This window comes from Poromitra crassiceps, assembly GCF_964638095.1.
Source record: "Poromitra crassiceps genome assembly, chromosome: 8".
Classification (NCBI taxonomy): domain Eukaryota; kingdom Metazoa; phylum Chordata; class Actinopteri; order Beryciformes; family Melamphaidae; genus Poromitra; species Poromitra crassiceps.
Genome location: NC_139629.1, coordinates 23371574 through 23443662, shown reverse-complemented (window position 1 = coordinate 23443662; position 72089 = coordinate 23371574). Strand labels below are relative to the sequence as shown.

Genomic DNA, 72089 nt, shown 5'->3' with positions numbered 1-72089 from the left:
CGCCAGCTGATCTGAGGTCAGCTGCAGCTAAATACAGGGAGCTGAGTTTGAGCATAGCTTGACTACATGGCCAGCCAGAACTTATGTTAAAACTAAAACAAATTGTGTGTAAATTGGAAGGAGGGGAGCATTTCAAGTGTGGTCACTAGGGGCACCACACTGTGTTAATCTGGGCCTGACTGTATGTCACTTTATTTTTTATAAATAATTATTCACTTGAGCACCTGCCCTCCAAAATGTCTCTGCACGCTAGCTGCCTCCACATGCGGCTCTGCTGCTGCTTTACCTACTTTGGCCCCCGGGGGCTCTGCTCTCACACCACAACACACAGGGCAGCGCTTTCACAGGGGTGCAGCTCACCACTCACATCGTTTGTCCATTTTGGGTTATAATGACCCTATTTAAAAGCATCAGATATATCTAGTTATCGGAGGGAGAGGAGGATGACAGCCAACTCGACCAGAACTTTCAGCCCGTCCTCACAAGGAAAACGATAAGATGGGTATATTTTCAAGGGGGTTAAAATGACCGATGTTTACAAATGTGACCTCTTGCGGTCAATTGAGTAAGTGCATGCGTGCAGTGCATAGGCTACGTCACAGTTGGGAGCTGTGACCACGAAGTTGCGGCGACCTCTGGTGGTCTTTAACGTAACGACCGAGTCTGATATTGAAATAGCCCACTGACATGTAAGGGAATTAGGGGTGGGTTAGGTGGATCGGTGGCATGCCCACCTCTCAGTCAAGCTCCTCGTCGCGAGAGACCCTGTACGTGTCTTGACATCTTCCATTTTTAACTGTAACCCAAACCATAACCCTAACCTTAAACAAGGTGTTTTAGTTGCCTAAACAACAACCATAACCCTAACCTTAAACAAGGTGTTTTAGTTGCCTAAACAACAACCATAACCCTAACCTTAAACAAGGTGTTTTAGTTGCCTAAACAACAACCATTTTTAAAGGAGAATTTCGGTCCTCATTTCCAGCTTAAAATATGATGTTTTACTCACCGAAATATGTTTGGCTTCATTCGGATGCCCACGGAAGATTTTGAGCTCCGAGTAGTCTCCTCAAACAGGCTATAACGAGAGCCTGCGGCCAGTGCGGGGCATGCTGCACGCGCTCTCTAAATGACACTTTTTCTGTCAGATCACGGTTCATTATGGTTGTAAATATAATTATTTAGCTAATAGCTAGAAGCTAAGCTGACAACCACACAGCAGCCGGCGTTGATCTGCCCCGGATGGGGTTACAGTGCGTATCTTCCCCCTTCTGTGGTTTCTCTGAAGAAGTGTGGTTCGGGTTTCACCAGGAAACGCGGCGGCGCCAAGCCCACCGGGCCCGTTCACCTCCACCCTCCACCAAGCCTCTATAGCACCGAGCGTCCCCCGTTGCACCGGTGTCATCGAAAAATTAGGATAAGATCGTTTTGGGAGTCATTGGAAATAGACATATTATATCGTTTCGGTATGAGGACATGTTGGACCTTTGACATATTTCCTAACCTAGGTGTGTAGGATAGGTGCTAGAGGGAGAGGGGTGCACTGAAATGACATGTGTAGCCTACAGTGCTGTCCATATGGGTAATTAAAGAAGAAAAGAAAGAAAAAGACATTGTGGATCTGATTATAATATAGATGGCACCACATGATCCGGGGGGTTGATGGTATGATCTGACTCACATCCTAAAGCTGACCGCAGGGAGGCTGCATGACTACATTCAAGCCTCTGTCACTCTGATTTGTCACATGAGCATGACTGTAATTGCTGTGTTTCAGTCATCATAGGTTAATTATCAACCTTGACCTATTAAATGCACACGCGAACACACACACACACACACACACACACACACACACACACACACACGTGCACGCACAGACACACACACACACACACACACACACACACACACACAACTTGGATTGTTTTATTGCAATCCCAAAAATGAGAGGATATGCAAAACACAACCCAGTATCACATTAATACTTCCTTTGTTTTCGTCTGTGCCTGTCTGGCTGCAACCCAATCGCCAGAATAAAAGGTTGGCCTTGTAGTTAAGAAATTTACCACTCGAGGAAGGGGGTTGTGGCCACATTTACCACTGGTACAGGGTTGTGGCACGAGGCGAAGCCGAGTGCCATAAACCCTGTACCAGTGGTAAATGTGGCCACAACCCCCTTCCTCGAGTGGTAAATTTATTTTCTACAATAGCTACCACATAATATAAAAAATACACAATTGTAACATTCAATTCATTTATTTACAATCATTACTGGTTTCAGAATACATTTATCCTTCCGCTACAGAATATAGTTCCATTGACAGTCCCAGGTTCACTCCGTGACAACTCAAGCTCAGCCAGTTCTCTCTCCCCAATTTCACCATGTCGTTCTTTGTTCACTTCACCTTCATCTTCATCTAACCACTGCTCAAAACTCAATCCACCCAGTAAATCAAACGTTACTACGAAATCGGACATTTCCTTGTTAGAGATTTGTAGACTGACAGGCTAACAGTGGGCGGAGTCAGCACAGCTGTTCTTCATTCATCAGGGAGCGGAGTGATACTGCGGTTGGAGCCGAACTGTAGATTGTTGGCCTATTTACCACTGTTGCTAGCCAATCAGAATCCAGTATTCACTCATGCTGTTGTAGAAGCCTACGTTTCCAATCTCAATGTAAATTTGAAAAAACCTACAGTCTCATTGTGAAACAAAATGGCGGTTAATTTGAAAACCTCACTGCCTTTCCGACGTTAAAGGAACACTCCGCCCATTTTCAACCAGCTTTGTATCATTAGAACATCAGTAGTATATCAGAAAACTGTAAACGGTTTTGAAGTCTGTCATTTAATTTGACAGTTATTGAGTGTTAAAGTGTGGACCAGTGACATCACTGGTCCACACTAACTCAAATTAATAACTCATTAACTCAAATCAACTCTCAATAACTGTCAAACTATTCATCATTCATCTAGTTTGACAGTTATTGAGAGTTGATTTGAGTTAATGAGTTATTCATTTGCAATTGCAATCTGATCACAGAAAACACATGTTAGTGCCAGGTGTAAATGGCCTCTATGACGTATATAACGTTGAGATAGACATAGAAACGTGATGCCCCCCCCCCCCCACACACACACACACACACACACACCCAATGAGGCTGGTCTGACTCTGTCTCTTCCTTCCAACTCTCTCTCTCCTTCTCCCTCACTCACTCACCCTCCCTCACCCTCCCAACCCACCCTCACTCGCTGACCCACTAATGTTCTGTTCAATCTTCTCTTATGAATAGATAATGGGCAAAAATCAAATCTCTTCATTTGCATGTAATACAATTAAGACGTTTTAAAACAATGACGGATGGAGGGAGCACTGAGATGTCAGTCAGCCTTGTCAGCAAGAGGCAGAGACAGCAGCAGCTAGCCTCTCCATTTAAACTCAAATTAATAAAACCTTCAGATGGGATTTCTCACCGCCATCTGGAACAACAACCACCAAGATATACTCCTAGACTCTGCCTGTCAAATTAGATTAGAGTTCTCCTCAATAACTCATACATTTGTACTCATGTGTGCAAAGCAACCAGCATACCTCTACCCCCCCCCCCCAAAAAAAACAATAGATTAGATCTTTTTTAATCAATGACGAGTTGTGTACCCCAAATTAACTTCCTAAATCACTTTAGCTCTTTCGCGTTGAGGTTAGGATAAACATCGGAAAGACAGACTTTGCGAAACGTGTTCAAAAAACTCAGGTGTAGCATTAGTGACTATTTGTCCATAGGTCTAGTATCAGATCCAGGGCTCAAGCTATGTAGTGTAATTAATGACAAATTCACCCCAGCAGACAGTGTTATTTTAAGATAGTGGCACAGCTACAATGTTTACTGTGATAGCTCTTGATAGTTTTGATTTTTTAAATGCAATTTTACATAATGTACATTTATACAATGCCATGCTATCATCCCCTTCTCATGCACAAATATAAACGTGCATATAAACACATGCACACATGAACACACTTGTACGCACACAAATGCACACACCTAGACACACATCCTTTCGCTCTTCTTTCTCTCTCTTTCCCTTGCTCTCTCTCTCTCTCTCTCTCTCTCTCTCACACACACACACACACACACAAACACACACACACACAGGAAAATTAATGAGCTCTCATTCATAATCCGCTATAGAGAGAGCCATATTCACCCTTGGATGGTTTATTGACTGATTTCATTTATTTGTGTGAAATAAATAGGAGGTAAACATTGGCTCGCTCCCACATTTTCTGCGACACACTCGCTGCACAGCATTGTGGGAGAAATGATCCCACCAACAGCAGGGTCACTGATTGGCTACCTCGTCAGTGTGTGACAAATTACCCAATGAGAAATAGGTTACCCATTTCCACAAACTAATTAACCTGGGTGATAGTGAAACAAATTATTACATTTATGTAATATTATTTCGCATCTGTCGCTAGACTACAGAAATCTTTATCCCCATGCTTTCCCGCCCCCTAATCTTCTCTTCTTTGTGATTATATCCAGATCCAGACATGCATATCGCCCTGCGCTATGCATCCATAGCCTGCAGAGCTGCAATATCATGTTATTTTTCAAGATTTAACTTTACTTGCAGCTCTTTTAAAGAAATTTGAAATTGAATATTAATCTTCTGACTCGTTTCTTTACCAACTACATTTTTTTTTTTTTTTGTGCTGACACATTTGAATACAAGTTTGACACTATCGGGGCAGGACCTTTATTCATATAAGTTCCTTATACAGAAACCAATTTCTTAAACAGCACTTCACAAGGGTAAATGAAAATGATAACAGAACAAAATCAATCCAAACAGACAAACCTCCTCTAACCCTCTAAGGGGGCACGGTGGCGCAGTTGTAGCGCTGTCGCCTCACAGCAAGAATGTCCTGGGTTCGATTCCTGTCTGGTACGCTGTGGGCACTGAGGGTGTGACCCCATCCCCATATCCTCAGTGCCTACTGCCCAGGTGGGATCGTCAAAAAGGGCCTTTCTGTGCGGAGTTTGCATGTTCTCCCTGTGTTCCCCTGGGGTTTCCTCCAGTCCAGATAGGGACCCCCTGCTAAAAAGATGCAAAAAAAATGAAATGGACAAAAAAAATCCTCTAACCCATCTGGATAACTATCTTAACCTGCTCTTCAAAACCTAGGCCAGATTCAAATAAAATATCCTGGTCTCTGGTATATGTGACCTGTTCCATCAAAATGAGTCTGATGTCGCACTGGTGTGTTTGTGTAGAAACATGATCATAATTACATCTACAATTATTAATGCCCACAAAGAAGAAGAGTAATTCATAGTTACCGCACCTCAGTAAAAATAAACATGAATGAGGGCTTAGAAATTATTTTAGTTTTTTACCCATTATGATTAAAATTACAGGTTTAAATGAATTGGATTAATGCATGTCATAAATATATTGTCTGCTGCCCTTACACAAGGTCTTATATATGATATCGCATATGATTGGAAATATTTTTGTCATTAGCCTACTTGGCAGGGATGATTTCAAATCCATTTTCCTGTGAGTTATAGGTTCATAGAGGGGCTCCCCACAAAGCCCAACATTACTGTCAGTGAGGATAAAAAGGGCTCTCTGACCTCAAGACATTCAAACAAGCCCCTTAGTGTGCAATTCCTTCAGATCTATATTCAAACACACTCTCCTATCACCTGCAAATGGACTTGTAACAAGATCAAAACTAGATTTCAGAGAGCTTCAAAGTCAGCAAATCTCCTGCTCTGTGTGCTCAATTTGTGTGCGTGTATCCTTCTCTTGGGAAAGCAATGATATGTTGCTACATTTATTTACCGCTGGCTGAAAAGTATGAATGTGAGCAAAGTTGGTCTCTCCCACAAACAGGTGCGTTTGGAAGTCTTCCACATCATATTCAAGATCACCTTCACTTTCACATGCAGGGTGTTCAAATGCTCTCTTGTGGGACACACAAAAGCCAAGTCACATAACCACTGTTCATCCCCAAACCTCCATCCTTAAAAGCTTTACCTTTGCATGCAAGTGGCAATTTCCTCACAAACCTAGAATTGGTGCAGCACAAACATGGTACATATGGTAAACAAATACTCAGCGCTGCACCTCTCTTGCAATTGTCTTTGTATTTTTTTTATATATATATTTTAAAATGTTTTCCTAGCTAGATAGCTTGCTTACTGGGGCCAGTGAGCAACCTGGAGTTATGTTGTGTTTTAAAGGCAACTGAGACAGCCAAGATGAAAAATGTGTAACGGTTTCTCTTTAGACTAAAGGCACACGTGGATTATTATATGGTATTTTCATTACCATAGGCTAACCGTTTTCCCTGGCCAATTTTACCAGGGTTATAATCATATTTATATGTAGCCATAGTGGACTCCCAAAGTGGTGTGCTCTGGAATCTGGTTTGCTGCCGAACTGCTTAGTCTGGAAAAAGTAGTCTAATTGGTCACAAAGACTTTGTTTTATGCCCTATGTGTGGCCACTATGCATTACTACGACTTCTAATACTACTGTACTAATTCTTGTGGTCATATGTCTCCTGAAAAGTGTTTTTTCTTTGTAGATTCCTCTACAGAAATGCAGTAGCCTATATGCTGGTGGGCTGCAAATAGCCATGTGACAAGGCCCAAGGCAAACGTGGAGTGGTCCGGTGGTGGGTACAAGGAGATGTGAAGGAGTTGTGCACCATAAGGAGGGTGGGGTATATACAACAACAAGGCCCATGGAAAGGTTGGGAGCAGGCAATGGACACATCTCTGGTCCAGTTAGCTCTGGTATGTTGAGCCCATTGACTGAGCCTCAGCGTATCATGAGCCAATATCCTTCTCAGGCCATCCAGCCTCTTCAGTAGGGGCAAAGCTGACAGACTCACCATCATGACCGGTGCCTCAGGAGAGGATTGCTGAAGAACAGCTGTGTCTGAAAGCACTGAGGCGAGGAGGCCAAGCAGGAGGAGGAGGTCCAAGTATGAAGACTTGGTGGAGGTGAATCCTGCAAGTTTCACAGGTGCTCATGGGGAGGCAGAGAGAGCCTCAAGATGGCGGTGGATCAGAAGGAACGACCCTCAGATACATGCAACACAGACTCAAGGTGGTGATTGATTAAAACCCTCTGAGATCAGATAACATCACTGAGGAGCTTGGTGTATCAGAGGTCGTGTATAACCATTGTCATGTAATATAAAGGGTCATTGTTGCCAAACTAATGATTTTATCCCTACTAGTGGACCCGTGGCGACCCCCCTGGGAGATAGGCCCCCCGCCCTGGAACATGACATCATCACTGATGACATCATCACTGAACTTATAGCCTCAGCCAGGAAGGATGACATCATCACTGATGACATCAATGATGACATCACGTCATTAGGTAATTAAGGCAATCACCTAACTAAAAACGCCCGTTACAGTGGTATTCCAAATGGAGTTAAGGTGCATCCAAATGTGTTTTAAAAGTCCTTGAGATGTCTGTACAACTTGGTTTGTTTCCACCTGTGGCCAGTTCAATTTATTGGACATGAGTCAGAACAAAACACATGTCTGTATAACGTTTCCACAGAGGACACAGAGCCTATCGGAGCAGAAACTTGACCATGTAGTCCAGGGACCTGTCAGAGGAAGAGATGTGACCATGTAGTCCAGGGAGCTGTCAGAGGAAGAGATGTGAAACACTGATTGTGTGGTCTGATGAAAACAACACTGAACTCTTCAGTACAATGTCCATCAGATATCTTACCAACCGTTGTGCACCCTGCGTCTGCATTTCTCAAAAAACATACTACAGCATGCGCTGGGATGCGTCATCAGTGATGTTAGCTGGGGTCGTAAGGTGTTTCGGGTCTGTCAACATCATACACCCTCACCCAGTAGACCCAGCCGAGGCCGATTAAGACCCGGCTGGGTCTTAATCGACACATTAACTGTCACTATGCTTATAAATGACAGGCAACTAAAACTAGCTTTGGTTAATATTAGGGAACTAAAACAATGTATTATGGTGAGGTTTTGGTCATGTTAAATAATGAAAAACGAACTGAAAATCACTTCACTCAGAAACCTTTGTCGCACGAGCTGAGAATTGTCATTTCCCCCCAAATGTTCACATGTGGTAAAAAACAGTAACTTTTCACCTAATCGAAATGTTCACATCTGAAGTAATGGGCTTGCGTGTGACTCTTTTTTCGTATATATATGGGATATATTCTATTCTATACAGTAGGTGTGACTTGCATTAATTAATCATCAAAGTATGGTCGACAGTGACTGATGTCGGAATCCAGCCCATGGATCAAAATTGCCAGCTGAGCCGTGTTTGTTATAGCTGTGCTTTTGTTCACATCAAGTGGGAGACAAATCGCTCGTCCACTCAATCTCCCCAAGTATTTCTGAGGACAGACGTTTGCAAACGTGTGCTTTCTTATACTGAATTCCAGTGTTGATTTAGTCGTATGCTTCGGGTCGCTGTCCTGTTGGAATATAAAGCTGTCGCCCCAAACTAAAGGTTCTCCTCAAGAAGTTCCCTGTATTTCAATCATGAGAGACCAGTGGGTAAAATTTGACAAGCAAGCTTCATTCACAAATAGCATGGCAACTAATTTTGGCATAATGACTCCGTGGTAAGATGACCCTCTTCTTGTGGTGAGAGAGGAGGGCATCTGCTCAGTCTAGGATAGAGAATCCTCCCCCGTAGGGAATTCTTCAGGAGTCAAGACAGGTACAGCCACCACTAAGGTGAACGGCCAGGAAGAGGCTGATGACCATGGCTATATATACTGCCACATCATAGGCTCAGCAGCGACGTCATAGCAGACGTCATATTGACATGGGCTGATTGGCTATTGAGGATGAGGTGATGAGTCATGAGACACACATCATAACAGATGTCACACTTGACTTATGTTGAGAGCTGATAGCTATTGTGAGATGAGGTAACGTGACTGGTCTCCATCTTGGAACTCGGTTGAGACCAACATTTGGCTCCGTTCTCCTCACTGGCCCTAACCAGCCTCTAGCAGCCCACGGTGCTTTACAGTATAGGGATGATGTTACATGGGCGATGAACTGTGCTTGATTTCCACTGTGCACATGCAGCACTCTGCATTGAGAATGTGTTCTGAGCTTTAAGGCACCTCCACTGAGGTCTAAACAGGTGATCACAAGTATGATTGATGACATGCAAGCCTTCCTTGTGTGCAGACTCGTAGAGCCAATCCTTGATCATGGCAAATGCACTAAACACAGACTACTTTCACAAAAGTGGTTGATGCGCAAAATCTGAACACATCAAAATAAGACTTTAGCAAAAGATTTGTTGAGGCGTGTGCCATATATTTGCAGATATATGACACAATTACAAGTATAGGCTAATAACAGGGTACTTATAGGGAAAGTTTGAATCTGTTGCCCCACCGCTGAGGCATGTGCCTATAGAGGCACCTAAATTATCAGTGAACAAATCCTGTTATTTTACCAAGCGCAAGGACTTTACGCAAAGCAATGATGGACTTTCATGAAGAAAATGTGCCAGGTGTCTGGTGGAAGCAAATTGCTTATAGCAGCCATGTCCAAAGTCCGGCCCTGGGGCCAATTGTGGCCCGCGGACTGATTTAAAGTGGCCCTCGTCTTGTCTCTCAAAATATAATGTCTTGGACTATTTTGAATAATGAAGACTACTTAGCAGCTAACGCCCAGTTCAGGTCATATCACAGTGCATGCCCCCATTCTTTGAGGTTGTATAACCCATTCATTGTTAGGCTCGCCCCCTTTCACTGATGCTGTCTCCTCATCCATTCACAGTTTACCATGCTGCATGTGGCAATAACCAATCAGCCCAAGCTATTCCTTTCCAGCTGATCCCAATCACCTAATCAGCGTAGTATATCAGGGACCATGTTTACTCTGTTTGCTATCTGTGTATATGTGCCATGTGTCATTCTCAGTTGCTGATCATCGCTGAAGCAGTGGTTTTCACCCCACCTCCTCCCCTGACCACCACCATCGTCATGACTCCTGATTGAAGAATTCCCTATGGGGGATTTCCTATCCTATTCTTCTTGACGACGCCCTCTCATCATCTCAGGAGAGCGTCATCATATATCATGGAGTCATACGCCAAAATTAATTTGTTGTATCATTAAAGCTTGTTAAACTTTCTACTAGTCTCTCATTATTGAAATACTATATGTGGCCCTCCACACAGTATTGGTTAATCAAGCAAGTTCAATTTGCATTTTTTCCCTTCACCTAACGATGACAGCACTATCATACTGTTTGTACAAGCACCAAGTAGGAACAGCACATGCAGAACTAATGTTTTCAGATGGTAAACAAAATATTTTGAGTACATTTGTATGTGATTTTTTATTTTATTTTATTCTATTCATAACCCATGTGAGAAGCCCCCATGGCCCCCTAGCATTTTCACATGATCTAATCTGGCCCCAATTCAAAAAAGTTTGGACACCCCTGGCTTATAGAGTTGATTGATTGATTGATTTTATTATGGATCTAAAAGACAGCAACATCCAAGGGATATACATGTAAAAGTGCGGACACGTCCCTGATTTCCAACATGGTCCCTGAGCAAGCTATATGCTGGCCCATGATCAAGATTCTTTTTTCTTTACTTCAGAACATTATACTCAAATGTCACATACACCCAGGTGTCATTTTCAGACTGTATAGTTGGCTCTATGGTGGCATCCAGTAAAGACTTCAACTTAATGAAAAATAATTATTTTGGTTGTTGGTTGACATATAAATACCATCCAGGCCACACAGCCACTGATTTATCACGTTAAGCAGTCTATGGGTTAATAGCTATTGTAAGTCACTTTGGACAAAAGCTAAAATATGTAGGCTAATGTAATGTAATGTAATGTAATAGTTGGGATCAATATTTGACTTTACTGGAATTATAATAAAATAAATACATGTCATGATTAAGATTGAGTTTTATACTTAGGCTACTCTATGAAGATATTGGGTGTATATGGCGGTGCTCCTTGATGATCTTTTTGGATGCCTATGGGCTGCTGGAAGGTATACAGCTATCTTGGTCGACAGTGATCAGTTTGTTACTTTGTATGGATTAGAAGAACTGGACCTTTGAGGGATGATTGATTGGTTTAATTCCAATTCGTGGGACTTTAATGTCACATATTTATTTACCACCATAATAAATGTACTGATAGTGCCAATTTGCTTAGTGATTGTGTACATCGTCAAGTAGCCTATAGCCTTTGTTTTCGGATGCAAACACGTGGATGATGATGATGATGATGATCTGTTCACCCTTTAAACAGGACAAGTTCCCAGCAGCAGCCCACAAGTCAACAGGATTTTGAGGTTCTAATGCAGCTGCACATAACAAAATAGTTGTATTGCTCCATCGCACGCACGGCCAGTTGTTTGATGCTTGACCTAGTTGTTCTCACCATTTTGTTGAGGAAACCATCTTCATGTCTTGACTTAGGTGAGATGAGTTCACACGAGGCTAGTAGCCTAAATATCCTCAGTAAACATTAAGCACACATGGCTAATCAAATATGAGATCAGATAGAGGCATGCACTGGACAATATGTTCAAGACCAACGTGTTCTCCTCATTCACTGAAAACGGAAAAATCCACGATGCTTTTTCTAAAGGATACTGACAGACAGACAGACAGACAGACAGACAGACAGACAGACAGACAGACAGACAGACAGACAGACAGACAGACAATTTACATCAATTAAAAAAATTGCCCAATGTAAGTTTATTTGTTTGTTTGTTTGGTATGGCACTGACTGTGACTCTTTTGTGAGTTTCAACTTTCAACGTTTCAATAGTAGGCTACGCAGCTTTGCAGGAGTTCAGCACAGAACCACCATGGACAGCGACGCCTCACTGCAGACCGAACGGGGCTGTCATTCAATCATCTGGAAAACGGTTTTATTTGTCCTTTTTGGATATCCAATATGTTGGATTCGATTCAATGAAGCTGCATACTGTATTTTCGTCATCTTATCTCTGCTTCCCCATTTGGCGCCCAGAGTGAAGAGATGCCTGTGTGCTCTGCAACCCAACGTCCAATTTGATTCTCCTCTGACTGCTCCATATAAAGAACGGTTTGACATAATTCGTGGTGTGACATAATTGAAAATGATTTTATTTGATAATTTACATTTAATTGATATAAACATGTCCATGAAACGAAATGGTTTGTTCAAACATTTAAGAAATTCAAATTTGATAATAAGCACAGACGATAATTTGGAACATAGGTTATCACAAACTGACCAAATGGGAACAAGTGCTTCCGCTACACAAAACATCCTATATAACAGATTATAGTCAATTTCCATGTCTCCATTTATAATATTTCCCTTATTTTATTTTATTTTATTTTTTGCCTTGGCCAGCAGCACATGCAGTCAAGTTCGTTTCCAGTTGTTCCGAGGTCAGTCCCGCGTTTTCAGCTTTCTCCTGGTCAATCTTTTATATTCTCACGATAAATCTCCCAGGTGCCTTGTCCACTGTGCATGCCTGGGCCCGTCATACTGTAGCCTAGTAGTTGCATGCTGTGCAGCAGGAGACATCGGAGATCTGTAGTTTTGCAGTTCAGAGTTTCCACAAAATTGTGTCTTCAGAAAAGCAAATATTAGAAGCCCTGCTACAGAAAAGGCGAGGGCAGCATGTGCGAAATAAATAAATAAATAAATAAATAAATAAATAAATAAATAAATAAATAAATAAATAAATAAATAAATAAATAAATAAATAAATAAATAAATTTTAATAGACAAACAATTGGCATAGGCTACATGCGAAACAATAAACCCCGAAAACAGACCCAGTCTTATGCTTGTTAATAGCTTCAGCTTCCAGTGTCTTGGGAAAAAGAAATGCCACGTATATAGCTCTGTGATGTGTGCCTTGAACAAGTATCCTGGGTTGTAGTTTTCCCGGTACACCGCTGATGTCTGGATGGGTGGATAAAAACTAAATAGCAGAAGATCGAAAGTGAACGAAACGCTTCTAAAGATGGCCCATACGTGTGACTAGGTGAAACTCATGGAAACTGTGTGCTCCAGCGCTTTGCGACGCAGCGAAGCGATGCTGGTCCCTCGCCACATGTCACTGTCCGGGGAGCTGCACAGCTGCGGAGAGCCAGTGACGTTGTTGGGGCCGGACAGGGAGGCGGGCACCATGCCGGGGAAGGTGGGCTGGTAGAGGTGCGACTGCAGCCCGGAGCCGTTGGAGGACATGTTGGACAGGCCCATGGAGTTGGGGGGCGGGCCGGCGAGGCTGCACTGAGACAGGGACTGCGCCATCTGTTGGCGGCCCAGGGAGGGTGGGAGCTGCAGCTGCGACACGCCGGGCATGCCCGCCGTGGCCCAGCGGGTGTCGTTGGCGTGGAAGGAGCACAGGCTGTCGCCCATGGCTGCCGCTGCCGCCGCCGCGGAGTTGAACTGCGACAGCCCGTGGTGGTGCGTCGGCAGGAGGGTGCCCGGAGAGCGGAACACGTTGGTGGTCTTCTTGCGCTTCTTCCACTTGGCGCGTCGGTTCTGAAACCACACCTGCAGAGAGAGAGAGAGAGAGAGAGAGCAAGAGAGAGAGAGAGAGAGAGAGAGAGAGAGAGGGGGGGGGGGGGGGGGGGGGGGGGGGGAGAGAGGGGAGAGAGAGTGGGGAGGCGGGTTATTATAATGTTTTATTGTAAAGTACAAGTGTTGTTCCACCATGGAAAACACCTATAAGACCATCAGCACCAGGGACAGCTCCCACTAGCCTGGTATCCAGGCAGCCCTATGAATGAAAGTATATGATTCATTGGATTCGCTAAGCTCCCACTGCAACAATGCTGTTATTAATGACATAGGCCTCAAATATTTGTTTCGTTCTTGAGAGAGGAAGGGGGGGGGGGGGGTATTATATGATGATGTTTTATTGTAAAGTACACGTGTTGTTCCACCATGGAAAACTGTACTCCAAAAGACAATTTCAGCACCAGGGATAGCTCCGACTGCAATAATATTGTTATTAACGACAGACAATATTTGTTTCATTCTTAGGAGGGAGAGAGAGAGAGAGAGGAGAGAGAGAGAGAGAGAGAGAGAGAGAGAGAGAGGGGGAGAGAGATAGGAGCAGTCAGTGTTGTATAGTGGTAAATAAAAAGAATGGCATCCAGTCGGTGGTGAGGATAAGGTATACAATTCAACACAAATCAGCCGCAGAAAAGCATGCACTGATGTAGCCTATAGCAGCCTAGGCTACAGTATATCGCATATCGCTTGATGGTGATGTGTTACATCACTAAGATTTGATGACACGACACGTGGGTAAACTGGTGGGTTTACTCTCCCATGGTCTCAGGCCGCAATATATAGGCTACAAACTAAAAACTTACAAATATTCAACCTATAGGCTACTCGATTTTACTCACAACATATACAACATGCACTTCGGCTAGGCTGATATTTTGGCTGCTGTGGTGAATTCAAGAATTAGGAGATCGTTTATTCTGTCGTGGATGGAAAACGTTGTATGGGTAAAAAGAAAAGTCGAATATTTCTAAATGAGATGCATCCTCGACTTTTCAGAGAACAGACATGTGTTATGCACATTAGCCTATATATATGGTGGATTTGTGAGAGATTTTGTGAAGAGTAAACAAATGCAAAAAAAAGAAAAGAAAAAACAAAGTCCCGTATAGTTAATAGCCCTGCATGTATCCTTTTATTCAGCGAGTTTGTTATACTGCACAAAAAGGTAGCCATTCAAAATCTTGCACACAGATAATAAAATGATAATGTTATCGCTGTGACATTTTACAGTGGTCTGTTGGAGAGCAGACTTACTTTATTCCGAGCGTCCTTGAGACTGTATTTGGTCGTATGCGGGCGTCTATGATTAATGTGAAGATTTGGCTGAGAAAGTGGGGCGCGGTAATAAGAGCGGGCCAATCTCTCTCTCTCTCTCTCTCTCTCTCTCTCTCCTCCATATCTATCTCTCTCTCCCCTCTCTCTCTCTCTCTCTCTCTCTCTCTCTCCCCCTCTCTCTCTCTCTCTCTCTCTCTCTCTCTCCTCTCTCTCTCTTTCTCTTCCCGTGTAGCCAGGCGTGAAATCCGGCCTGAAATGCATTACACTTCAACATTACACTTCAAAGGAAAGAAAATGCAATTTCTCATTCCGTTTAAAAGACGGAGGAGCTCTCTCACACGCTGCTGCTGTGCTGTGCCGCCATTAAGATGTGGAGATCTGTGACAGCAGAAGACCTGCCAGCCTCTCTGCTCATCTCAGTCCTATCATAATAGTTGATGAGCATCATTTCACTAATTCTTATTTTATGTAAATAGTATATTGAAATTGAATTGACCCATGCAATAATAATGATTATTGGGGATATTATTTCACATGTGAACGAGCCAAGTGCATTTCCCATTGCCAGTTAATAGCCCTATGGCATTGAAGCCATAATTCTTAATTTGTTTGATATTCCTTTGATTTTATTGTGGGCTTTTGTGTTGATAACATAATAGTATATTAGTAGGCCCCTAGTATAGACTACATGTGCGCATGTCACTAAACAGTTGAGTTTATCGGGAGTACAATCCAGTAATTTTGTCAAGTTGTGGACTATAAGTCTTTTGATATGGAGGCAATTTTATCCTAAGCAATTAAAAATATATAATAACATAGGCTATTAATAAAACCCAAATCATGATTTGGTTGTTTCCCTGTAGATTATCAATTATACAGGAAAATGCACAACTGCAATGTCAGTGCAATATACAGCCACAATAACCCGTTACCGTGATGTTATTAATGGTAGGCTATTACTCTTCCCAGTCGCGCGTGTGTATGGTGTAATTAATTGCTATGTCAATGTTGGTAAAAAAAAAAAAAAAAAAAAGCTATGACGCAAAAGGCGTTAGAAATGGAGTAGTTAGAAATTGTCGAAAAGCTGTCTGCTTTCTTATGAGGTGTTCTCCATGTGATTTACAAAAGGACAACAACAAAATATCAACATGATCTTGAACTGTGAACACACACACACACACACACACACACAATTATGTATCATTATTATTATTATTATTATTATTATTATTATTATTATTATTATTATTATTATTATTATTATTATTATTATTATTATACTACATTCTATTAAACTTCCATTTGCTCTTATGTTTATCCTTCAGTACTCTGCACAGTATACTGAAGGATAAACATTTTGTATTCCAATTGACTTTGCAGTTGAATGAACAACAGCCTATCAGTGTATTTCTGGATCTTTTTGTTGCAAATGTATTTCTCTATTTATCATAAATATCTATAGTATTAACCTATAGGCTATTTTCGTTAGGACCTTTACAATTAGATTTGTGTAATCAGGATCATGTCTCCTATCATTTCCATGCCGATGGATAAGAGTAAATCAGAAAGATCAATTTATGGGGAGGGGAAAAAGATAGCGTATTTCTTGGAGCTCTAATATTTGTATTTTGATGATTGGTAAGAAATTCGTCAAGTTTGTTTTGCAGCATTCACAGCACATAGCCATGCGTCTTAATCAATTATGTAGCCTATATCACAAAACCATTTATAAATAATTACAATATCGAAATGTACTGTCATGCAATGAGTGAAAAGAAATGTCTCCAGTTAAATTATGAATGAAGGAACAAGCCTGGAGGTAGAATAATTGTTGCGCACTTTTCAAATGTTTATAGCCTATTATTTTCTTTTGGGGGGCTGGTGTGGAGGTGATTTAGAGGTGCATAAAGCATACAACTATAACAAAAATAGTGTCAGACATTATTTTTTATGGGGGGGGGGGCATACATTTACGATATGCAGCCTATTCTTATTTAAAAAAAAAAAATAATCCTAAAATACATACACGCAGTAGGCGTGTGCATTGCGTCAGGCTAACTGTCTTCCAGTGAGTGATGCGGTTTGTCCTCCAGCCGGTGTCGAGTTTGTTTGTGTCGTGGCTAAATCACATCCATCCACTGCATGAGAACCAGCTCCATGCAGCCTGTCGTGCCTACCTGCACTCTAGACTCCGTCAGACCGATCCTGAGCGCCAGCTCCTCTCTCATGAAGATGTCTGGGTAGTGCGTCTTGGCGAAACTCCTCTCCAGCTCGTTGAGCTGCGCCGGGGTGAAGCGCGTCCTGTGTCGCTTCTGTTTCTGACTCTGACTCTGACTCTGCTGCCCTCCTCCCGCCTGGTTCCCGCTCTGCTGCTGCTGCTTCTCCTGCTCCTTGTTGTTCACCTGCCCGGGGTTAACGGCTCCTCCGCCGGTGTTGATGTCGTCGCCCGGGAGCATGGTGGCCCCCTCCACGCCGTCCGGGCCCGGACCGAGCTCCGGGCCGGAATGTCCCCCCGGGTCCTGCCCCCCTCCTCCGCCCAGCCGGCACTTCAGAGCCTCCCTGTGCCCCAGCAGCTCCGCCGCCGCATCCTTCATCCCTGCACACACACACACAACACCCCGTGAGATTTTAAAGTACAATACATTAGCCTGTATTTAAGGGGGATAGAAGGAACTGGTTAATGGCAAAGCATTATTTGATGAGATTTTAAAGTAAAAAAAACTTTAATATATTTTACAGGGAAAAGAGGAAACATTATTTGGTCGCACTAGAAAATGATACAGTCTGTCATAAAAGGCTGAGCAAATTCACATGAACATGCGTAAAATCATCCTGTCGAAATGTAAGACATTGCAAATTATCAAGATCGAAGATTGCAGTTCATTGTGAGCAAAAACACACAGCATGCACTTTATAATCTGCCCCTTAAATATATTTAATTCAATTCGATTACACCGATATCTTAGAAAATTGTTAAATCAAATTACGCAGTAATATGATAATAATAATTACTTTTCTAATGAATTAGGCTAGTTTCGTTCCCCTCAATCACATTAAGACAATATAAGAAACAAATTGACAATTTTCTGTGCTTGATTTAAGATTAGAAGTGCCTCCAGCTTACAGTAGAGTTGAAGACCGGAGTTTGGTGACGATAACTCACCGAGGCGAGCATCCAGGAGGTCGGCATGAGATAGCATTGCGCACCGCTCCAGGGCGAAATGCTATTCCAAAAAAAAATCTCTATGACTTTAACCTATTTAAGAAATATATATAGCCTAAATGAAAGCAAATTCGGTTTGTGGTTAAAAGGGAGGTTCGTTGCATTATAATGTAGTTTAGAGAAATGGGGGAGGCGCTTAACAACGGAATGAACCCATGAGCTTCTCCAAACGAGGACCAATCAGAGTTGAAGCCTGAGGTATGTCAGCTCGAGCCCGAGACCCCAGTCACCCCCCCCCCCCCCGCATCCTCCCACACCCACAAGTTCATTCCTCCTCATTCCTCTAATTGGCTTTGATTTCTCCTCCAAATTACATCCAATAAAATAACATGATTTAATATCTGTGTGAAAGCTTCGACCCGTTCGAGAAATGTTGGATCACCACAATATTTGTTTAATTGTGCATGCTGTTTCTGCACTCTCGTACAGCATAGTATAGGTGAGCTTTTTTGGCCATCAGCTTTAGGCAAAAAGTGGAACCACATGGCTATAAACACACTACTTAGGCGCCAGTATTATTAATGCATTATATTGCACAAAGTGAACTACACCGTGTAACACCTTGTTATGTGGATATGAACTTGAGCCTATAATAGATTACTGCACATTATTGTTCTTTCTTTTTTGTTTATGTGACATTTGTAGTTTTCATAATGATGTCGACCTCTTTTCTATGTGCAATAAGTGCCTTTTGGAGGCGAAGTGAGCCTATTAATATCCTAGTCAGCCAAACAGCAAAGTTTAATGTTCAAGGCCATTAGGCTTTTATGTAATTAGTGCCAAATCTATAGGCTTTTATTGCAATTATCAGAGTAAAATCAGTATAAATTAGTGGTAATTTACTAGTGTTTAGGCCCAACTGTCAAGAAGGGAGGGACTTGTTGTAAATGATAGTCTATGTGAGCCAATTAAGTGCATAATTCGGCGGAAAGTGGAAAGAGAACATGAGCTGTGAATGTTTGGCTTTGATAAAGGGACACAGTTAATACCTCAAATGGCATGGAGCGCCATGACGCCTGGATAGATAGCCATACAAGGAGAAGCACATAATAATCATGCTTTGAACTTCGAGCAAGCCAATTTCTTCCATATTATTGATTTTTCATAATCTTACCAAATTAAGGTTATTAATTTCCACTCAAGACAAGAAGACATCCTGAAATCCGGCAAAAAAGCAGGTCGTGTCATTAAATAAACCACTAATTACTGTACAATTAGCACAATATAGCTTATTGTTACCAGCTCCCCAAATATATAAGGACAACAACAACCAAAATCAGACATGCTTTTAAACAGATGTCGTTTTGAGAAAGCGGGTGTATTTATTATGTGGTGAATAGTGGCACAAAGGAGGCGTCCGAGCGTGAACCCGGGGCTCTTTTGGGTCCTTTTCTCCAGCCGTTCAGGCTTCAATTGCCTCTGCTCATCTTTGATTTGTCTGCAAGCTGGTGGCACGACAGACCGGGAGGATGGAGCCTGCTGCAGCACACGCGGGAGTCTCTTTCGGACGCACCGGATCTGTGGAAAAGCCCGAGGAAAGGAGCAAGAGTGCATGCGCACTTGGAAATATTTTCTTGTCCTCATGATATCTTATTTTAAAAGAAGCTGGACGTGGCCTTAAAGGATGCTAAAGGCTGGAAGTGAGCGTGGTCAATTCAAGATTTATAGGCTATTTTGAATATTATATTTTCTGGGGAGCCTTGTGGATTTTACGCACAAAATTATGGGCTAGCCTATACAATAATTTTGTGCGTAAAATAGCCTAAAAAGAGAGAGGGCGATAGCCTATTTGTTGGCTGTTATTGTAGCCTAGTCTATACGGAATCACTCACCAATATTGTTTTTAATTCTCATTGCATTTTATGCGCTATTCTAAACTGCAGCTCTGCGGCGCACTGAAACATATAAGGATAATTTAAAATCATCACATTGTTCGGTCCCCATTGCGCGCGGGATGATGGATTGCGCGCTTCGTTTTACGACTTTTCAATAGCTCAGTGCTTTTATAGCTGTACAAACAAAAGTGAATGACTCCTCTCGTAGCAGCAGGTCATATTTAACCCAAACGAGAGAGGGGATCATGAGATGTCACGCAGGGTGAGCTATGTTACAGAAAAGCTAAATAAATAAATAAAAACAAACACAATATTAACTTTTATTTTTTGTTTTCCTATATTATTATTATAATTATTATTTATTTGTTTATTTATTTATGTAGAAGAAGTGCCTTTTCTATGGTGGATGAAGTGATTTCCCCCCTAATAAATAAATGTCTGATTGCTCCAAGCAGGCAGGGGGAAGACAACAACGCGTGGGAACACATTGGCTCCCTGTAATACAATTTATTTAACTGGTTTAGTTCGTACAACACCTATAGATTGAATCTCTTTATGCCAATACCAGCTGCTGAACTGCAGCTCCGAGATTTCAAGCTTTATTTGGAAGATGGAGGTACAAAACAAAACATTTTATTCAATTCATTTAGAGAGGCTCCCTGCTACATTAAAAAATCATTAGATTCGCAAATGTTCTTCTGTTTATAATACTAGGCATATTATTATTTTATTATGATTATTATTATTGTTATTGTTTTTATTGTTGTTATAGTGCCCTGGATTTGATGATGAAACCAATTTCTTGTTAATTTTTTTTTGTGAGAGATGTCTGTTCCTGAAAGCTGTTATTCTTATTTATTATACTAACTCCCATCATCAATGTCTTGATTAGTTCAACTAGTAATTCAAAGGCATCTTTTCACTAAGCATTAAATTGTCTGAATAGGCCGTGAGTGTGTGTGTGTGTGTGTGTGTGTGTGTGTGTGTGTGTGTGTGTGTGTGTGTGTGTGTGTGTGTGTGTGTGTGTGTGTGTGTGTGTGTGTGTGTGTGCGCGCGTGCGATGAAGGTCTTGGTTTTGCTGAGTTGATAAGGCTGTAATTAGGGTAAACAAGGAGCACAGCACAGTTAGGTTATCTCTCCCCGGCAGATTCCAATAACATGCCCACATCAATCTTACCCATGATATAAATAAAAATAGACAAACAAACAAATTCGCCCCCTGCAAGTTAATGCAGCGCATCTGAGTGGAAAGTAGACATTTTCACGCGCTCTGGAGATGAGGAGTGACTTTTAATAAAACTGCAAGAAAAACAAATGTAATCCTGAACGCTGCCTGGAGCTGGGGGCATTCACATGCGCCTATATGGCTGGTATTTGAACTGACGCCCTTCTCCACCAGTGCGCAGGTCCAGTGTCCATGTCTCTGGCCCATGACGTGCAGCTATAACGGGGGATGATTTTTGTTGATTTTTCCTCCTTTCATCTCAGGTCCGCTCCTATAGTCTGCTGTCTGCATTCACTCAATTAGAGATTTCTAAGGAGGAAAAATAATCGATCTTCCATCTGCACGAGGCCCAGTTTAACAAATGAGATTCTTGTTTCGTGCAGCTGATTTGGTGACAGTCTAGGGGATTAGAAGTAATAAGTTATTGTGCTGGAGAGGGAGAGGCTCGCCCGCCCGCGTCAGATAATAGCTGCTTAGTAACGCGTTACAACAGCAATACGATTTCTAATATCGTCGCCCTTCACAAAGTAGCCTAACGAATGGCCGTCCGTTTATTCAAGCAGATAGGCCTGATAATAGGTAGCTAGCTATACTTGTGTTATGTTGTTTAGCCTGAAATGACAAATTTGACTTCATAAGTTGGCTACTCTCAACAGGCCTATACTTTGATTTTTATGACGTAAAAGGGAAAAAGTAAAATAATTGACCGTTTGGTTTAACTCAGTTATTCTGATATTTGAAGTGAAGAGTGGATGCCTGTCAATTCAAGAGGATATGTCTTAGCCTATAAAGAGGCTAGCTACGCCAAACGGCCCTTCCTATAAAAACAAATACACATTTTAGCTATATTCTTAGGCTATATTTTACATTATGGCCTAGCCCATAGTCCTATTTTTCTCTTTAATGTTTCCATTTTATTTTATGTTCAGGCTAGCTTTACCCTGCAGGATATTTGCTCATATATACTTTTTACTTTCTTAAGCTTATTGTTGTTAAAATACCAAAGACAATAGGCATACTTAACAAAGACGATTCTGATTCAATGATTGTATAATGCCTGCTCAAGTGTGCAGCCTATATAGGCTAATAATACAGTAATAACAGCTTGTGGAGACAAATATGCCTAACAAGTAATCCGTTACTTCGAGTAACGGGAGCGACAGCGGTCACACGCCCAGGTGTAGCGGGCCGCCGCCGCATCTCATGCCTCAATTAGTGCCGCTGCCCTCTGTATGGACTCGATTAGACCGTGATTTATCCGAAAGAAATATAATTATGCTTCCAAATAAAATAATCAGCATTGAAGAGCGATTTCCTTAACGAGATGGAGCGGGCTAGATGTCACGGAGTAGCAGCGCCTCATTAGGGCGGTAATGAGACTTTGGGGTGATCCCGATAATTATCGAAATCTGTAAAATAAGGACCAAGCCAAATGTAACCTTAATTTGTCTGCCCATTGAGTTGATTTAATAGCAGGCTTATAGGAAAACCTCTCTCATCCTTAATCTAAAGGGCTGTTATTTTAGAGTTTGAATTCTAGATCTTACATGGTGCAGTGACAATACTTCAAGACCAACCAATGTCTGCCCATGCTGCTCTTGTCTTTATTGCAGATATCACAACACAATTCAATCCATTGCTGTAGAACATGCACACCAGCATGTGAATACACTGTGCAATTAAGGCCATCATTCAGGTACACAATATTCTACTCACAAGAGTTTGTCATTTTAGAGCCAATATACAGATTAACCAACTCAGATAAAGAAAGGAAAAAACATTAAGCAAAAATGGATGATGTCTCAGAGTGGTGGTTGGAACATTTTTTTTTCTGTTGCCGTTTACAAAGGTGTTCTCATTCCTCAAATACTTCAAATCAATCCACCAGTGGACCCATAATAATTGATCACTGCTGCAGAAAAGACAACAAACTAATTTTAATGGTATTATTCAAGTCTAAATTGTGGCTTGTGGGAAAAAAAACCTCTACCCCCTATACGAGAATGTTTATTTTGATGCTTGTGAGATTGTACACACACAGGAGAAGCATGTTCAAATAAGGTGGCAAGTTATTGTAAAATGTAGGAATAATTACATAAAAAAAGAGGGAGATTTTGCATTATTCTGTTTGCCTCCACGGTTCCAAACAAGGCCTGACAAAAGGAATGGACATTTAAATAGCGATCTCACAGTGGATCATCCTTCAAGCTTCACTGAGTCCAATATGTTTCTAGCTTCTTTGTACTCCTCTGATTCAGCCAAATCCTCTTCTGTTTCCTGAAAGGACACAAACACACACAAGGAAGTGAGACTTTTTGTCAGTTAAAATGTCAATTCCTGAGGAAACTTGTGCACCAAACAAAATGTAGAAATTCAGCCGGCCCGTAAACGCTACTTTTTCATTTTCTTGGTGTAGGGCGGCATAACACGATTTAAACAAAGCCCTTTTAGGTATATAGGAATGGGACGATACGCTTCTCTCCTGATACGATTCCATACACAATATCACAATTCGATACAGCCACAATAAATACAAGTTCAATGACGACAAAGTCTGACAGTGCAGAATTCTGTTCATTTCTGAGCCACACATCTTTCGAGCATTGGCTAGTTAGAATGCAAACAATTTAAAAATGTCATTACAATGTGCAATAAATATAATTTTGATGGAGAGCTTGTGAAATTGTGATGGTCAAGAAGTCCCATTTGTGATTACTATCAGAAAAAATAAAATGTAATGTAATGTAGCTACATCACAATTCCTTTTACTACCTGATTAAATTTTTGTATTGTGATATATAAAATCTCAATATACTGTCCCATCCCGACCATGTGTAACTCACAAATCCAGGCAACCCACTAAATAAATAACGTATAACCCTCAGAGGCATATTTCAGCATTAGCCTCGGCCAGAATGACCATTATTGAGATGTGTATTTAACAGCAAAGGGTTGGACTGAGGGTAGAGGAGCCATGGTAACATGCGAGTGTACAGGGTCACATCCTTTGCTAATGGAGTGCGTGCGAGTTCCTGCGGTAGCCACTGAGGTGACAGCGGTGCTAATGAGCTGTGATGAGTGTGTGCATATGTGCTGTGTGTGTCTAAAAGGAGGAGAGAAGGATGGGTGAGCGATAGGGAAGGGGACATGTAACTAATTCCAGGTTAGCTCCCTGCCTTCCAGTCGCCTGTTGTCTGAGAGACCCTCGCCACAGTGCCAGCTGCCCGACTGTTGCTCTGCATTAATTAGAATGACCCCGAGACATGCATGCGTGTGTTCGCTTCTCTCCACATCCATCAACAGCAGTCTTGAAGGGATTAGCACCCGGATATACAGACAGAGAGAAACTAGGCTTAAAAAAAACTCATACTTTAAACCGTGCACGTTCTGGGTGGATACCCTTTGGGTGTTGTCCATCCTTCAATAGGCTATACCAGAAAACAAATTGTCTGTAGTTCATATTAGGGTTGCCACTTTTCAAATAAGTTGAAGTCAAACAAATCCTTTGTCAGAAATATGCTTACATTTTCTCCAATCTCTCATAGTTCCAAAAATAACTGTAAACTCAGACCAGAAGCGTCAAATGCTGCTTTTCAATGGGAGCTGGCGACGAGAGGCGTCTGACGCCGTAGCAGCAGCGAGTGGCACCACGAGTTGAAGTTGAGCTGAATTTGATGCAAATTAGCTAAAGCAGCAACCAATAGCAGATCTGGATTTGATTTTCTTCCCAAAATGGCTCTGCTGCACATTGCATTGACTGCACCTTCTTCCACTGACAAGTGGTGGTATTTTATTATTTATTCTATATCATTGCTTTCTATTGTGTTTTTCACTGTTTGTCTTATTTACGTACATAATACACGACGTATTACTGTTGTATTACTGTACTTGCACTATGAGGCCATTTACACCTGGCACTAACATGCGTTTTCTGTCATCAGATTGCAATCGGATTGTGCTTGAAACACTTGAAAGTACAGGTGTAAACACCCCCAAGACACACTGAAGACGGATTGTGATCTGATCAGCCAAACCACCTCCGGAGGTGGTCAGGGACGCATTGTGACCACATTGAACACAAGTGTAAATGCAATCTGTCCTCTCAATCCGCATACAGCAACTGTATGCGGATTGAAAGGACATCACCCATTTTGGGTGATCAGATTGTAATCTGATTGCATGTTAACGCCAGGTGTACATGAAATCAGGTTAGTGTGGTCAAGCACTATTCGATCACTATCCGCAATCTGAACGAAGAAAAAGCATGTTAGAGCCTGGTGTAAATGGCCTCTATGTCTTGTAATGGAGCCCCTTATAGCATTAGAATTTCACGTGTGACATGTCACTAAATATCTTGAATCTTTTAAAGGTCTCCCTATGTACTCAAGTTCCTAGCAAATCCCTGGCTGCAGTAGTTGTGCCTTCTACCTTCTACCACATAACGACTTCTTCAATCTCCACTGAGTGACTGAAACGCTAGCTGACCAACATGTACAAGTCATGCTGATTTTAATGGTGAAATCCTTTTCCTGCTCAGTTGCAGAGTTGCGTTTTTCCGTGGAAACTACAAACTTGACATATTGGCCACGACCAAACTTGATGTCTGCAGTGTTGCTTGAATGCCACACCCGCTGGCGAGGGCTGGATGCTGGCAGTGAGCGAACACAGTGCCCAGCAGCACTAATGATGCTTGTGGTCTGAGCGTAAAGTGGTAAGTTATCCTTTATTTATCCCCTTGGGGAAATTCATCCTCTGCATTTGACCCATCCTCTACTAGGAACCTTCCTAGAACTAGGAGCAGTGGGCAGCCACTGTGCAGCGCCCGGGGACCAACTCCAGTTATTTTGCCAGTACCTTGGTCAGGGGCACTGACAGGAGTATTAACCCTAACATACATGTCTTTCTTTTGATGGTGCGAGGAAACCGGAGCACCCGGAGAAAACCCACACGAACACGGGGAGAACATGCAAACTCCACACAGAAAGGACCTGGGACGGAGATCATGAGATCATTCAAAGTTACAATTACTGTAAGAAATACAGTACAAATAAAAATATATGTTGACAAAATATACTGTTTGATTGTGTGGAACAACCTGCGTTGAAGTGATCCGCACTATAATTGCATTTACTACTAAAGTACTGCACACTAGGGGTGCACCGATCACGTTTTTTGCCACCGATCACCGATTGCCGATCACCTATGAGAAATATCTGCCCAACCGATCATTGACCGATCACCGATTACCGATTACCGATCACCGATATATATATATTAATATATATATATTTATTTATTTTGTTTATAGCAGTCTATTATAGAACAGTTTCCATTTTACATATAAAATGCGGCTTATATAACGGTGCGGCTTATCTATGGATTTTTACAGCTAACGTCCACTAGAGGACCTCCTAAATCTATGGATTTTGGTACGAGAGACAGAACGAGAGTAAGACAGACATTACGAGAGCCTGATTGGATGATGTTGCAAAAAATGTGCCTCGCGACCTGATTGGAGCACTGTGCCACTACGCTCTATCAGCCACTACTGTAAAACACCCTCCCTCCTCTCACCCTCCCTCGCTCCGGGGGAAAAAAGTCGGCGATTGAGCCAGAAACACAGTCTGAATTAAATTGAATGTAACGTTCCCAATTCTATGTATTACATTCTAAAAACTTAACGGCAACATTTTGGAAGGCTAAGCCACACAACTAGCTCGTTGTAATCTAACATCATGCTTCAAAAGATGGAGAACTGGCTGTGTTACGACGATGAGGATGCAAAACAGGTAATTTGCATGTTTCGTTCCACCCATGTTTCGTCCGCGCTGCCAAATTCAATGGAATGAAACAAATCTTGTAGCCTATGTTGGACCTAGTGAAGTGTTTTTGATTGATTTGTTCATCGGACTCAAAACGGTCTCCGCTGATAAGACACGGAGATCTCTGTTACAGGCAGGCGCTACGCCTCCTCCTGACCAGTTTTAAACATTAAAACACCTGCGGCTTAGTCCAGTGCGCTTGTAACAATCATTCAATTTAGCTGCTGCGCCTTATAGTACGGAAAGTACGGCTGACGAAAGCAAAGCGTGTGCTTTGCAACACAATGATATAAACGTTAGAGCACAATATGAAAGTTAAACGATGGACATTGAAGACATGAAAATGGGCTGCCTCATGTTTCTCACGTGCAGCATGATCGGCTATGCGATCGGCGACAATAAAGAAATATCTGCAGCAGCAGATCACATATTTGAGGTCAAAATCGGCCGATACAGATTGCGTGTCGATCGATCGGTGCACCCCTACTGCACACAATGGTGAAAAGTATTGGCTGAACCCCAGACTTGCACAGAAAAATACAGTAAGTCGTTTTGGTCACCATGTGTTATATTATCACAAAACAACCTTTAATGTAATCAAGAAGGCCATAAACAGAGTTAACAAGATGGATAGTAAAGACATTAACCGTTCTTCTGTTGCGAGAGTAGAGAGATTTTCAAACTGTTGCTTACCAGAATCTGAACCAGGTCTGCGTGTGCGATCGCTAGGCGGCGACGGCAGTCTGGGACCATCATTTTGGACTCTTGCAACACCTCCAGCTGAAACCACACACACACACACACACACACACACACACACACACACACACACACACACACCACATCAGTGCCTTTATGTTACGCAATCAAACAGAATACATTTGAGAGCAAAACTTTCCACACTGGGATCAAAACATAGATTTGAGAGCAGCAATATATTTTTTAATGCAATTACTTGCAATACATTTGTGATAAAAAAAAAGGTATTAATGCGAATCAAAAACTTTTGTTTGTGAATCCAAAAGTTTTGCTTGTTGTTGAGCTGAATCTCGTGGGCAGGACCTACGCTGAAAGGTGTAAGAGAGTGACAGCGTGGCAACATCCACAGTTAGCAAACAAGAGAGGGAGTTTTGAAGTCCACGGAGAATACAGAAAATCAATGCACAGGTATGTTTACACACAACTTCTATCTTGGTAGTAATAAGAATAATGTTATGTTTAATGATCTGTGATCACTGTGATCAGGCGTAAAGAGGTATTACTACGCCCGGAGTGAAACTGTGTTACAGCACTGTGATCAGGCGTAAAGAGGTATTACTACGCCCGGAGTGAAACTGTTTTACAGCACTGTGATCAGGCGTAAAGAGGTATTACTACGCCCGGAGTGAAACGGTGTTACAGCACTGTGATCAGGCGTATAGAGGTATTACTTTGCCCAGAGTGAAACTGTGTTACAGCACTGTGATCAGGTGTATAGAGGTATTACTACGCCCGGAGTGAAACGATGTTACAGCACTGTGATCAGGCGTAAAGAGGTATTACTACGCCTGGAGTGAAACTGTGATCAGGCGTAAAGAGGTATTACTACGCCCGGAGTGAAACTGTGATCAGGCGTAAAGAGGTATTACTACGCCCGGAGTGAAACTGTGTTACAGCACTGTGATCAGGCATAAAGAGGTATTACTTTGCCCGGAGTGAAACTGTGTTACAGCACTGTGATCAGGCGTAAAGAGGTATTACTACGCCTGGAGTGAAACTGTGTTACAGCACTGTGATCAGGCGTATAGAGGTATTACTACGCCTGGAGTGAAACTGTGTTACAGCACTGTGATCAGGCGTATAGAGGTATTACTACGCCCGGAGTGAAACGGTGTTACAGCACTGTGATCAGGCGTAAAGAGGTATTACTACGCCTGGAGTGAAACTGTGTTACAGCACTGTGATCAGGCGTAAAGAGGTATTACTACGCCTGGAGTGAAACTGTGATCAGGCGTAAAGAGGTATTACTACGCCCGGAGTGAAACTGTGTTACAGCACTGTGATCAGGCGTAAAGAGGTATTACTACGCCTGGAGTGAAACTGTGTTACAGCACTGTGATCAGGCGTAAAGAGGTATTACTACGCCTGGAGTGAAACTGTGATCAGGCGTAAAGAGGTATTACTACGCCTGGAGTTAAACTGTGTTACAGCACTGTGATCAGGCGTAAAGAGGTATTACTACGCCTGGAGTGACACTGTGATCAGGCGTAAAGAGGTATTACTACGCCCGGAGTGAAACGGTGTTACAGCACTGTGATCAGGCGTAAAGAGGTATTACTACGCCTGGAGTGAAACTGTGTTACAGCACTGTGATCAGGCGTAAAGAGGTATTACTACGCCCGGAGTGAAACGGTGTTACAGCACTGTGATCAAGCGTAAAGAGGTATTACTACGCCCGGAGTGAAACGGTGTTACAGCACTGTGATCAGGCGTAAAGAGGTATTACTACGCCTGGAGTGAAACTGTGTTACAGCACTGTGATCAGGCGTAAAGAGGTATTACTATGCCCGGAGTGAAACTGTGTTACAGCACTGTGATCAGGCGTAAAGAGGTATTACTACGCCCGGAGTGAAACGGTGTTACAGCACTGTGATCAGGCGTAAAGAGGTATTACTTTGCCCAGAGTGAAACTGTGTTACAGCACTGTGATCAGGCGTAAAGAGGTATTACTAAGCCCGGAGTGACACTGTGATCAGGCGTAAAGAGGTATTACTACGCCTGGAGTGAAACTGTGATCAGGCGTAAAGAGGTATTACTACGCCCGGAGTGAAACTGTGTTACAGCACTGTGATCAGGCGTAAAGAGGTATTACTACGCCCGGAGTGAAACGGTGTTACAGCACTGTGATCAGGCGTAAAGAGGTATTACTACGCCCGGAGTGAAACGGTGTTACAGCACTGTGATCAGGCGTATAGAGGTATTACTTTGCCCAGAGTGAAACTGTGTTACAGCACTGTGATCAGGTGTATAGAGGTATTACTACGCCCGGAGTGAAACTGTGTTACAGCACTGTGATCAGGCGTAAAGAGGTATTACTATGCCCGGAGTGAAACTGCGTTACAGCAGTGTGATCAGGCGTAAAGAGGTATTACTACGCCCGGAGTGAAACTCTGTTACAGCACTGTGATCAGGCGTAAAGAGGTATTACTACGCCTGGAGTGAAACTCTGTTACAGCACTGTGATCAGGCGTGAAGAGGTATTACTACGCCCGGAGTGAAACTGTGTTACAGCAGTGTGATCAGGCGTAAAGAGGTATTACTACGCCCGGAGTGAAACGGCGTTACAGCCTGGGGGAACTTTCACAGCCACGGCTAACGCAGAATTCATTAAGTCTTTCTGAATTCCCCCCAACTGGCACCCCAAAGAGTCTATAACCCTGTCAGACACACACTGGCTCATGACAGATGCTTCCCTCCAGCTGGGAAGTCAAAACACGGACACAGCTGCACACGTTTACATTACACGGCCCTGCACACCAACAGGCACATGGAGATGAAGTGGTACACGCGGGCGAGAGGCTGCTGGCAGAGCGACAGACACACGGAGGAGAGCAGGCAGACAAGCAGTCGTCCTGGTTTCCATCTCTGTGACAAGGTGAGGCAGACTAAGCAGGACAGAGAGAAGTGGCCGTGCCCTCCCAGTGCGCTGGAATGATCCCATCAGCGCTGGATAAAGATGACACTTACAGCGTATTGATTCCATTCAAATGAAAAGCTCTAATCCATCCTGCCTCAGACCTCTCATCTCAACCATAATCCACCTGCCCCCCTCCCATGTAACACCAGACAAGCCTGCCGCTCAGTGTGAGCCGTCACTCGAACAAACACCGCAAGACGCGTGCAGAATTTTAATGTTCTCAGATAAACAGCATCAAAATGGTGCCGGTTCTGCCATTTCTACTGATGCGCCACCCTGCTTGAAAACAGGGGGGGCTAGAATCTCTCCACAAACAACTAGTTAAGAGCGATATTTAAGACACTGTATCTGGACATGTCAGTGCTGGAGATGACATCGTGAGGAAAAAAAGTGGCGGAGGGCGTAAACACTGTTGAACACGGCCGTGTTCAAATCTGAGCGTTTCCAAAGTCAACATTTCAAACTGTATCCATTTTTGTTATTTAGCCTAACCCAAACCATAACCCTAACCCAGTTGTTTTAGTTGAATACACACAAGCGTAGTATGTTTTAAAATTAACAGACATTCATAAATTAAAACATTTTCAAATTAACATGTAGCAATTAGGGATGGGCATTTCTAGCAAAAACACTATTCGAAATTCGCTGGCCAAAGTCGACTTTTAATCGAAATTTCGAAAAAAAAAAAAAAAAGATTGTGAGTGAAATGTTGCATTGTCTCCCCTGATTCTAAGTCTAAGGCTTTATTAATTAATAGAAAAAGCTTCTGCTGTGGATTTTTAGCTCAAACAAGCATTGCACCACTGAAGTAAAGAACATGTTACATGACATTGACATTTTCGAAAATAAAAAACAGTTTTGACAATCAGGAGTGGTTCATTAAATATTTAGTAGGCTCAGGTCTGAGTGCCAAAGGGGTGCCAAAGTCACCCCCTCTCCCTCTTCATGGGATTTCATCCGCCATTCATTTTTCCATAAACCTTGCTTAAAATGCTTATAAAAATTGTTTTACTTGCTCAAACCAAGCGATTCGACTATACTTAGAATCAGGGGAGACAATGCAACATTTTTTTTTTTCGAATTTCGACTTTCAATAATAAAAGTCGACCTTGATAATAACGATTATTCGAAAATTCGAAATTCGATGCCCATCCCTAGTAGCAATGTTTTAAAATTATCTGACATTTTTTAATTAACACGCACCTATGTTTTCAAATTTACCGACATTTTTAAATGAATGTTGGAAGAGCGACACTCCTGTGGGTTGTGTTACAAGGGTAGGAACAAACTAACTTTGTGGTCGTATGGGTTGGAGGACTTGCTGTGCAGGAGGGTAGAATCTCTCCACAAACAACTAGTTAAGACTGAGCGATATTTAAGACACTGTATCTGGACATGTCAGTGCTGGAGATGACATGGCGAGGAAAAAAGTCTCTATAGAGACATGAATTAGGCCACGCCCATCACGGGGGAAAGCTCTCCGTTCACTTCCCCACACCAGCATTGTGTGGTAGGCTGCGCAGACAACAAATGTAAAAAAGTTGTTTTGTACTCCCGAGCAAAACAAGGAAGCCATTGAGAATTGGTGAGAAGAAAATTGTGGATCTAGCTGTCAGTGAAGTAAGTTGGAGTGTTCATCTTCCGTATATAGGATCTTTGTGTGCAAGACGCGACCATGCACGTGACGTGACATAGGAGAACACCAGGATTGGGGAGGACGGGGGGGGTTTCCCCCCGTTTTGGGCGTGGTTTCTGAATGATGAAGCGCTCCGCAGTGTCTCTATTGCCTTCTCCATTGCACCCGTGTGGGGAGATGATGGAGGTGTGGTGGCAGAGTGAGCAGGCCCGGTTCTACGGGGGTGCAAAAGCACGCATTGCACCCTTATTTTAATTGTCTGCATGCATAAATAATAATAATAATAAATGCTGCAGCTGCACACTTACTGTTTAAACTTGAATTATAATTGTTGTTTTTCTTTGTTCTTTGATGTGAATGTATGGATTTTTGGCACCTATATGTAACCTTTTAAGGTTGAGATAATTGTATTATCATTATATGGTCCAAATATTTCAGTAAAGCACTTGAAACACTTGAAATATTCTTGCTTGGGTGGTATCATTCTACTTGAAATTATTATTTTTAGTAAAATAACCTGTCAAATTTGGCATTTGACCGGGCATCTGCACCCCTTCCTATCTAGGATGCATCCCTAGTCCTGTTGTTCTGGAAGCGGCCCTGAGAGTGAGACAGAATGGGAGAGCAGGATATGGGCCTGAGAGTGAGACAGAATGGGAGAGCAGGATATGGGCCTGAGAGTGAGACAGAATGGGAGAGCAGGATATGGGTCTGAGAGTGAGACAGAATGAGAGAGCAGGATATGGGTCTGAGAGTGAGACAGAATGAGAGAGCAGGATATGGGTCTGAGAGTGAGACAGAATGAGAGAGCAGGATATGGGCCTGAGAGTGAGACAGAATGTGAGAGCAGGATATGGGCCTGAGAGTGAGACAGAATGTGAGAGCAGGATATGGGCCTGAGAGTGAGACAGAATGGGAGAGCAGGATATGGGCCTGAGAGTGAGACAGAATGTGAGAGCAGGATATGGGCCTGAGAGTGAGACAGAATGTGAGAGCAGGATATGGGCCTGAGAGTGAGACAGAATGAGAGAGCAGGATATGGGCCTGAGAGTGAGACAGAATGAGAGAGCAGGATATGGGCCTGAGAGTGAGACAGAATGTGAGAGCAGGATATGGGCCTGAGAGTGAGACAGAATGTGAGAGCAGGATATGGGCCTGAGAGTGAGACAGAATGAGAGAGCAGGATATGGGCCTGAGAGTGAGACAGAATGAGAGAGCAGGATATGGCCCTGAGAGTGAGACAGAATGTGAGAGCAGGATATGGGCCTGAGAGTGAGACAGAATGGGAGAGCAGGATATGGGCCTGAGAGTGAGACAGAATGGGAGAGCAGGATATGGCCCTGAGAGTGAGACAGAATGAGAGAGCAGGATATGGGCCTGAGAGTGAGACAGAATGGGAGAGCAGGATATGGGCCTGAGAGTGAGACAGAATGGGAGAGCAGGATATGGGCCTGAGAGTGAGACAGAATGAGAGAGCAGGATATGGCCCTGAGAGTGAGACAGAATGAGAGAGCAGGATATGGGCCTGAGAGTGAGACAGAATGGGAGAGCAGGATATGGGCCTGAGAGTGAGACAGAATGGGAGAGCAGGATATGGCCCTGAGAGTGAGACAGAATGAGAGAGCAGGATATGGGCCTGAGAGTGAGACAGAATGGGAGAGCAGGATATGGGCCTGAGAGTGAGACAGAATGGGAGAGCAGGATATGGCCCTGAGAGTGAGACAGAATGAGAGAGCAGGATATGGGCCTGAGAGTGAGACAGAATGGGAGAGCAGGATATGGGCCTGAGAGTGAGACAGAATGGGAGAGCAGGATATGGGCCTGAGAGTGAGACAGAATGGGAGAGCAGGATATGGGCCAGTGATCTGCTGGGGGCTCTAAATGATCAGCATGTGTCGGTAATTATCAAACTCCTCCAAAGTTACATGATGTAATTACATCTGCATCAAGCAAATGACTAAATCACTAATGATTCTCCTCTCAAAAGCTCATTCTTAATTATCATTGTGGACTGACCTCATTATATGAATGGGGGGGGGGTACTCAAATCATCAAGATGGTCTGATTCTCTTCATAACTAAGGGAGGGGGCAACACCTCTGTCACTTCCTGGTTGGGATCGACCATATAGCTCTAATCTTGGTTAATATCTCTCAGATGGCTAAGGCAAACATTTTTACACGAAAACACCAAAGAAGACTGAATAAAAAGATACAAATATGGACGTAGCGACCGTCCTTGAGTTTTGCATTGTGACCGTCGCCCATCTTGGTTTTCTTGGAGCCAGAAGTGACCATATTTGGACGTGAAAAGATGCAGCGCCGGCTGTTATTGGTCCGCGATCGGCGAGCTGCGCCGTCACTGGACAGGCGACCTGTCAATCACGGCCCAAATCGTGGTCAGCTTTGTCGTCTATTTGACTTAAAATGGGACCATACTTTAAAAAAAATGAACACCATACTGAATTGAAGAAGACTTGAAACTACTGATTGAGAACTTATTACGGAAGTGTTTACTGAGGTAAATAGATCAAGTGAGAAATTGCGTAATTTCCCCATTGACTTCTATACAACCGGACTTCCTTTTGCAGCCATAGACTGTATAATGGGTGAGTTATAGTGGGAAACACCCAATCGTTTGGTCAGTTTATCACGCATGTCCTTAAGAGCAGGGGCCCTTCCACCAACATACCTGTTTCTTGATCACATACTCATCTCCTGCCTCTGCTTTCAGACGCTCGACCTTCTCCTCCTGCTGCTTTGCCTCCTTGATGTAGCACATCTCCTCTTTGGCCAGCCTGCAGACACAAAGAGAGGCAAAGAAGACGGCTCAAAGTTAAAGGCGCCGACACGTCGCAGCGCTGTGGCGTCAGAGACATGAAACATAAACGCACAGTCGCTCAGGCAGACAATATAGGCCCGACCATAAAAAAGGTGCCTGTGATGGCCACCTTTTACCCACCAGGCCATCCATCCTCATTCCCTTCAACATCTCTCTGACTGAGGGGATGGAGTCAGATCATCTCCCGTAGGAGGGCTAGACACACACCTCAATAACACACACACACCTCAATAACAACACCCCACACACACACACACACACACACACACACACACACACACACACACACACACCTCAATAACAACACACACACACACACACACATCATTCCTCCTCAGTCACTGCTGTAGGGCTAAGCAGAACACTGTGCATATTGTGATCTATAACACACTGATCAGACCATGTCTAGAATATGGGAGTGTACTGCTTGTGGGCTGTACGGCTAAACAACGAGCCACCATGGACAGCCTGGACAGAGTCCAGAAAAGGGCTGTCAAAATAATGATGAGGTTCGAGGACGTCTCTTTGCATCTACCTGATCTGCAGACAGGAAGAGAACAGGCCACTGTGAAGCTGATTCAGGACATGATGCAGCCTAACCACCCGCTCCACCACATCCTCCCTCCTAGCAAGAAAGAAAGGACTGGCCGTGTTCTGCGCAAAGACAATCAGTTGTCTTTGCCAAAAACCAGAACAAATAGACTGAGAAACTCCACCATCTCTTGTGGCATCAGGCTTTTTAATGGGCTGTAGTTAAGCGTTGATTGTATTTTTGACGTTGGGGTTTGTTTTTAATAATGCATAATGTGTATTTCTTATTGTTTTTTTTCAAGTGTACATTCTGCATAATTCAATCATGTATTGTCAGAATTATTAAACTCAAACTTAAACTCAATCTACAGTTTGTTACTCATTTAGTTTGGCTACCTTTGGCTATGCAGATTGTTCCAAAAAGCAGCAGCCATGCAAAGAAACGTTAAATAACTACTCCTTGTGTTGGGCTTTAACATGAATTAACAGTAGATTTGCTTTCATGCTACTTCTTTCACAGAAAAGTGAGGCACGTGCTGTTAGTGTTGTTTGCTCAATTACCTCTACATCCAAATGACAACTGAGTGAGAGCATAGACTAAAAGTTTGACCCTTTCCATTACAGAGCTGCATTGCTACTGTATACATACTGTAGATATGATGGAAATGTAGTAGGTCTCAGAACTTGGAGGCTTTCTGTTTTGAGTTGGCAGTTAATTATTCACTTACACCGTGTTACAATTAATGATTTATTAATCAGTGAAGCAGTGTCTTGGCCTAGTAACATTCTTTAGTCACACAATTAAGTCTATTCCTCGAGACATGAGCATACAAATGTAGGATATATTCAAGGCAGTAATCAGTTGTGTAGATAAAAACGCCATATCATACCAACTCCAGCAATGATTTTTTATTTATGATCAATCATTATTACATTATTACAAGTATCAGATTATTATTATTATTGGCCTAGCCTAGAGTGAATATTTATCTCCTGGCTCAATATCTGCAACAGATCCTGTAACCGTGTAACGTATCTCCATGTTTAGTCGTTCAGATCCAAACTTTGATGACTGTTGATTTGATATAGCAACTGCACTTTATTCCAATGTTTATCTTACTACCGGTACTTATAATTGGTGAGCTGTGTGTCCGCTCACTCGGATTTTGACGGCGTGGCCACTAGGGGGCGAGGCGTCTATAAGAGGCTATTTCTGTATGCACGAAAAGAAAGAACGAAAGAAGCACACGCGATGTTATCATTGACATGTATATCACACGGCCAGACACACACACACACACACACACACACACACACACACACACACACACACACACACGCTCAAATGTCTTTCTACTGAGAGAAGAAGCTGGCAGAACAGCAGGCAGGAGTGCATAAAGAAAGGAGCAGACTTGCTCATCATAAACACTGAAGAAGAACAGGTAAAGAGAAAAGTGGCCAGGGCTGGTCACTTAGGATTTTCAGAAGGAGCACGTGTGCCCCTAAGTTGAAAAAACTAGGAGCACACAAAGAATTTTAGGGGCATGATAAAAAATGTATTAAATAATGCGTTTCTCCTTAATAAAGGGATATTTGGAGTCATTTTTAAACAAATAACATTTATTTGAATATGAAACGTAGGCTACACTACGTTTTAAAGTGAATTCATGTGCAACTGAGGTATATTTTCAAAACGGCAAGTTACATTCCTCAAATTAAATTCACAAACCTGTAGAACAAGAGTGCAGAGAGAATACAAATAAAATAAAATAAAAAATCCTAGACGTGTGCGGGCTGCAGAGAGAGTGCCGAGAGCGTAATCTAGAGAGGAGAGTACATGTGGCTTCAGTGACTACGTTTACATGCACATAATATTCCGCTTTTTGCCCATATTCGGAAAATGACAATATTCCGACTAAATTAATAATCCACCAATATTTCCATTTACATGCAGCCGTAGCTCGCCCTCCCCGACACGTGAGGGAGGGGGGGGGAGAGAGAGCTAGATGCAGGTAGGCGCACTAGGCGGAGTCGCAGAGTTTTTCTGTTGAGAATAAACAGAGCAGCACTATTCTTACGAGCATCACTTGGTCCATTTCAGGAGCAGCTTGCTGCTGAAAAGTTTGGTGTTGCGCATCCAAGTCTTTCATAAAAAGTAGGCTAGTAGCCTACGTTATTACCTCGCAGGCTCACAAGCATTGTGGACTTCCGTGGGCACTGGGTGGGCACTATGACTACTCTCTCTCTCTTTAAATTAGGGCTGCCACAAACGATTATTTTGATAGTTGACTAGTCACCATATTGCACAATTACTCAATCGCTCTGATTTAGCTATCATCAGCTTCTAAATTTAGCTTCAAGTTGTTTTAAGCATGTGCCAAATAAAAATAAAGACAATTAAGATGATAATTCACTCAAAAATAATATTTTCATGAACTTTAAAGTTTAGAGCATGTAGCAGAATATTTATTTCTGGCATCAATGTACTTGCATGTAATAAATGCAAATTGCAAAACTGCAAAATAGTACACATTGAAATTGAAAACATATGTGCGCAATGAAATAGGCTATGTACTATCCATTGAATGAATAATGCAAAATAAAATTAGGGCACTACTACGTGGAATGGAAATGGAACCAAAAACTATTCACTATGTATGCAACAAAAATAAATTGTTTCAGTCTTCTCAGGCATCAAACACATTTTTAAATGTAGTAAGTAGAGTGCAAACTGCGGAGTAAAATGAGGTTTCCAGTATTCCCGTCAGCAACACATGAGCTTAACGTTGCTATGACAACGTTACAGCAGGCTTTTAACGTTAATATCGTTAGCCAATAGCTAATGTTAGCAGCTAAAACTTAACGTTGCTGTTGCAAGTGAGCTAACAAGCTAATTAGCCTTCATCTGCATTCGCCACAACGTGCTTCCTTTTGAGATGCTCGCGCATCATACTCGTGCTGCCATGATAAGCGAGTTCAGCTTATTTAGCAGATTTTGCACTTCACATTGTGCGTGAAATGCTCCCACACTTTGGACGGATGAGGACCGCTAGACATTTTTTCTGTGGCGCACTGGAGCAAGCTGCAAGCTGCTTGTTTTTCCGTTGACGAGAGATCACATGCTTTTTTTCACCAGTCACCATTGGTTCAAGGCAAGACTGTGTTGCGTTCAAGTGAACTGGGACACAGGCTCTCAACTTTAATGCCGTTCTGATTTTGATTTTTAAGGCTCTGAAAAAAAATACATATATATTGAAGGTCGAATTCTGTACTCGCACACATGCCCCAAAAGGCATTTTACAATTCGCACTGTTCTATTTTTAGTCGCATATGCGAGTAAAACGGGCGCAGTCACCAGCCCTGAAAGTGGCAACACGTTTTTTCACTGAAGTTGCCGTTTGATTGTAAAAATCTCTTTAGAGGTGTTTAATTTGGATTAAAACTCACATTGCACACTGTGTTTGAGTGCTTCACATGTGTATGTTGATGTCATTTGTCTTTTAAACAATTCAACAGAAATTCATCAATTCCTTCAACAAGGTCATTTGGATTGGTTTGAGTGACAGAGATGAGGGAGTCTGGAAATGGGTGGATGGTAAACCTCTGAGCAGCAGGTGAGACATTCATTCTTCAGTCCTATTTAACAGTCAACAGGTTGGCCTGATAATGATAATGCATTGTGGATCTTATTTTGCATCAAGCACAGTTGACTCTTTTCTTTTTTAAACAGTTTCTGGGGCAAAGGCGAGCCCAATGGATATGGATACGGAGGTGTAGAGCAGAACTGTGTTAGCACAAATCGGCCTAAAGAACTATACAGCTGGCATGATGCCAGTTGTAACTCATCACATTACTGGGTCTGTGAAAAAGTGATTGACTTCTAAGTGTGTCATCTCAAATGAAAACATATTGTGACTTTACCTCCACACCAGGATTGTCACCGTCTTTCACAGAGGAGGTGACATCTCCTTTTAAAGGAGAATTTCATTTTTTTTTTACCTGGACCCATCTCCTGGCATTAATTATGATTTGGCCACTCACCCAGCGATCTCCGCGCCGTTTCTGGCCGTCCTAGCGTTGTTTTGAGATCAATAGCGTCCAAGTCAGTCGTAAAATGGAGCTGATTTGGGGCCAAGTGTGAGCCTGTCTTTCCTGCATCTAAATAGCTATTTTTATTCCCGTTTTCGCCGCATATCGCCATAATCTGATCCGTCAACATCCACCATAGTGATATTTCCCCCCAGGCTATTTCCTGGTCTCTCCCAGGGACCAAATTACCTCAAACGTGATCTCGGTCACAAAGTCTCGTGAAGTCCCGCGATACTTTCCTGCCGACTGGTCAACTAGGTCGGACGCTTTGCGGTGGTGGTTTTAGCGTAACCTATGTGGGGTTTGGCATAACCTTCGTTATTTCGAATCCCACATAGGTTACGCCAAACCCCACATAGGTTACACTAAAACCACCACCGCAAAGCGTCCTACCTGTTTAGTTGACCAGTCGGCAGGTTTTAATAAACAGGCTAAAATATTATGCTGTGTGTGGTAGTTGAAACATAGTTTCAAGTTGACGTTTATTTATGTTTGTAGTTGAAACAAAAACATAAATACTGTAGGCTACATGAATGGAAATGTTTGATCATTAATATCTACTTTTAGAAATTATATAGGTAGGTAGGTTATATAGGTTTTCTTGTTTTAATAATAATAATAAAAAGACTTAATGTGTAACTTTTCCTCCGTGGTATCAAAAATGGTATGAGTGAGTGAGTGAACTCAGAGAGTTCATGTCAATTCTGCTAATAAATACATAATACCTGCTTCTTGCCTTTTAGGGGTATTTTTTTCTCTTCAGTTACACAGGTATCGTGATGTATCGTCTTCCAATATATCGATTATCACAGTATCGCTGTATCGTGATAATATCGTTATCGAGGGCCAAGTATCGTGACGATATCGTATCGTGAGCTACTCAGCGATTCCCACCCCTAGCTGTCAGTTGCTTTAAAAGCATCTTTACGCCCTGGCATGTGACCTGGCATGTGGCCTGGCATGTGGCCTGGCATGTGGCCTGGCATGTGGCCTGGCATGTGGCCTGGCATGTGGCCTGGCCTGTGGCCTGGCATGTGACCTTTGTGCCCTAAACAATATTGTGATGCTGAAGGATGGCCGTGCTCCTAAAATGATGATATTCCCACCCTGCCTGTAAGCTTGCTTTACTTGTTGCATTGTGGCTGCATTTCTATGAGATGTCTAGGTCACATAATTATCACACGTCCGTTTCTCTGAGAGGGTGTGCTGATGCCTATATTTATGCTTCTATAAAACCTCATCCTGTTGAACGCAGCAGCTCTTTGTGTCTCTGTGTTGTTCAGTGCTTTCACACTCACTCACAGACACACACAGCATCTGAAGATTGAGACAGAAGATGGAGATGTCTGAGCACGTTTACATCAAACAACGAAGATCCTCTGGAAAGAGAGGAGCGTCTACGAGAGAGGGAAGAGAGAGCCTCAGCTGGAGGGAGCGACGAGATGGAGGAGAGCGGAGTGGACCACTATGAAAGTTTAGATAAGGAGAGCGGAGTGGACGACTATGAAAGTTCAGACAACTATGAGGGTCGTGAACGCAGATCAAATACGGAGAACAGAGCAGATCAGCAACTAGGTGAATAACAACCACAGACGCACACAAACACACACACACACAAAATCAGAAAATAGCCACTGCCAGTCATGTTGTAATGAACAGTAATATTCAGTATCTGTGTAACAGTCCCTCTGGTGCTTGTGTTACTAAAACATGGCTGCTCTGTCTTGTTCTTACAGCTGATGTTATCCAGCCAGTGACCAAGCCCTGCAGGGTGACTGTAGTGTGTCTGCTGCTGATGTGTTTTCTCCTACTAGCTGCTCTTATAGGCGTTGTGGTCCACTGTGAGCCATTCACTTCCTCTATCACACATTAGCCCTCTTCAGCATCCATTTTGTATATTTGTCTCTAGCTACATTTAAACACAGTTTTGATTTCCTGTTTCCTGTGCAGATACAAAGGCTAATGGCAGACTAGAAGAGAGGCTCTCAGGGCTTAGTGAGTGTGTCTGTCCTATTCTACCTGTGTGTGAGTGTGTGTGAGCGCGCGTGTGTGTGTTTGTGTGTGTGTGTGTGTGTGTGTGTGTGTGTGTGTGTGTGTGAGCGCGCGTGTGTGTGTATGTGTGTGTGTATGTATTTGTGAACTTGCATGTACTGTACATGTGTGTGCATATGTATTGTGCTTTTATTTGCTGCTCTTAATCCTCTCGTCTTGCAGAGCGTCTCTGTAAAGGTGGAACATGCAGATCATTCAGCAACAGTTTTTACTACATTTCTACTGAGACAAGAAGCTGGGAGGACAGCAGGCAGGAGTGCATAAAGAGAGGAGCAGACCTGATCATCATAAACACTGAAGAAGAACAGGTAAAGAGAAAAGTGGCAACACGTTTTTCCCCTGAAGTTGCTGTTTGATTGTAAACATCTCTTTAGAGTGTGTTTAATTTGGATTAAGTGTCTCACATTCCACACTTTATTTGAGTGCTTCACACATGTGTGTGTTGTTGTCATTTGTCTTTGAAACAATTGGACAGAAATTCATAAATTCCTTGAACAAGACAATCTGGATTGGTTTGAGTGACAGAGATGAGGAGGGAGTCTGGAAATGGGTGGATGGTAAACCTCTGAGCAGCAGGTAAGACATTCATTCTTCAGTCCTATTTAACAGGGATGGGCATTTCTAGCAAAAACAAAACACTAGTCGAAATTCGCTGGGCCAAAGTCGACTTTTCGTCAAAATTACCCCCCTAAAAATAAGAAGAAAAATGCGAGTCAAATTTCACATGGTCTCCCCTGATTTTAAGTATAGTTGAATCGCTTGGTTGAGAAAGCGTCTGAAGAAGAGCCGACTGGCTCGAAACGTCACGCAATATTTAACACGTTCACTGCCATTGACGAGATATCTCGTCTTACAAAATCCAACGGTTGACTGCCAATGACGAGATATCTCGTCTTAAAAAAAATAAAAAAAATTTGACGGTGGGACGTGGATCAACGCCCCCCACGTCTCCTATAAAAATATTGGAGCCACCGAACGTGTACAACCCATTCCACCGACCCACTAAGTGGCGACAGTGCTCTCCAGACTAGAAAAAGCCAGCCAAAACTGCAGGGGAACGCGCGAGGAAACCATTCTCTCATACTGTAAAATGGATTGGCGAAAACGCTTTCGCTTTCGCGCTGATTGCTGGCGGTGGGGGATTGCAAATTTGCATAATAGATTATGGGTGCAACACACTTTGAAACACGCAGCATAAATAAGACCAGAATCGCAAAAGAAACCCCGTTTCTTGGGGTTTCTCAACCGAAAACCCAGAAACGAACGAGCCTCATTCTCATACTGTAGGCGAAAACGCTTTCACGCTGGTGCACACGGGCGCACAACGGTGGGGGGTTCCAAAAATAGACTGGGTGGAAAACACACTTTGAAACACGCAGCATAAAGCCTAGAATCGCACAAAGCTTCATCAAAGCTCTCAAACCCAAGAAACGAGTGAGCCCCATCCAGGGAGGGAGGCTGCTCACTGCTCAGACAGGCAGTAGAAACTCGCTTGTGACAAACGCTGCTGAAAGCCACCAGACAGGCCCACGGAGGGAGGAGTTTGAAGGAGAGGGCGTTCAGAACTATATTGTTTAGATGTCTGATCTCACTGATGCCAAAAATAAATGGTTAAAGTGACTGTTCTGCCTGTTTGATTGAATTTCACAAAACTGCGATTATCTCAGCTTTCAGTCTCAGACGCTGAAACCATGCTGTACTCAACGGCTAATATCTACATAACTACTAACTCTACAAACTAACTCTTTTAGACAGAGAAAGCACACATTCTATTAGTACTTTTGTGAACTTTGTGTTCACAAAGTCCAAGCAGAAAATAATCCTCGGCTCTTGTAAAATGAGCCAGAATCCTCAAAAAAACCCTCTGGCAGAAGCTACCTACAGTAAAAAAAAAAAACGGCTGGCAGTGAATGTGTTAAAAAGAAAATTTTAAAAAATACACGGGAGCTCCAGTGGTGTGCGGATCCATTATTTCTCTTGAATCGCTTGGTTTGACCAAGTAAAAAAAAAAAGCATTGTATGCAAGGTCTATGGAAAAATGATTGGCGGATGAAATCCCATGGACAGGGAGAGGGGGTGACTTTGGCTTAGCATTAGCATAGCGCTCAGATGGCCCATGGAACAGTAGAATATCTCTTTTCTTCATGCAGTAACAAGCCTTGAAAGCTTTTCCTTGTGGCTGAGTGTTGCTGTAATATAGACAGTTTAAGACATTTCTCATGTTTCTAGTGATACTGGGTGCCGCTCACTGGTGCTGCTACTGTCAGAGCTGTTCTGTTGCAGTGCGCACTGCGCAGCTCTGGTGTGCAGCTCCTACGGCAACGTCACATGGACAAACGTGTCATTCTTAAAGAGAAGAGACGGGGGTTTAAAAAAAAAAAAGATTTTCGACTTTCAATAATAAAAGTCGATCTTGATAATAAAAACGATTATTCGAAAAATTCGTTGCCCATCCCTACTATTTAACAGTAAACAGTCAACAGGTTGGCCTGAAAATGATAATGCATTGTGCATCTTATTTTCCATTAAGTACAGTTGACTGTTTTCTTTTTTTAAACAGGTTCTGGTACACAGACCAGCCCAATGGATATGGATATGGAGGTGGAAAACAGGACTGTGTTGTTAACGCATATTACCATGTACTATACAGCTGGAATGATGTCAGTTGTGACTCATCACATTACTGGGTCTGTGAAAAAGTGATTGACTTCTAACATTGTGTCATCTCAAATGAAAACATAATGTGACTTTACCCCCACACCAAGTTTGTCACTGTCTTTCACAGAGGAGGTGACATCTCCTTTTCAGGGATAGTCTTTTATTGTTTGTAAAGAACTTTGTACCGTAAATTCCGGACTATAAGACGCACCGGTCTATAAGCCGCACCTTCAAAGGTGACTATTTTTTTCTTCTATAAGCCGCACCGGTCTATAAGCCGCGGGTGTTTTGATGTTTAATTACCATATGTAAGGCTTCGTGCACAGAGGGGATTGTCGGGAAAGAGATGGCTGTTTGGGGAAGCTCCCATTTATTAACATTTCAACAAAACAAAAGTCAGGTCACTAATCCCCAGACAAAATCACACATTGTGGTATTTTTTGTTTTTTTTACAGTGCACACAGTGTCCGCGGTGTGGTGAAAAGAGGGCAAGAGAGGAAATTAAAACAGAAGTGGATTTATAGTTAGAAAGAGTGCTAAAGAAGAGAGAATTCCGTTTTTTATTTTTTTATTTTAGTTACTCACAGTACTATTGACCAGTCCAACTCAAAAGATATTCGGCAGTTTCACTTTGAGCTCTTGTTCCGCCGCTGGGCACACAGTGTCCGCGGTGTGGTGAAAAGAGGGCAAGAGAGGAAATTAAAACAGAAGTGGATTTATAGTTAGAAAGAGTGCTAAAGATAGTCCGGTCTGGTTATGACGAGTCTCGCTGGGTACAGTACGCCAAAGCGATATCCATTGACTCGATGATGCTGTTGTATGTTGCGCGTTTCTGTTGCACCAACGCGGAGAGGTCCTGCCGGACGAAAAAGCGCGTACCCTCCCAGGTGAGGGGCTTCTTCCCCGCAGCCTGGAGGATGAGTTGACGGTCGGGCCAGCGGAGTAGGCAGATGAAGATGGCCCTCGGTGGCAGGCCGGGGTCTGGACGTGGCCGAGGCGCCCGGTGTGCCCTGTCCACCTCTGGTGGTTTCTCGCCTTCCTTCAGGTCCAGGATGTAACACAGGATTTTGCCACGAAAGCGTCCATGTCACCAATCTCAGCTCCTCTTTTACATTGATCAGGCGAATGTTATTTCTTTTACTCCTGCTGATTAAGTCATCAACCTGCGTGTGCAGGGTTTCGATTTTGCATTTTATCCATTTTCGGACTCACTGTGTTGTTTTTGTCCTCCAGTGCGCGGATGCGCTTTTCCGCATTATAAACTCTGTTCACGGTTGCCTTAGTTTCTTTAGTGAGTGAGTGGATGGACTTCTGCACGTTTTCAAACTTGTTTTCAAGCTGCTCAAAACCTCTGAGCGATGTCGGACTTAATCGATAGTGTTTCACGGAGTAAAAGTTTAGCCCAAGCGTGTATCTCCAGCCTCCAGCAGGTGAGTCATTTCCTCATTCATGGCGTGATTGCTTCGTCTTTTTCTTTCTGCTTACCTGTGTTGTGTTATGTTATGTTATGTTATGTTGTTAAAAGAGGGCAAGAGAGGAAATTAAAACAGAAGTGGATTTATAGTTAGAAAGAGTGCTAAAAAAGAGAGATTTTTTTTTTTTTTTGGAAAAAATCCATAGATAAGACGCACCGTTATATAAGCCGCAGGGGGCAAAAAAGGCCAAAAAACGGGAAAAAAGCCGCGGCTTATAGTCCGGAATTTACGGTAATCTACTTTTTGTCAGAGCTTCAGAACAACTATTTGTATTTGTGAAGCGTCCAGTAGAAGTGTCGATTTACAAGTTCCTCTTTTCCACCGTCTCAATTCAAGACTTACGTGATTTTTGTTAACAAGATTAGATTGTGCAACATCCTGTCTGAGGAATTTAGATAAACTGAGAGATTAGATTGATTATCTTTCAAATCACCTCAAAATACACTTTCACTGACTGACCTATTGTAGTTTTGCAGGGTTTTAATTTGCTTGTGGAGTGTGTTTTTATTTTTAACATTTCTTAACAATTTGTAACTCTGTATATTTTACAATTATTTTTTATTCTGTATGATAAAGTACATTATTTACATTTAAGAGAACAAGAAGAGAAAAGTGCTATATAATATCAATAAAATTTATTTTGCCAACTTATTCTGTCTGGATTAAGAAATAAAATGTTTTTAGAAACACACTAGATTGCCTTGATGCTGAACAGTCTGATGACATCACATCAGATCTCTAGACCCACCCTCCAACTTAGCCATCACAACTGTCTGATGACATCACTGAGGCCCACCCACTTGGCCAAATGGTTAAGTATAAAATCAATTGTAATCATAAATTGTATTTATGTCAGTGCAGGGGCCATGATTTTTACATCATGTTACTTCCTGCATTTTCGACACCAAATGGCTGCTTGAGGTGGGATGTGAAATAGGCGCATGCTCTTCAAATAAATGCATTTTAAGAATTGCTTCTTTCACAAGTGTGGAAAAATAAAATAGATTTCCAACTTTAGCTTATGATGTCCCAATACATTTTCCAAACTTTCTATGGAGCAGACGGGTTATGAATCTTCTGGTGCACCACTACAGTACATGCCTTTCCAGCTCACGCCTTGTTGCCCTGCTTATCTGACTCCTATATCTGACACACATGCACACACACAGACACACACACACACACGCACACACACACACACGCGCGCGCACACACACACACCTAGTAGCCCTTTTTAGAGATTAATTGATCGTCAATTTAGTCCCTAATTTGGAGCAAGTCAACTGGTAAATGGGCCACTTTTCCTTGATTGTTAGTGAAAATGGGGCTCGAGTACATTGATAAATTTTGATTATTTATCAATTACGGGCCAAATGGAACTAAATCTATTAAATAGATTCCGACCCTGATTGGCATAATGGAGTTTGAAAATATCGCGATTGATAATGATTCCCAACTAATAGTCGTTTTCCGGCTGCGCTCGCTGCTGCTCGTCTGGATGACGAGACATTTTTCATAAAATCAGCTGCGTGTGCGTGAGCGAGCGATCCTTCATGAGTCAGTCACATGACCGGAGAGACCCCTCCCCTCGGTGTTGCTTAGCCGAGGAAACCAACAGCACTCTGTCATCTTTTACATCAATTACCGCTCCTTTTAATGCCTTTCCATCACGCCGCTTTCAAACGGGCACCATATGCAATAGCCAGCCCGCGCCTTCCTCTTTCAAACGGGCACCATATGCAATAGCCAGCCCGCGCCTTCCTCTTTCAAACGGGCACCATATGCAATAGCCAGCCCGCGCCTTCCTCTTTCAAACGGGCACCATATGCAATAGCCAGCCCGCGCCTTCCTCTTTCAAACGGGCACCATATGCAATAGCCAGCCCGCGCCTTCCTCTGGCGCTTGATGCAGAATGAGTGATGTCACCTCCTGTTTGGAGTCAAAGAAGGCGGCGGAGGCAGGAAAAGGATGGAGGGAGGGGAGGGGAGGGGAGGTTGGAATAATTTGAATAAAACTGAAGGACAGTCTAATAACAAAATGTCCATTCTTCCCCCCTCCAGTCGTGATGTTAATTTCTTATTTCTCTCAGACTTGGGGCGCTGCGCGCGGGCGGTGTGAATGAGGGGCGGGGTCGTGGCTGCTTTTAAATAGACCTGCCACCTCCAGCTTAATGGAAAAGGCAGCTCTCTGGAAAATAGAAAAAAAAAGGGAATTAGAGGCAGTTGACACACACGGTGCTCCGCCTCCTCCTCCTCCAGCACTGTATGTTTGAGCGGGCGCCGGGACCGCCATGACAAAGGCAAATTACTGTTGTCATTTTATTAAGGGCATCTGCCTCGCTAGGGCAGCAAGGCACTGACTGGAATGTGCAAAAGCCACTGGAAACACACAGGCCTGGCTAAGAGAGCAGGCAGGCAGGCTTCCTCTATACGCCCATAGAGAAAAGGGAGGCGTACGTCCGGGTAGTATAGCGGTAGGTCAATTCCCTGCCTACCAACACGAGGGTCGCAGGTTCGTATCCACGTGTTACCTCCGGCTTGGTCGGGCATCCATACAGGCACGATTGGCTGTGCCTGAGGGTGGGAAGCCGGATTGGGGGTATGTGTCCTGGTCGCTGCACTAGCGCCTCCTCTGGTCGGTCGAGTCGCCTGGTCGGGGTGGAAAGGAACTGCTGGGAATAGCGTGATCCCTCCCACGTGCTACGTACGTCCTACCGGTGAAGCTCCCCGCTGTCAGGTGAAAAGAAGCGGCCGGCAACTGCGCATGTGAAGCATGGTGCTAGTCTACGGCTCTCCCCAGATCGGGAGGGGGTGGAGCAGCGACCGGGGAAGCCAATAGGGCAGCATGGGGATAAATTGGCCAAATATAATCGGGAAGAAAATGGGGACAAGGTTGTGCTTTTGGGCATCACCAATATATCTATCGTTTTTTATTTTATTTTATTACTTTATAGACAGCATGTTGTGTATATTTGATCATTTTTCTTAACTCAAGTTATTTGTTCCATTTGTGTTTTTCTAGTCATTTATAATTATTAAATTCCCAGTGAAGTTGAACGTTTCAGGGCACTGATGTCATTTTGGACAATACAGTATATTGATAAGCTATAAATAAATATCCTGCCTACATTACATATCTCAAGTCATGTCTAGTCATCATAACCTTTTCAACGGTTTGATATTTGGGGATTATTGCAAAAAAAACAATTGTGTAATATAATGTGTATATACAATATAAGAATATCGGCCAATATATCGATATAGATTTTTTTTTTGCTATACTAATATCGGTATCGGCCTCAACAGTCCTGTTTCGAGCGGGCTCGACCCAAAACATCAAGGGCCATATCTTAGTGCACGTGCAAGGGGTTGTCATTGCTAGTTTTTTCCCCCTTTTAATGACCACTGGGTCACTGAAACACATCCTTTGTACTGACCCAGTGGTAATGAAAAGAAAAAAAGGGAGATTTTGAGTGCTAGAAACTAGCAAAGATCATGCTTGCCCCTGGCCCTTGGTCAAGATATGACTCCAGGTGAGGTAGTAAGGAGCATTAAACAAATAGCAGTAATGAAGGAGACTGTTGCGTCGCCTGTGTTGGGGTCAGAAAGTTGCAGCCCCTCTGTCGATGTGGGGAGAGTTGTAGTAGACTAGCACATGCTTCCTCCAATACATGTGCAGTCACCAGCTGCTTCTTTTCACCTGACAGCGAGGAGATTCACCAGCAGGACACCGCAGCAGCACGTGGGGGGGATCACGCTATTGCCCCAAGTTACGCTCCCCCCCGAACAGGCACCGATCATAGGCTGTAAGGCAGCGACCAGGACTCATAACCCACCGGCTTCCCACCTGCAGAGTGCAGACACGGCCAAAATGTGTCTGTAGGAACGTCTGACCAAGCCGGAGGTACCGCTACCTAGAACTGAACCTCGGTCTCTGCGGTGGTTAAGCGAGTGCTTTTACCTCTAGTCTACACTACACAGACGGCCCCTCCTCTAGTCTACACTACACAGACGGCCCCTCCTCTAGTCTACACTACACAGACGGCCCCTCCTCTAGTCTACACTACACAGACGGCCCCTCCTGCACTGATTTCTGTATTAAGCTGACGGGCAAATCAGAGGGATTTCTCTCATCGACGGCCCAACACTGACCGATAGGGGTGGGGGGAAAAATCGATACACTATAGTATCGCAATATTTTGCCTGACGATATTGTATCTATATTTGGACGCCAAACGATATATATAAAAAAATAAAAAATAAAAATTGCAGGCAATGCCATGCCAGGCCACCGGGCATCTGCCCGAAGCACCCGATGGTGCAGTCCGCGCCTGCAGTGGCGTTTTGAGTTCAGAGAAGCGTAATAATGTATAGCCTACGTGTGGGGCAAAAACAAAACAAAACAAAAAAACACTACATGTTTTACTTCCGGTGAGGTCAAGGAAAAGGTAGGAAAAGGACAGAGTTAGGAGTGACAATATATCGAAATATCGCAATATTCAATATATCGCAATACTAGCATATCACAATATCGTAATACTATCGTATTGTGACTCAAGTATCGTTTTAGTATCGTATCGTGGGCATCTGGTGATTCCCACCCCTACTGACCGATGGCCCGGTCGGTCTGGGGCTTAAGGTAACAATATGAGGACATCTCCGTTTGAATAGGGTTGTACTGCCTGATAAAGTATTGTACGTTTGAATAGGGTTGTACTGCCTGATAAAGGATTGTACGTTTGAATAGGGCTGTACTGCCTGATAAAGTATTGTACGTTTGAATAGGGTTGTACTGCCTGATAAAGTATTGTACGTTTGAATAGGGTTGTACTGCCTGATAAAGTATTGTACGTTTGAATAGGGTTGTACTGCCTGATAAAGGATTGTACGTTTGAATAGGGTTGTACTGCCTGATAAAGTATTGTACGTTTGAATAGGGTTGTACAGCCTGATAAAGTATTGTACGTTTGAATAGGGTTGTACTGCCTGATAAAGGATTGTACGTTTGAATAGGGCTGTACTGCCTGATAAAGTATTGTACGTTTGAATAGGGTTGTACTGCCTGATAAAGTATTGTACGTTTGAATAGGGTTGTACTGCCTGATAAAGGATTGTACGTTTGAATAGGGCTGTACTGCCTGATAAAGTATTGTACGTTTGAATAGGGTTGTACTGCCTGATAAAGTATTGTACGTTTGAATAGGGTTGTACTGCCTGATAAAGGATTGTACGTTTGAATAGGGTTGTACTGCCTGATAAAGGATTGTACACTACTGCACTGCTAGGGGCTTGTTGTTTTCCATAGATTGGGTACTCCATCTGACATCATCCTCTGTGGGAAATCCAGCCACCATCATTACCAGCTCTCATCAGGGAGCCTGTTAGTAATCTGACCCTAATCAAAACACAATCGATAGCGCATTCCACAAAAGCCATTGACAGTAGGGAATTAGAGTTCTGGCTGATAGTAGAGAGACACATTTAGACCATCACGCACAATGCTATACCGACTAGTCCATTATCTCTCCACGCTTCTTAATATCGACAATATTTTCTCTTTCAGGATGGCAACTTTGGCCATTGTACAAATTTAGAGGTAAGCTCACACAATGAATGTCAGCATTATTAATAGGCTGGCTAAAACAGGCTGATGATCTCGAAGCCAATAAAGTATGTTTTGCCCCCTTTATCTCAATCTTATGCATATACACACACACACGCTAAATAATTAGAAAGAGAAAGCAACGTAAGAAGAGAGAGAAGCTGAATGGCTACAGTTAGTGTTGCTGTCCTTTACTCACATAGCCTAATTGACATCCATGCTGAGTTAATTAAGCTCAGGTGTAAAAGGACTCCAACCACAGCAGGAAAACACACAAACAAAGTGCTTACTCTAATCTGAGCACCAATGCTTTGCTACAAAATTAGATATTTTAATTGAGGGCCTAATTAACCAATCGGAATAACTCTCAGCCTTGGTTTGTATTGTCGCAGCTCACTGTCACACAAGGGCAAGTATAGTTCTGAGGCGCGAATGCTGGAAAGGTAAGGTATGTGCTATTCTTATAACAAAATCAGAGTACATTATGTTCATTATGTTAATGAGAACCGTGCGAGTTTTCCTTTTATATCAAGTCAAGAAGCTAAAAAGTTGTAACGTGAGTTAATTTGCCGTGACATTGTACATCCTGCGATGTGACTATAGAGCACATTTGTGATGATGCTGAAATGATACCACAATATCCTGCAGCCCTACTTGTAGTTCAGTAGTTGTAATAATACTAGACTCGCGTTGCCTTTGAGGCTATATCCCAATTTTGGGTTTGTGCTCACCAAACACGTTTCATTCAGGTTTTGGACAAATTCTAATCAAGATCTTTTGAAAAGTCAAAAACCTCAAAATTCAAATCAGGTGCATTCCCATTAACAGCCATTAAGGCAGGGTTTTTGCAGATTTCAAGTTAAAATTTAAACTGATAGTTCTGATTTTTGGAAACCTGGTGGAGTCAACCAGGTCATAATGTAACCATGCTAACAGGCTTCCTGGTCAGTTTTGGGGGGGGGGACGACAGAACAGTTCTAGAGAATTTGCTGCACTGACAGCTTTGTGCCACACTACGCTGTCAGGGCTGGAACAATCTGGCTACTTTATCAGTCTGAGGATCATCAATTTTACCCTGCCCTCGTGAGGTCTGGCCCACATTCCACTATTCCACCCGTCTCACCGGATGCTGGGAAAATGCTCTAACTCATGATAACGTGGACTGGAAAATGAGATCTAGGGTTATACTTTAAAATCAACTTAAAATTGTCATCACAAAAAAGCAGGAAATGTAAAAATGGAAGAATAAATCATGAAAATAAATGAAACTTTCAAATCAATTTCCTCAGGAGGCACTAATTGCAAATCTTTCACTCCATTTCATATTTTGTAATGTTATATTCTTCAAAAGGTGGTTTATCATTCATTCATTGCATATGCTATAATTTTCACTTGCAGTTTTCTAAGCAAAATGTTGTAGTCGGGTAAAGGGGGTACACAAATCAGGGAAAAGGGGTACTGAAGCCAAAAAAAGTTTGAGAAGCACTGGATAGCACATGTCAGAACTCAGTAGTGAGCACCCCAGGCCACCGCTCTCCAAGGTGCTGATCCTGCTGCAGTGCTTTCTCTCTCCCCTGCCCACACTGTAGAAGTAGGAAGTTGGAACTTGTTTTGCTCCTGTACGTTTATTAATAACGCTGCTTTGTCACTTTCTGACGCGCCGACCCCCAAACCCGCAATATTTCTAGTAAGCTGACCCGAACCCGCCAAACCCATGGATGAACCCGACCTGCGGGTTGTGGGCCGGCCTGAGCCTCACTACTGGCTAATGTTTCAGATAGCTTTCATAAAGAAGCTGAAGGAGAAAAGTCTGTCAGCAACCACTCTCCACTTGATGAATGATGCTATGTGATGCAATATGAGTCTAAATGATGGGGGGGGGGGGGGCATGCTTGAACTCCTTTGGAGATTTCAAGAACTTACTTGGAACTACTCAGAGCAGGTGGAGCGCTCAAGCCGTGTATATAAAGTAAACGTGACAGATGGTTCAGACCTCATATGTCATCTGTACATTTGGATCAGAGGTGTCTACTCTTAATATGACACATGTTATGTAGATATGATGATGCCATGTGTCAACCGGATTACCACACCCAGCAAGTGGAAAATGAGTTACAGAAAGCTATCCATTTGCAGCCAAGACAGGAGAAAAATAATCTATAAAGAAGGAAAAGTCATACATCAGAGCCACGCATGGGTGAGACAAACTCTAAAGCAGCACAAATTGTAATTTAGTGGATATGAAGTCTGTACTTTAGTTTTTGAAGCCTGAGTTTCAATTCTATCTCGGAAATGAGAGAAACAATGTATTTGCTTTATTAGGTAATGTTTTGGTAAATCGCTTAGTATAGCTTTAACAAACCAAGGTATGCTCCTCCCTCCTGCTGCACATGCACTAATATGCATTTTATTGGGAGAATAGTAGAAAATAATTAATAAGTGGGGTGGGGTTATGCCAGTAGGACTACTAGTTAAAAGTGGACACATAATGTGGACATGCAAACCCTGAAAATGTTTCTCAGGGTAGGGTAAAACAGCATCAAATATCACCAATATGGCACTTTACAGAAATTACACCAGTACACACAGCTCATTGGCTGTTTTTGTCATTTGGTTAGAATCACGCGTTAGTTAATTACAATCACCTGCTGTTATTGCCCTACAGTACCAAGTTAGCTGTGTGATGATGTAACAGAAAACTTGAATGCCCTATGATGGACTACGATTTACGTTAGTCTAGTCACACCACGATGCCATGAATCATGAACCATAACGCTAGCTACATGTAAAGATACCATGAACGGGAAAAGTTAATGAGATAAAAACAAAACTAACGTTGGTCAAACCAGACAATGTCAGGTAACCAACTGCTCCAGAGACAAGACAGTTTTCAGAGTAACTGACTAACGCTTTATTGCTGGTTACGGTTTATTTATATTTACAGCCACCGGAGTAATTTAAATATGATAGCCCGTCCTGTAAGTAGCCCCTTTCATCAGAAGAACACATGCTATTTTGCCTAATAATGCGGCTAACGTTAATGTGTTATCTTAATGCATTGCCAACTAGCCAAAAGAGCTAACTAGGCTAACTGTAGTGTTCTCAGCAGCGAGTTGCCATGGCATCAGCAAGCTAAGGTTAGCTATCTTCTTGGCAAGTGAACGCATCTTGGCGTGCAACTTCCATGACTAGACTACACTTCTTCTGCTTTGCTTCCATGACTACACAACGTGACAAAACATGTATAAATGCGCCAGTAGCTTGTATTTCGATGCTACCGCTAATTAGCACTGAGGCCTCGCTAAAGCACCGGCTAAGCTAACAGTAGCTTAGCTAGTACGCAGTAGGTTAAGTACGCAGTATTGACATGTTATTTCACCTTTAGATGGACCAAAAACCCGGACTTACCTCCTAACGATGCCAGTTTTAATCTTGAGTTGCCGTACTCTTGGGTCTGCCATGGTTGCAGTTGTTGTTAGCTTACAGTAGTAGCGTTAGGTATCAAAAAGCTCAGTCACCACAGTACGCCAGTTGAAGGATGTGATGGGCGACTCATGGACGAATCATTCTTTCTGAAGTGCTCTGAGTGTTTCGATAGGAGCCAACCAACACGAATTTTTACCACGTGCGCCAGCACCTGGTCAACTCGTCATAATTCACTGAGTCAGTCAGTCAGTCAGTCAGTCAGTCAGTCATAATATCACAGTAAGGACAGTTAAGACACAAGCCAATAAAGCATGATTATAGCATTGCAGTTCATCATTAAGTCCTGCTTGAATCAAAGTTTGCAGAGTAAAAATCCAGAATATGTTTTCGAGACTTGAGTTAGTGTCTCAGCTGTCACGGTGTCTCAAAGTTCTCTGGGCTGATGCTAACATGAAAGTGCAACTGTCCGTAGGTTGAACGCGATGGATGAGTGTCAAGAGGAGAGGACATCTGCAGGTTTTCTAAATGACCTGGATCCATGAGGAAGATGACATGTTGTGACTGACCCAGGTATCGTAAATGTGCCTTTTGTTTTTGGAAAGAAAGAGTCAATGCAACCACACACTCAACATGTCAAATTCATTTGATTTGAATGACAAATGCTTAGTTCCGTATTCTCGTATTCTGACTCGGGGGATCAGACATAACGCGTCATAACGCATCATTATTTATTACCTTGAGACATCCAGTCCAATTGCCTAACACCTTGATTGTTGGATTTAATTGTGCAAATTGGGTCTTTGCTAACAAACTGTAGCTAAATGTATTACCTGGGTCCAGCCCATTTTGACCACTTGTATCCACAATTTTGTCCTTTGAGGGTTGGTCTGAAGATTGGCACGTGGATTAAGTGCTTTGCTTCTTGCTCAACTCTCTTTTCATCACAACAGTGCAGTAAAGTAAAGCAAACACAATAGAGAGGCAAAGTGGAACGTCACTTCCTGCTTCAGCACTGTACCAGAGATTTTCATCCGCCATTTATTTTCCCATAGACATTTCGTAAAATGCTTATAAAATAGTTTTACTTCGTCGAACCAAACGGTTCAGCTAACGCTATAATCGGGAGAGACCATAGAACATTTCACTCAGACCAAAACTTAAAAAAACAACATGGAAAAAATATTTTCTCTAAACCCGCATTTTCTTAAGTTTTGGTCCGAGTGAAATGTCATGCAATCTCCCCTGTTTCTAAATAGATGTGTACCGTTTGCTTTGAACCAGTAAAACTATTTTTATACACATTTTACGAAATGTGTAGGGGAAAATAAATGGCGGATGAAAATCTCTGGTACAGTGCTGAAGCAGGAAGTAGGCGGTCACTTTGCCTCTCTATTCATAGCTTTCAAGGGGCGTTACGTGCTGCCGGGAACGCCCACCTGACGGTCAAAAAAAAACTTGTTCATTTCGCTGCCAGCCGAGTCGACTATTTTCTCACGCTGTGTTTGTTCAGCCGTTTGTACACACATCTTTGCGGCCAACATTTCATCAAAGGTAAGCTCAAGTAACGTTACAATAATGATTAAAATACCCCGTTAACGTTACTTGAGCTTACCTTTGATGAAATGTTGGCCGCAAAAACATGTGTACTTTGATGGTAGAAAAAAAGCCATTTGCCCTCCCCAGCGACTGAACCACGTCTAATCGCACAAATCCACAACCTCCCCCTGTCTGAGTTTTCTTTCTCCGACGGGATTCTGTAAAAGCACAAGCCAGGCGTGTCTCCTCGTCGGTTAGTGCAACCGATAGCACAACATGTATCCGGCATTTTGGCTGAACAAACACAGCGTGAGAAACTAGTCGACTCGGCTGGCAGCGAAATGAACAAGTTTTTTTTTTGACCGTCAGGTGGGCGTTCCCGGCAGCACGTAACGCCCCTTGAAAGCTATGAAAACCGCTCCCGCTGCTCTGATTCTCTGGCCCATCTCGTGCTCCGTCATCCCCTCCCTCGAGAACAAGACTCAGAGATACTGCACTCAGCCTGGGGCTCTGCCCGACTGGGCTCTGTGGCTAGTCCGGCCACCAGGTGCGCACTGACGGGCCCCCTTCCATGCCTGGCTTCAGACGGGGGTCCCGGGGTTTCTCCGGGCAGGGTAGCACCACTCTTTCAGTGATTTTCCATTGCGAGTTTTGAACTATTCTTACCCTGGTCCTGGGACCAATAGGCCGTGGGAGTCCCTAACAAGAGCACACAGCTCTCGCGTTCACAAACAAACCACGCAAATCTCTCCCACCATGATACGGCGATGGTTCCCCGGAGATTTAATGTATAACTAATGTAAAATCCAAAACTATAGCAGCCGTATGGGCAGTACTTTTCTGGACATATATTTGTATAGGCCTCCATCTGTAAATAAGATCTGATAATGCAAGCACCATAACAATACACTTTGCTTATTTGGACACATTTCTGTAACTCCGTCCATCTGAAGGTAATCCACTGTTATAATCATAATATTAAAATAGTCTTTTTCAGCTGAAGTATGGACATACAGCAATATGACCTAACGTTTAATCTTAGATATGAGATCCCAATATTATGAAAATGACAAGTGAAACTGTAGCCATTGACTTTGGATTGAACATCAAATTCCTTACTTTTTCAGATGCCTTCATAATTGAGAGGACAGTTATTATGTCAGGCTACAGTTGACCTCAGAGCTTGTTCAGCGAGTGATGTAGCATCTTCTTGTTCATTGTCATGTTAAAGTAATTAAGCTCTGTTTGCTGGCCAGTCTACACACACACATAGTATTTGTATGTATTTTAGATTTTAACATTTAGTTGCAATGAGCATTAGTCTCCATACGTCGACACATATTGGGTTCTGAGTAACTCTGAGTATGTTTTTCTAAGGGTTCAACCTTAGAATATGGGGCAAGCCTATTTCTTTGTTTTCACAGAGTATATCAGTTGAGCTAAACAATTGATATGGCTTATAAAGCTGTGTTACAAAGACAGCACATTAAATATCATTTGAATCTCTGTGCATCTGATATTGATTTGTGTTATCTATGAAAAATAATTCAATTTCATAGCATTCTCCAAGGTTCCTTGCATTGGAAAAAAAAAGTCAGCAAATATTTTTTATTACAATCCAGACTGTCAATACCATTAAAAGTTTATATTACTCAACCATATTGACGTACATAATGGTATCAACCACAGCTACAATATACTATACAACAACTTTAACACAGAAATATCTATGCCCCTTCATCTCCTTAAATATCTGAGGTAACTTATTATGTCGGCCTAAGTTCAAAACTTTACTGTGATTCTTACAGGCCATTATAATTGCTCGTAAAAATCCTATAATCAAAAGCTATGTAACAATCTGTGCATGAGTAGTTGTTGAGTCAGGGATGGAGGGAAGGAACACCATTTTTCCTCATTTGATAGGGAGTAAATCTTTGTGCAGCAGATACAGTATGTACTGTACTGTGTGACCCATCGTTCCCCATTCTTAATTTGAACTGCTTAACATGCAAAATATAACCTACTACAAATTCTGTCCAACTGAAAAAATTGCATTAAAACCCCAATATATCCAGTGTATCTCCTAATATAATTTGTAAGTCTTCTCAACATTGGGAGAAAGGCTACACATAAGTATTTTATCTGTCCAAATGTAATAAAACGAACGTATTGAAATTATGTTTCTTGTCATCATCAGACTGAGAGGCAGCACGCAAAGTAGTCTGAATGGTGCAAAAATGCCAAATAGTTTGGAAAATGGCAAAAGTTCAGACACCCAAAGTAGAGGCAAGGTATACTTAAAAAAAAAATCCTGTAGGCTACAAAAACTTATTAAAAATATTTGTGTGTAATCAATGTGATATGCTGTCAAACAAATACACACCTCAAACATGACATGTTACCTGAAACAATTAGTCCATATTCATCTTAGCGTCTTAGGGAAATTGCACTTCCAATGATTGACAACTTTGGGAGCTTCATTATTTGTCGGTTTGCTTTTATTCAGGTTTTACTGGCAGGAGCAGTTGTATTGGTAATTGTTGCTGTTGTTGTAGTAGCTATACTAGCAGCGTCATTGTAATTAGGTGGCTAATGCAGATTTTAGTGTAAAAATGAATGTGTTCTTAAAAAAGTCTTAAAAAATACAAATAGAGATTCACAGCAAATATCACAATTTTGCTGCAGCAGGTTATTTTATGCAAATAAAAAAATGATTGGACTAAATTACTAGACTTGTGTTAAGATGCATCTGCATCTGTAACATCAGGTATTTCATCAACATCATTGGTATTTTGTCAAAGGTCTTATCTTTATTACAGCAACAGTGCTGTTTTCAGCACATTTTATTCATGACATAGCTTGTGGAAGGTAAACTGACCCCAGAGCAGCTCCTCTGACACAGCTGGGGGTTAAATGCCTTGCTCAAGGGCACTTCGATGATCATTGTGCAGAAGAGATGTTAACAAGTGGTGAGGGGGGGGAGCACAAGAGCCTCCCCCTAATAAAGTCAAATAATTATAATAAGCCTAAAGAGGTTAACGCGAGAGGGAAGAAACATATTCATTTTCCCCACCACCGGAACGACCCAATGATGTCGCATTTTAAATTTGCCATGCATTAATGCAATTCATTATTTGGAAAGATTACTCCAAAAGGCAAAATATATGAATAGATTTTTTTCCTCTCCACAGCATTTTAGCATACATGAAGGATGGCACAAGCATATGTGCATGTGCTATTTAGGTGAGGTGCAGGATTCCTATTGAAGTGCATGTGGCAGGCCTGTGCTGTGTGTGGAGCCAGCAGCAGCCTGTGCTGTGTGTGGAGGCAGCAGCAGAGAAACCCTGTGCAGCCCACTGGGAGAGGCCTACATGCCACTGCATTGGAATCGTGTGGGGGGGAAACCCGCGCCCTTTCCTTCTAGCTTCATGGCCGTTGATTATTGGTATTTTCCGAGTTTTCCAAACTAATAAGTGGCACTATCAAGCATTTGGAAGCGCTGCGAGACTACAGACGGGCTGCTAGACCTAATTGATATTGAGCGAGGCTCTGGTAGGCGCGGACGGGGCCGCTGCTGCCGGGTAATTTGCAGTTTAATCAGCGTTTGTAATGAGAGCCGCTGATTAGCACGGGGTGGAAATAAAAGAGAGTTACAAGCAACGTCTGTCAGAGTCCGGTGATAATTCACCACTAATTGTAATGATTAGAGCAAACTGCATGACTTTGGAGTTTTCTAACGTGCGCGCGCACGTGTGTGTGTGTGTGTGTGTGTGTGTGTGTGTGTGTGTGTGCATGTGCGTGTGTGTGTTTGTGTGCGCATGCGCGTGTGGATGTGCGTGTGTGTGTGTGTGGGGGGGGGGGGGGGCGTGTGTGCGCGCGTGCATCCATGCTTTTGTGCATGTGTTCAGGAGCGCGTGCTGCACATAGCTCTGTGTGTGTGTGTGTGTGTGTGTGTGTGTCTGTGTGTCTGTGTGTGTGTGTGTGTGTGTGTGTGTGTGTGTGTGTGTGTTTGAGAGAGGGAGGGAATTTCACCCATATTAATAAAAAGCAGACATTGACTCACGGAGCTCGCCAACTGTCACACCTTTTGCAATTTTCTCAAAGGATCCATCAGAAACCGTATGTGTGCGTGCGCGCGCGTGCGTGTGCTTATCCCGGGGCCCATTTCGTGCGGACGAACAAGGCTGAATCACAGAGATTTGATTATCAAACAAAACAGCTAATTTATAAAGGTGTGGGGGGGGGGGGGGGGTGGTTGATGGACTCTGCAGCAGCGAGGGCGGGATGTATTCCTTGAGACGTGCCTCGGCCACTGCCGGAATAGCAAATGTGAAATTAGTGGGAAATGTGTGTCTGAACGCACCCGCTCAATTAGCGAGAGGCGAGAGAGGAAGAGGGGGGACGAGAAAATCAGCTGTACTCTCACATAGCAGATTTGCCTGGAGAGACCCCCTCCCCTCCCCTCTAACAACACCACCAGCCTTCTGTCCTCTATCTCATATGCTGTATGTGATTTCCTCTGAATAGTTATAAAGTATTTCCAACTCTTATCATGCCTACCAAAGAGAAGTGGTATCATCGTCCACCATCTGGTCTTATTTCCTGGACCTGCACAGACCCTCACACAAGCATGCCGACCCGTTTGACCCATATACCTTTAAAATGGAGTATAGAGACACTGCGTAACGCGTCATCATTCAGAAACCACGCCCAAGACGGGGGAAAACAGAAACCCCCCCTCCAATCCTGGCGTTCTCCTATGTCGCATGCATGGTTGCGTGTTGCACAAAAAGATCGTATATACGGAAGATGAACAATCCAACTTACTTCCTTGACAGCTAGATCCACATTTTTCTTCTCCCTAATTCTCAATGCCTTCCTTGTTTTGCACAGGAATACAAAAAAACCTTAACTGGCGATTTTTTACATTTGTTGTCTGCGCAGCTCCACCACACAACAGCTTTTAGCTATGTTTAATTCAAGGAAAATGACGCTGGTGTGTGGAAATGAACGGAGCTTTTCCCCCGTGATGGGCGTGGCCTATTTCATGCAGTGTCTCTATGGATGGAGTATGTGTGTGATGCCACCCATTGGTTTGTGGACTCCCGTTTTGAAGCCTGTATTTTGGCGTTTTGGCCGCTGCCATCTTGGTTTTGATGCAGCTGGCGCGAGACAGCGTGAGGCCGGGGGTTTCCCACAGAGCCGCAGCTCGGCCTGCTATTGGTCTGTGATCGGCGAGCTGCATGATCACTGGACAGGCGACCTGTCAATCATGCCTAAAACATGATCTATTTTACTCTAAACGGGTGAGTTACAGTTGTCATAAAAGGTGAAATTAGCTACTAGACCAAAACCGTTTTTTTTGAACCAGGCTGTAAACATGTTTATTTATGGTGTAAAGTTGGGCATTTTAACATGGGGGAACTATGGGACTGACTCGCTTCTGCAGCCAGCCTCAAGTGGCCATTCGAGGAACTGCAGTATTTATCACTTCGGCATTGGCGTCAATGTGACCAAGAAAGCTTGGCCCCTCGGTTTGATCTTAGTAACCCAATATGGAAAAAACATTTGTTTATTATTGTTGGTTGATTTAGTAGTGAATTATATTGGTGGTATATGTGGTGGAGGAGAGAGTGAAACCTGTAATTAGGAAAGTATTTCTTATAAATTAGAATAATTAAATAATAGTTAAATTAAACCACGGGACGTCCTGCAGGTCCCCGGACCCCACCTTGGAGCACGTCTATTAAAATGCATAGGCCCGCCTGGGCGCTAAAGCAGCATGGATTACCTGTTTGCTATCAGTGATGTGCCACTGTTGTGACCTTCTCCATCTGATCCCCAGTCGCTCCGCCGTACACAGCCGGACAGGCCCGGCAGCAGCAGCCCGATCGATTCTCCAGCGAGAGGTTATCTATACGTGGGTATTTTAATGTCACGGAGTCAGGCCAAATTGATAGTGATAAATATTTGCCGGAAGATTAGGTGAGGAGGAGTGTGTCGAGGGTGCTCCGTCTCAGACCTGTAACCCCGGCAGAGCCTGCTCCTCTCTGTGTCGGATTAGCCCCATCCATCCACTGTCAATGGCTGTCTTGTTGAGAAAATCAGTGAGTAAACACGGTTGACAGAGAGAGAGAGAGAGAGAGGGGGGGGGGGGGATGTTGGGGGTGTAGATGGTGGGCTGATTACTCATACAAATAGACTGCAAACTCCCCAGATGCATTTTCCCTATCCTCTCTCCTCTCCTCTCCTCTCCTCTCCTCTCCTCTCCTCTCCTCTCCTCTCCTCTCCTCTCCTCTCCTCTCCTCTCCTCTCCTCTCCTCTCCTCTCCTCTCATCTCCTCTCCTCCCCTCTTCTCTCCTCTCCTCTCCTCTTCCCTCTCTCATCTCCCCTCCTCTCCCCTCTCCTCCTCTCTCCTCCTCTTCTCTCCTCTCCCCTCTCTCATCTCCCCTCCTCTCCCCTCTCCTCTCCGTCCTCTCTTCTATGTTGACACCCCCGGCTGTCTCCAAGGATCCCCCCTGTCCTGCTGTTCGCACTTTGTCCCCCATCAATCACTCCACCATTGTGTCCTGGATGTTATATAGAGTCACTTAATATCCCCTCCTTCATCTCTATTCACTCCCAAAATGATTCTCCATAAGGGTCCGCCGCTTGTGTGTGTGTGTGTGTGTGTGTGTGTGTGTGTGTGTGTGTGTGTGTGTGTGTGTGTGTGTGTGTGTGTGTGTGTGTGTGTGTGTGTGTGTGTGTGTGCGTGCGTGCGTGCGTGCGTGCGTGCGTGTGTGCATGTGTGTCTGGGGCATGGACGAGGGAAAGAAGAGAGACCGAGTTTTTGAGGGATAAAGACTCTGGCTCCTCTAAGGCAGGGACCGTCTAGAATAGATCACCGATTCTCAAAGGACACTAATTTAGCCCACATTAGAATTCAGTGACTCTGTTGTAGTTTGAGACATAGATGTAAGAGTGAAACGTGACCAAAACAGTCTTCTACATCTTGTGTGAAGTTGTAAATTAAATAATGGTGAAGTTGAACAATTCATCAATTTTGCTGGGGACCTCCTGGAATCCCATCAAGGACCCCTGGTGGTCCCCGGACCCTACGTTGAGAACCACCATTCTAGATGTAGTGGGTTCATCACCTTGCATATTCCTTCATGATTCCCAAATGTAAATTTCATCTAAAATGTCTAAAAGGAAAATAAATGGTCATGCAGAGGCTATTTATGCAGATATGTACTGTTATGTAGGGAGGCACTTTATTTTTATTCACTCCATTGAATGACTTACTGTATGTTGTCCTCGGATTGTTAAAGGGGTTAAAAAAAAAAGTTATAATAAATAGTACATTTTAATAAGAAATAGAATAAAAGGCCAATATTCTCAAACTAATAAAGTGAATAAATTCTATAACTTTGCTTGGAGACTATGTGTGTGTGTGTGTAGCATAATGCAAATAAGAATCATTTTCTGTCTGATTTTTAATGACTTTACAAGGCATTACCACCTTTCCAGCAGGCTGCTATTAATAAATTAATGTGAAAATAAGTTCACGACATCCATCAAGTGCAGTTTCATCTCTCTGCAGCAGCGGCGGTGGTTAAGTGGTTCAGACTCCTCTTGGGGTTAAAATCCACAGGAATAGTCTGTGAGCCTTTTGCCCTCTGCGTCAGATGGAGACATCACATCTCCAGCAGCAGCAGCGCCTGTGTTTTATGAAGGCTCCCTGACAAATAGGGCCTCCCCGCCACGCTTGGTTGGCCGCCTTCATTCTGCACCGGGCTTGTTTACATAGCACCAGGACCATTTCCACGGATTAAACCAATCACTGCCCGGGGGGGGACATCTATAATCCACTAACAGGTCACCAGCAAAGACAGTTATGAATGGCCGTGTCTGCTGTTAGGGGTAGAATAGATGTCCGTGTCCACACATGACCTTCCCTGAATGCAGCACCCGCCCCAGCCCTTGCTGCTATTAGGAGAAAGAAAGATGAATAAAGGAAGATTAGAGACTATTTTAGGGCGGCAACTAACGATTAATTTAATTATCGATTAATCAGATTTTTTTTTTTTTTTCTATTTCAATTTTAACAATATACAAACAAAACAAACGAACAAGCTCAGATGCTGAAAAGGAAAGAAAACTAAAAACAAAAACAAACATATATCGACAATAATGTGGTGGTACCGTCCATATAGGGTGCTGGAGGGATTATATTTTCGGGTTGTTCGTCCGTCCGACCGTCGGTCTGTCAGTCTGATGCTCGTTGACGCGATATCTCAGGAACTCCTTTAGGGAATTTCTTGAAATTTGGCTCACACATCCACTTGGACTCAATGATGAACTGATTCGCTTTTGGTGGTCAAAGATCAAAGTTCATTGTCATAGTGTGACCTCACGTCCGTCCGTTCCATCAAGGAAGGTGGGCGAGTAAAAGTGTAAAAAAGGTAAAAGTGTCCATAGCTCGGGATAGGAAGGTCATAAAGAGTCGGGATTCAAGGGGTGGGTAGGGGGAGTGGCTAGAGGGTGTTGGCAGTGGGAGGGGGCGTGTGGAGGGAAAGGGGCGGGACTAGGGAAAAGGGGCCATAGCTCCGGATAGGAACGTTGTAGAGAGTCAGGGTTCGAGGGGTGGGTAGGGCGATGTGGGTGGTGGGAGGATGCATACAACTGTGAGGCGGTTAAAATGTAATACACACAGCATAGTTTCTTAAAAATTTGGCTCAACAATTCATCAAAAAATAAAAAATAAAATTATTGATTTTCTGTCAATCGACTAATCAATTAATCGACTAATTGTTGCAGCACTAGACTATATTTGTCATTTCATCAAAGATTTTATTAAATTGCTCATGGGCTGCACCTAAAATCAACTCCTCTCCTATATTAGCCTACACCGGTATGTCGGATCCAGTGAGGAATGAACGAGGAGGAGTAAGACTTGGTTATGAGAAGATGCACAGGCCATCACCTTGTATCAGCCTCGATCACAATTAGAAAGGCGTTATGACACCTACAATAATGGCGGGGGGCATCTTTCCCGCAAATAGCCAGGCCGGTCAAGAAGACCAGGAAAATATTGTGTGGATCTCAGACCAATTTGCTTCATCATTCCACATTAGAGCCTTATGAATTGTTCAAATTTGATAACAAGCACTCGATTCACTTTATTATGTCAGTTAAATTAGACTTAGCGAAAAAAGAAAGTTGCAGTGGCATTCAGTGGCTCCTTGAATAAAACGCAATTTGTGTGAGAATTTGTTGTATCTGTCACAAATATTCACAATTAGCGGCAGTAATTATTTGATAGTTTCTGCAATTATGGATTAAACGGTTAAATTTGGAACTGAGCGGGACCATAATTGGCCTAAATGCGATATTTTGCATATTTGCATAATGAGGAAATTGGTAGAAAATTGTGTTCATTCATTTGTGAAAAATCCTATGAATTTTATGAATTTGAAAGGTCTGTTCCTGCAGTCTGTGACTTTGCCTGCTGCTCCCCGAGGAGCTGCTGGAAAGTGGGGCGCAGGCATCTGGCCAAGTGAAGGAGATTTACAAGGGGAAGGAAAAGAAAGGGAAAAGTGCAAAAACGATACAAGGGGTTTTCTAATACTTTCTATTTAGTCATGTAGTGCCAGTTTGAAGTTATGTTAAAATAAATACAAATGATGCTCCAAAATATACACCAAAACACACCTGAGCTGCTGAACTGAAATATTGGCTGCAGTTGTTCAAGTGATTTTTGTACCATACCCATAGATAACTAAATGTAATAATATTCATATTATTTTATTACTGTAGACACGTGACAAACACCATATAGTAAAATTATATTTTTCAGAAAAGCTGCATTTCAAAGGAGTAGATAACCGTCTTATGAGTAGTTTGCATGCTCGATGCATCTACACTGGAGTTCCTTTGGGCATTGGGTGAAGGTTACAGCTACTTTCCTGAATTATAGGGTAGGATGGATGGGTCACACTCACAGTATCACACTTTAACTCACAAATGTTAGTAGTGCCTAACTTCTGAGATCCTATTTCTATTGTGATAAATAGATTATTTATGGTGTGTATAATTTGCCATTGTCATCTTTTTCCACAACTTTTTGCAAACCAAAGTGAATACTTGTTAACGCATTTGGACAATTCTTGGCCAACAAATTAATTATTGGCCATACAAACTCATCAACAAAATAATCTTGGAGCCTTGCAAAAAACAACTAACAGTAGGCTATAGGATATGACGCTCTATGAATGAAAAGCAAACAGAAAGTACTCTACTTCATACACGTGTTAGGCCGTGTACAGCAGGCACCTCTGCTATATGTTCTGTTGTAGCTAGCAGCACTAAACAAGCAGGTAGAGGAGACCTGCTCTTAGCACTGAGCGATCAAAACATCTTAAGCCCTCAGAGTGGTCAGAAGCCTACAGCAGCAGCAGCAGCAGCAGTCTATTTTCATTGTGTGGCTGAAAGGAGAGCTTCCTGGTGGAGAGCCAGTCTTAAGGACTCCAGCTAACGAAAAGAGCTTTGATTCAATAGGACCTACACAGACCTAAAGTGTGTCTCCAGCAAACACGTGTTCAGATCCTGAAAGAGACACTGAACTGCTTTCCCCTCTCACAACTTACTAGAGACCCTTATTATGACCAGCCACGACAGCGGGGCTGCTATTGTCTTCACGTTGTGTGTGTGTGTGTGTGTGTGTGTGTGTGTGTACAGAAGCCAGTAGCCTACTTTGCCAGGTGTTTATATGTCTGTCTGTTAGTCTGTCAAAACCATGCAAGATGCAGACATAAACCTGATGGTTGAGTTTGAAAATGGGTGTGATCCAAGCAGCCCCCCCCCCCCGATTTAGCAAATGCGATAGCGTCAAAACGGCAAGCTGCAGTCACTAAACCTTACAGGTGTGTCTGACGTCAAAATGAAGGCCGAGTTTGAAAATGGGCCACATTGGCTCTCCCACCTTATCCTTATGCCCGTCGCACACATTTGTTTTAAATGGCCGGTGTGAAATGATGGTATTTAGTATTTAGGGCCTACAGATTATTTTGTCTTATTTGGTTAAGTGGCCATTCAGATGACTTTGATTTGTCAGTCTTAGCACAAGTGTTGACACAATATGAAAACATGACAGGAGCTGGAGAACACAAGAGAAAACATAAAGCTATTGTGTTCAGATACAACTCTCAGTAGTATGCTGCAATCCACTGGTTAGCCGCTTTGTGATATGAACATAAAAGAAGAATTAAACCCGCTCAACTTGCATTATTTTCATTTTAATGAGAATCTGGTTGTTTATGTTTTTGTTTTGAAGATCGTCCACATTCATTACAATTTGACAGATCCAATTAAAATGGTAGGCCCATAATGATATGATGGGCTGCCACCAGGGGAGCCACCTCAAAACAAACAGCACTGGTTTAATGTAAAGGTTGAGGGGGGAGAGTGCAGACAGAGCCATGAAGAGGTGTGTGTGTGTGCGTGTGTTCGTGTGTGTGTGTGCGCGTGTGTGTGTGTGTGTGTGTGTGTGTGTGCGTGTGTGAGAGCGAGAACAAAATGAGCACGTGCGCACAGGCACATTTTCCTATATAGCCGCTCTCCTCTCCCATTCCCCAGAAGCTCATAAAGCTCATAGACAATAATGATCCCGCCATAGCCTGTAATGATCCTGCCATTTCATGGGGTATTACACTATAATGATGATAGTCCTCTACATTTGCATCCCATCCAGCCTTTAGCTGCCGAGCTGCACCTCCATCTTACCTGGCACGCACAATTTATAGAGCCCAGGCACGGATAAGCCCTTCTGCAATAATACAAGCCACACTTAACAGCCAGCCACGCAGATTTACTGCAGGAGTGTAAACCCAAAAGGCAAATAGAACTGGTCCTCGTGTGTGTGTGTGCGTGTGTGTGTGTGTGTGTGTGTGTGTGTGTGCGTGTGTGTGTGTGTGCGTGCGTGTGTGTGTGTCTGGCATGCATGTTTGCAATAGGATGTTCAAAGCGATGAAGACATAGACAAAAATGCACCAATGACAGCACATAGAAGATGATTGGGGGGCGGGTCTGAGGCCCTGGGTGGGGAGGTAGGGTGGGGGTGGGAGTGGAGGGGGTGGTGGTGGTGGTGGGGGGTGAAGGGGAGATCTCTGCAGGGCTCGACGGAGCTTCGTAAAAACGTTCGTCCGCCAAAAAAAAAAAAAAAAAAAAAAGGCTACATTACTGTAAATATGTCCTTTGCCCGGAGACATTTTTCACCCTCTATCCTGTACAAACAGAGAGGCGCACGTACAAACGCAATGACAACACACACTCAAAAACACACACACACACAATCACTATTCTGCACAAACAGAGAGGCGTGTACAAACGCAATGACAACACACACTCAAACACACACACACACACACACACACACAATCACTAGGAGGAGGACAAAAAAAACAACAAGCCCGTGCGTATTTTACTGGTGGAGTTAATGTGAATAAAATACCTTGGTGGATGAGTGCAGATGTGTTTGATACAAATAGTCATTTTCCTATTTGCTGCCTCATTGAGCTTGATGAATGATGGGAGTCAGGGAGGCGGCGTGATGAATGGCAGCACCTTGGCTCCATTGCATGCCCTATTGATTCTCCTTCTTTATTACTCCTCCAACCCAGCTGGCTGCTCCTGGCCGCCCTACACTCTCTCTCCACTGGGGGGAGGAGGGAGGAGGGGAGAGGGCTCTTCTTCCTACTGTAAGGCCCCTCCTCCTCCTCTAGGAAGAATGCTTGTGTGTGTGTGTGTGTGTGTGTGTGTGCGTGCGCGCGTGTGAGATGCGCGGTGATATCGGCGCGTCATCGGTATTGGCAGATAAAGGCGTTAAAATGAAACGTCTGCATCGGATTTCTGCAGATATGACCGGCCGATAAAATGACGCTTTAACTATCGTACTGTTTTGATAACTTAACTTGAAGTTGTTTTCTTGTTTTGCCCAGTGAATGTGTACATGTCATGATAGGAGTAGGCATAATAATGTGTTATTTTTTCCAAATGTATGTTTTTGTTGCTTTGAGCACCACAAGCCGAGTGCCATCCAGTTCCATTGTATTGGAGACAAGGCAGACATCTCTAGGGCCGATATGTCCAAAACTCAGGCAACTAACACAAAACGATGTAGATGGATAAATAGCACAACAGGTGAGAGGAAATGTATTTTGGATTTTAGGGTGAGCTGTCCCTTTAAAACCACACAGCTCACCTGCACGAGGTATCTCTCTGCTTTAGAGTACCACACAGCTCACCTGCACAAGGTATCTCTGCTTTAGAGTACCACACAGCTCACCTGCACGAGGTATCTCTGCTTTAGAGTACCACACAGCTCACCTGCACAAGGTATCTCTGCTTTAGAGTACCACACAGCTCACCTGCACAAGGTATCTCTGCTTTAGAGTACCACACAGCTCACCTGCACGAGGTATCTCTCTGCTTTAGAGTACCACACAGCTCACCTGCACGAGGTATCTCTGCTTTAGAGTACCACACAGCTCACCTGCACGAGGTATCTCTCTGCTTTAGAGTACCACACAGCTCACCTGCACGAGGTATCTCTGCTTTAGAGTACCACACAGCTCACCTGCACGAGGTATCTCTCTGCTTTAGAGTACCACACAGCTCACCTGCACGAGGTATATCTGCTTTAGAGTACCACACAGCTCACCTGCACGAGGTATCTTTCTGCTTTAGAGTACCACACAGCTCACCTGCACGAGGTATCTCTCTGCTTTAGAGTACCACACAGCTCACCTGCACGAGGTATCTCTCTGCTTTAGAGTTCCACACAGCTCACCTGCACGAGGTATCTCTCTGCTTTAGAGTACCACACAGCTCACCTGCACGAGGTATCTCTCTGCTTTAGAGTACCACACAGCTCACCTGCACGAGGTATCTCTCTGCTTTAGAGTACCACACAGCTCACCTGCACAAGGTATCTCTGCTTTAGAGTACCACACAGCTCACCTGCACGAGGTATCTCTGCTTTAGAGTACCACACAGCTCACCTGCACAAGGTATCTCTGCTTTAGAGTACCACACAGCTCACCTGCACGAGGTATCTCTCTGCTTTAGAGTACCACACAGCTCACCTGCACGAGGTATCTCTGCTTTAGAGTACCACACAGCTCACCTGCACAAGGTATATCTGCTTTAGAGTACCACACAGCTCACCTGCACGAGGTATCTTTCTGCTTTAGAGTACCACACAGCTCACCTGCACGAGGTATCTCTCTGCTTTAGAGTACCACACAGCTCACCTGCACGAGGTATCTCTCTGCTTTAGAGTTCCACACAGCTCACCTGCACGAGGTATCTCTCTGCTTTAGAGTACCACACAGCTCACCTGCACGAGGTATCTCTCTGCTTTAGAGTACCACACAGCTCACCTGCACGAGGTATCTCTCTGCTTTAGAGTACCACACAGCTCACCTGCACAAGGTCTCTCTCTGCTTTAGAGTACCACACAGCTCACCTGCACGAGGTATCTCTGCTTTAGAGTACCACACAGCTCACCTGCACGAGGTATCTCTCTGCTTTAGACTACCACACAGCTCACCTGCACGAGGTATCTTTCTGCTTTAGACTACCACACAGCTCACCTGCACGAGGTATCTCTCTGCTTTAGAGTACCACACAGCTCACCTGCACGAGGTATCTCTCTGCTTTAGAGTTCCACACAGCTCACCTGCACGAGGTATCTCTGCTTTAGAGTACCACACAGCTCACCTGCACGAGGTATCTCTGCTTTAGAGTACCACACAGCTCACCTGCACGAGGTATCTCTGCTTTAGAGTACCACACAGCTCACCTGCACGAGGTATCTCTCTGCTTTAGAGTACCGCTAGAGCTGCTGCAAGCGAGAGCTAAAACAGATGTCTGTGTCATATTATATACTAGACACCAGTGAGTGACAGCAGCCTGTGCTCTGACAGAACGCTGCGTCTTGCCAGGGGACTGTAACCCCTGGGCGGTCCCACCGGCTCCATCAAAACAAAGGCCTCTCCATCCCTCCTCTGTCTCATCCCACTCCAGATGTGTGCGCCCAGCGGGACACAGCGCCGCATCCTCGTCCCCGGTGTCCCCGAGGGCTCTCTGGACACACAAGTGTCAACAGAATGACACAGAGGAAGATTAGCTAGAGGTCGTGTCAGAAAAGACGTGGAGACAGTAGCTGTTCCCATTCAGTTCCATTTCCAGATAATAACCAATGATTCTCAACCTTTTTCATGGCAAGGACCCCTAATGTAGTCCACATTTGGGTCACGGACCCCCATTTGATGAGATTTTGTCTCTCGGACTCAAATCTGGCAATATTTTCTATTGTTAGATATGATTTTGTCCAGAACTTCACGACTATCTTTATTTTAGGTGGAGACATAACAGTGAAACTGTTATTCATACTGTTATTCATTCTTTTACATTCTTAATTGTTCTTGTAAATGAAATAATGAAGTTTAAACGATTCATCAATTGTAGGGGACCCCCCCTCCCTGGGATGCCCTCAAGGACATACAACCCCCAGA

The 72089-nt window shown here is 43.2% G+C and overlaps 2 protein-coding genes across 3 annotated transcripts; both read right to left on the bottom strand.

Annotated features, from left to right (window-relative positions):
- Positions 1–13089: 13089 nt before the first annotated feature.
- Positions 13090–18107, bottom strand: otpa (orthopedia homeobox a; the record flags this gene model as incomplete). Of its 2 annotated transcripts, none has more annotated exons than XM_083642166.1 (3): positions 13090–13608; positions 17085–17503; positions 18032–18107. In XM_083642166.1, 3 exons carry the CDS (start codon positions 18105–18107, stop codon positions 13090–13092), a joined length of 1014 nt encoding a protein of 337 aa, XP_083498292.1. The 2 variants fall into 2 exon arrangements, with proteins under 2 accessions (XP_083498292.1, XP_083498293.1); XM_083642167.1 differs by having other exon boundaries at positions 18071–18107.
- Positions 18108–22774: 4667 nt separating this feature from the next.
- tbca (tubulin cofactor a) lies at positions 22775–55116 on the bottom strand. Its single transcript, XM_083641924.1, has 4 exons — positions 54979–55116; positions 35015–35120; positions 27706–27792; positions 22775–23467 (listed from the first exon to the last, which is right to left on the bottom strand). Exons 1-4 carry the CDS (start codon positions 55029–55031, stop codon positions 23387–23389), a joined length of 327 nt encoding a protein of 108 aa, XP_083498050.1. The 5' UTR covers positions 55032–55116; the 3' UTR covers positions 22775–23386.
- Between the last annotated feature and the right edge of the window lie 16973 nt (positions 55117–72089).

Bases quoted from the DNA above. Each gene is read 5' to 3' on its own strand.
- tbca (XM_083641924.1), bottom strand. From the start codon at position 55,031: ATGGCAGACCCAAGAGTACGGCAACTCAAGATTAAAACTGGCATCGTT. The intron at 35,121-54,978 runs GTAAGTCCGGGT...TTGTGTCTGCAG, and splicing joins AAAACTGGCATCGTTAGGAG to GCTGGCCAAAGAGGAGATGT. The intron at 23,468-27,705 runs GTAAGCAACAGT...GTGTCCTTTCAG, and splicing joins CAGACCTGGTTCAGATTCTG to GAAACAGAAGAGGATTTGGC.